This window comes from Balaenoptera acutorostrata, chromosome 4, assembly GCF_949987535.1.
Source record: "Balaenoptera acutorostrata chromosome 4, mBalAcu1.1, whole genome shotgun sequence".
NCBI lineage: Eukaryota > Metazoa > Chordata > Mammalia > Artiodactyla > Balaenopteridae > Balaenoptera > Balaenoptera acutorostrata.
The window spans coordinates 105,437,599-105,505,643 of NC_080067.1; the positions used below are offsets into that span (position 1 = coordinate 105,437,599).

General features: G+C 36.2%; 3 protein-coding genes and 1 pseudogene across 3 annotated transcripts; all 4 read right to left on the reverse strand.

Moving 5' to 3' along the window:
- Window positions 1-7,098: 7,098 nt before the first annotated feature.
- Window positions 7,099-8,031, reverse strand: LOC103004991 (olfactory receptor 5H2-like). The gene is given in 4 exon segments (XM_028162192.2): window positions 7,099-7,580; window positions 7,583-7,636; window positions 7,639-7,929; window positions 7,932-8,031. Coding segments are annotated over 4 exon segments (921 nt in total). The 5' UTR covers window positions 8,026-8,031.
- Window positions 8,032-17,027: 8,996 nt separating this feature from the next.
- On the reverse strand, window positions 17,028-20,931 carry LOC114237074 (POU domain, class 5, transcription factor 1-like; annotated as a pseudogene).
- A 1,278-nt stretch (window positions 20,932-22,209) lies between these two features.
- Window positions 22,210-23,133, reverse strand: LOC102997241 (olfactory receptor 5AC1-like). The gene has a single exon (XM_007164264.3). The coding sequence runs from the start codon at window positions 23,128-23,130 to the stop codon at window positions 22,210-22,212; it is 921 nt and encodes a 306-aa protein (XP_007164326.1). The 5' UTR covers window positions 23,131-23,133.
- Window positions 23,134-42,591: 19,458 nt separating this feature from the next.
- Window positions 42,592-43,514, reverse strand: LOC103005278 (olfactory receptor 5AC2-like). The gene is given in 2 exon segments (XM_028162281.2): window positions 42,592-42,860; window positions 42,863-43,514. Coding segments are annotated over 2 exon segments (921 nt in total).
- Window positions 43,515-68,045: the final 24,531 nt, after the last annotated feature.

The window sequence follows — 68,045 nt, forward strand, 5'->3', positions numbered from 1 at the left end:
ATGTTTCTGTGAGGAAGTTCCAAATTAGTGTGGAATTGGTGGACTCAGTAAAGCTGATGACTCTCCGCAGTGTAGCTGGGCATTAGCCAGTCTGGCGTGGGCTTGGATGGAGCAAAGAGGCAGAGGAAGGTGGAATTCACTTTCTGTTTGACTGGTTAGCAGTGATATTCTCCTGCCCTTGATGATCTGATTCTCAGGACTTCATACTCAGAAAGGAATCTATACAATTGGCCCTACTGCCTGAGACCTTTGAAGTAGGACAGTGCTGTCCTCACTCTCCAGCTTGCAGAGGGAAGATCATGGAACCTCTCAGACTCCATATCATGTCAGCCAATATCTTATAATCTTATAATATCTTATAATAAATGTCTTGGTACAGATACAGATAGATAGATAGATAGATGATAGATAGATATATAGGGAGGTAGTGGTTCTGTTACTCTGGACAACCAAGACTATAACCAAAACTCACTGTATGTTTAGTGAACATCTTGTTTTATCTTGCAAAATGAGGGAAATATCATGATGTAACTGTTAGCTATTGCTCTAAATAAGTCTCACTATGAAGGTACCTTTTCAGAAGAGGTAAACATCACGTACTACAGCATAAGGAATATTGTGTATATGAAGTTGTACTTGAAAGGGGTGATCTAAATGCTGATCTGGCTTGGTAATTAATTTTTCAAAAGGGACAGAGAACCCTCCCATTAACCATACTGAAATTAGACAATGTGGTTTTTATTGGCTATCATCACTATCAATCATGGTTCCCGAGAAAAAATTATTTAAAAATCCACAATACTTCATCCTTTGAAATAGATGCCCTATTTGCATCTTTCTGTCCAAAACTGAAAGGAAAGTATAAATAGAGGGTGCAAACTGTCAAAATATTTTCAGAGTGCTGTTTAAGTAGGGAATAGAGTATATGGAAACTCCATTTCATCTGATATCTAAATATCCTAATACTATAACAATTTTGCTTCACTGATTATTTTAAAACAGTGATTACCTTAGCTCAGGCTACTGTAACAGAATATCATAGACTCTGTTTCTTATACCACCAACATTTATTTCTTACATTCTGGAAGATGGGATGTTCAAGAACAAGGGGCTAGCAGATATTTATTGTACATGGTGAGAGATTGCTTCATGGCCTAGTAGGCAGCAGCTTTCTCACTTGGCCTTTGCAGGTTGAGTATTCCTGGGGGTGGTGGGGAGGAGTTAGTTCTCTTGCCTCTTTCTCTTCTTATAAGGGCACTAATACCATCATGAAAACCTGACCCTTACGATCTATTCCTACCCTAATTACCTCCTAAAGTCCTCATTCCAAATACCACCACATTAGGGGATTAGTGCTTCAATATATGAATTTGGGGGGAAATCAACATTCAGTCCACAACAGTAGTTAGCTATGTATAGTCCCAAAACAACAGCATTAGCATGACTGAATTAGAAACTCTAATGATAATGCCCATCAGTCTGTGTTTTCATAAGCTCTCCAGGTGATTCTGATGCCCACTAAATTTTTCAAACCTTTGTTTTAAAAGACCAACAAAAAGAGCTAAAATGAAAGCCTATACCAGAGAGGTTTTGACACTTTCCTAATACTACATGTACTAAGACTACATGCCATAATTAGTCAACAAAACAGACTTTAGTTATACAGTTCTAATTTTGATTTATATTTGTTTGTTTTTGCCAAATCCTAGTTATTTCTTTGAACACAGTCTAGGATAAAATTATCAACAATCTCCTAAACAGTAGAAGTCTTACTTAGTAGAAGGTATTGGAAGGCAAAGAGAAAAAAATATATGCACATATACATAAAGAGAGATAATTTATTATGTATTCTTTTCAATCTCCAGGTTAAGAAAATGAATACAACTTCATAATAAAGAATATCTCAAGTATATTATTTGTATTTCCAACAAATGATCTAATCTAGCATCAGCAGTGTCCAGACAACTGGATGAACTTAGCAAAATTATATCATCCTTTAAATCTAAATAACCATTAAACAATACAGATTTCATTTCATAGTTTCTTTTTAAAGGAATCAGCAGAATATCTTGTCCAAAAATGTGGATTTTTCACAGGTGTATCTTTTACCTCATTACCAACATACCATTGAAATGACAAAAAAATGTACAAATGGATAAATCTATAACAGAAGTGAATGGGATCACATCATTTGAGTAGGGATTTTGGTAATTTCTGGAAGGCATAAAGTAGTTGAGATTGTACTGAAGATCAATACAGAGCAGAGGAATCTGTAGACTAGATGTCTACAAGAGAAGGCTTCAAGGAAGTCTGCATTTCTGAGAGGCCTCCAACTGTCTGTTCTGTACTCAGAAACCTAAATTAAGATGTGATGGGTTATACACCCACTCATATACTCATAGCTTGACACCAGACTTCTCATTCAAAGAAAAATTCATTAGGAAACAGTGCTAATTATGGCAGAAGAAATACATACCGCTGCCTATACTTTCAGTTAGTCTTTGGGTCATTACAATGTATGAAGAAGCAAAAATCTAAATAATTGAAGGAATCCATCTAAACAATGGAAACCTTATGCAGTAATAAAAATCACTGAACTATGTACATATGTAATAACAATGATTCTTTTTTATTCTTCTTTTTTTTTTTTTTTTTTTTAATTTTATAGCTACTTTATTTATTTATTTATTTATTTTTGGCTGTGTTGGGTCTTCAGTTCGTGCGAGGGCTTTCTCTGGTTACGGCAAGTGGGGGCCACTCTTCATCGCGGTACGGGGACCGCTCTTCATCGCGGTGCGTGGGCCTTTCACTATCGCGGCCCCTCCCGTTGCGGGGCACAGGCTCAGACGCGCAGGCTCAGCAGCTGTGGCTCACGGGCCCAGCTGCTCCGCGGCACGTGGGATCTTCCCAGACCAGGGCTCGAACCCGTGTCACCTGCATTAGCAGGCAGATTCTCAACCACTGCGCCACCAGGGAAGCCCTCTTTTTTATTCTTTTTAATTTTTTTTAATTGAAGCATAGGTGATTTACAATGTCATGTTAGTTTCAGATGTATAGCAAAGTGATTCAGTTATACATATATATGTATCTATTCTTTTTCAGATTATTTTCCCCATATGTTATTACAAAATATTGAGTAAAGTTCTCTGTGCTATACAGTAGGTCCCTGTTGGTTATCTATGTTATACATAGTAGTGTGTATGTTTTGATCCCAAACTCCTAATTTATCCCTCCACCACCTTCCCCTTTGGTAACCATAAGTTTATTCTCTATGTCTTTGGGCCTATTTCTGTTTTGTATATAAGTTCATTTGTATCATTTTTTAAAAGATTCCACATACAAGCTATATCATATGATATTTGTTTTTCTCTGTCTGGCTTACTTCACTTAGTATGGTAATCTCTAGGTTCATTCACGTTCTGCAAATGACATTATTTCATTCTTTTGTATGGCTGAGTAATATTCCATCGCATATATTATACCACATCTTCTTTATCCATTCATCCATTGATGGACATTTAAGTTGCTTCCATGTCTTGGCTTTTGCTGCAATGAACATTGGGGTGCATGTATCATTTTGAGTCATGGTTTTCTCCAGATATATGCCCAGGAGTGAGATTGCAGGATCGTATGGTAGCTCTATTTTTATGGAACAGGATAAAAGGCCCAGAAATAAATCTACACACCTATGGTCAATTAATCTATGACAAAGGAGGCAATAATACACAATGGAGAAAAGACAGTCTCTTCAATAAGTGGTGCAGGGAAAACTGGTCAGCTACATGTAAAACAATTAAATTAGAACATTCTCTAACACCATACACAAAAATAAACTCAAATTAGATTAAAGACCTAAATGTAAAACCAGTTACTATAAAACTCCTAAAGGAAAACATAGGCAGAACACTATTTGACATAAATCACAGCAATATTTTTTTGGATCCACCTCCTAGAGAAATTGAAATAAAAAATAAACAAATGGGACCTAATTAAACTTAAAAGCTTTTGCACAGCAAAGGAAACTATAAACAAACCAAAAAGACAACCTACAGTATGGGAGAAAATATTTGCAAACAATGAGACTGACAAGGGATTAATCTCCAAAATATACAAACAGCTCATATAGCAAAATATCAAACAAACAAACAACACAATCAAAAAATGGGCAGCAGACCTAAATAGACATTTCTCCAAAGAAGATATACAGATGGCCAAAAGGCACATGAAAAGATGCTCAGCATAGCCAATTATTAGAGAAATGCAAATCAAAACTACAAAGAGGTATCACCTCACACCAGTCAGAACGGCCATCATCAAAATGTCTAAAATTAATAAATGCTGGAGAGGGTGTGGAAAAAAAGGAACCTTCCTGCAATGTTGGTGGGAATGTAAATTGATACAGCCACTATGGAGAACAGTATGGAGCTTCCTTAAAAGAAAAAAAAAAAGACTCTTTAGGGAGAAACAGTAAAAGCAACTGGAATGTGATGCATGCATTCCCTTTTGGGGACATAGGGGGATGTCTCAGAGGCGTAAAAGAAGGCAGATGAACTGGTCTAATCTTGTGACTTGCACCTCCAGGAATATAGAGTAATGATTTTTGTTTTAAATAATTATATGTCTTGTATCTTTAAACCAAACCTCTAATTAAGGGCTTCTCCCTGATATTTTGTCATACTCTATCCCAGGAACCAATCCTACTGATAATATTTTCAATTGTCATGAAAGAAATTTAAGAAGGTGAGCTGGCATGCAGCAGCCATGCCAGGCCCAGTAATTTCCCTGGGCTCATTACCGGGTTGAAAAAGAGTGATGCACTCTTACTGTATTCCATGTATGTGTGCTGTCAGATCATTTTAAGTTTATAAATATTTTGTGAATTTAGGAGCTCATGTGAGTAAGCCACTGTGCTGTCTACTACAAAAGACAGAAGGATTTCTAAATTGTAATTTAAAAGAGTTTGTAGGCCAAAAATAGTATTATACGAGGCCAAGTGTGACCAAGAAGAATAAATAAACTGCTAAACATTTGAGATGAGTGAGCATTCCTATTACCTTTGAGGTACACTGGAAAAGCATCTCAGAAGTTGTAAAATTTGAGAGAGACCTTGAGGAAATGATACCTTTTCAATTTTAAATGAAGATAGAGAAGTTGGGTGGGGAGGATTCTCTGTGGAGAGACCTGTGTGAGAAAAAGCATGAACCTAAGAGAGAGAAGTTTGTCCAGAAAGCTTTCAGTAACTCAGTTTGGGTATAATGTAGAGTCCACAGGAGAACTGTGGAGGAAGAGCCTTCAGAGTTAAAGCAAGGTTTTATTTGAATGCCGGGATGAACAAATGCAGGGTGAAATATGAAAAGAAAGAAAGAAGAAAGAAAGAAAGGAAAGAAAGGAAGAAAGAAAGAAAGAAGAAGGAAGGAAGGAAAGAAAGAAAGAAAGGAAAGAAAGAAAGAAAGAAGAAAGGAAGGAAGGAAGGAGGAAGGAGGAAGGGAGGGAGGAAGGAAGGAGGAAGGGAGGGAGGGAGGAAGGAAGAAGAGAGGGAGGGAGAGAGAGAGAGAAAGAAAGAAAGAAAAAGAAAGAAAGGAAGAAAGAAAGGAGGGAGGGAGGAAAGAAGGAAGGAAGGAAGAAGTCTGTATATATAGATATATATGCATATATATGTACTTGTATTTATATACCATATAATCTTAACATATAAATGAAGAAATAATCATAACGCTTATGTATGTATACAGCTCTAGATACATTTCCCATATATGTGAAAAATCTGGTAGCAATGACAATCTATCAAAAGTTATTGAAGAAAGATATCATGTAATCAGAGTCCTGTTTATAAAGGTTAATCCTGCAGGTATGTTTGGAAAGGAAAAGGATATCAGCAGGATGGAATGGGTAAATAACAGAGGTCGGTAGTTTTGAGGGTTAGGACCTGAGTGGTATGGAATGTGTATGGAATTTAAGTGTCGGGAGAGGAAAGGCAAAATGGCTCTGAAAATGGATCACTTATTATACTTAAATAGTACAGCATGTGAGGAGAGCAACCTTTCAAGGACTTTTAGAGCATGAAACAGCCAAATTCTTGCTCATTTTCAAGTATTTCTCAGCTACCCACTGGGAACTATGGCATCATATCATCTTAACATTATTTGAGCTTTGATAATATGCATTTAAAGCCCCTTGTTGTCAACAACACATTTGAATAACTTTTACATACTACTGATTTCTTTATCTTACAAACTTCTTTCTTTTTTTAATTTTAGGAAGATTGAGACCATTTCCTTCCTATTCTGCCACTTCTCTCCTTCCCACACCCATCCCAATTTAGTTATTCAATCTGAACTCTTAGTGAAACTTTTTAGATTACCCAACAACAAATAAACAGGTAGAAAGGGTCTTAGAAAACATCATAGAACGTGGGAGGTAACTCACTCCTTCTAGTTCCTCATAGAAGCACACTGAATTAAGAGCATCCTCTTATGGTTTGGCCTGACCTTCGCTCTCTTAACTCCCTTTTCATGTTTTTCCTCATTGCTTTACCATTGCGTTTCTTTCTCTGTGTGACATGAGAGTTGAGTCCCCACAAGAAGGGAGATTCAACATATTGCAAATAAAGTGGAATAAAAGACCTTTGATGGCACGCAGAATTCCTGGGATTTGCCTCTGTTCACTCAAACACAAACCCACGTCCACTGTGGAGTTAAATGTGATATATGTCTCCAGGCAATACAGCTATATTACTACCAAAGACATCGCACTCAAGTAATTTTCAGAAGTACAACACTATTTTAGTGCTTAATAAATGCTTAATAAATTCACATATAAAGCCATACTAAAGAATATACAAGCATGTAAAATGTTTTCATTTATTTTCTGCTTTAGTTATTTTAGTATGATATGAACACTTGATTAAAATTCCTTTGTGTTTTTGAAAAATATATACACATATTTTAAGGAATTTATTAGAAACTAACATTTTAACTCAAAATAATAGGACAGTTATAAATACAAAAAACTTTGAACACAAGTCAACACATAGCAATATCTAATCTGCACAATTTTATGACTGTTTTAATGGAAAGAGAACAGACATTACTATGAGGTCTAAACATTTATCTTTATCATTTTTGTCAGTGAATCTATGACTTTCATATTTCTCAGGCTGTAGATAATTGGATTTAACAAAGGGATTATGACAGTGCAAAATAGAGACTCCATCATATCTTGATCATGTGCTTGTGTGGATCCAGGACGAATATACATGAAGAGAAGAGGTCCATAGTATAAAGAAACAGATAAGAGGTGGGCCCCACAGGTGGAGAAGGCCTTCCTTATGCCTTGGACAGACTGCTTTTTAAAAATTGTAAAGAGAACTAGTGTATAAGAAATAAGAACCATCAGAATGGTAAACACCTGAATTGAACCAGAGAAAATAAAAACCATCAGAATATTAATAGAAGGGTCAGTATAAGAAATTTTAAACAATGGCATGATGTCACAGTAAAAGTTATATATCATGTTGTAATTACAGAAGGTTAATCTGAATAAAAAACCTATATGAATAAAGGCATGTAGGACACCACCTAAAATGATGAGACTAACAGTCGCATACATAGTCTATTGGTCATAATCACTGGATAAATAAAGGATTGCATATGGCCACATAACGATCATATGCCATACTTGCCAAGAGAAAACATTCTGCGGTTGCACTGACTGTAAAGGGAAAAAATTGTACCATGCATTCAGAGAGAATTATCATCTTACTCTTGGCGAAGAAGTTGACCAGCATCTTGGGGGTCACTATGGATGATACTGAAGTATACACAAAAGCCAAACTCCCAAGGAATAAGTACATGCGGGTGTGAAGTTGAGAGTCATTCCAGATGAGAGCAATAAGACCAAGGCTCCCCACAATGGTGATGAGGTATATACCAGGAATACCAGGAACCAGGGGATTTGCCACTGCTGTTGATATGAAAATCCGGAGAGAACAAACTCTGTCAGCAATGTTGCATTTTCCTTTTTCATATCTTCACTGGATGTCCCCTGAAATAAAATGCAAGAAATATAAAAATAACATTCACTATGGATTTATGAATTGAAAACTTGTAAAGTGGAGTCGAAATCATACTCCTATCAGAATGCCCTTTTAATTTCATAAAATATTACTATATAAACTGTTCGGGGGATTTGAAGAAATGCCAATCAATATGATAATTTCAGTTCAAATAATGTGCAGAAATTAATAGATTTATATAAAAGAGACATTCTAACCATTTGCTAAATTTGTGGGGACCTAATAGAGTGTGGTAGGGAAATTCTGAGTCTGGGACATGGATTATTAGTCAAGGGAATAGATGTTTAAGGGATCTGGATTATAAAATGAATTGAATGCCACGTGAAGGATCATGAACTCTTTGCCTCAGGTAATATGTATGTACTGAAAATTTTCAAGACAGGGAGAGGCCTCAGAAAGTATTTTAAATTAATTTTTTATCAGCGCAGAAAATAGGTGTCATGGAGGGAAAGCCAGAGTCAGGGATACAATTCAGGAGATATTGCTATTTATTGTCCAGTGGTTTTCTAACCAGATTACACATCAGAATTGATCGTGGAGCTTTTTATGCAGAATATACATTGTGAGACATTACTATAGAAATTAATTCAGTGGGTCAAGATTGAGTTCTAGGAATCTGTACTTTAAAAAATGCTCCACAAATGCATGTGTAGTGCCTAGTCCGTTGGTGATATAACTTCAGTTGTCATGAGGAGGACAGAGAGATAGATGCAAAATAATTCAAAATGCAGAGTCACTAGGACCTTGTGGCATTAGATGTGAAAGGGGTGGTCAGTGAAGGAGAGAAGAGTCACTTGGTGACTCTCTAGATGGACATCAAAAGTTGAGATCAAGATCTCAGCGGCAGTGGCTAGTTTGTGGAGAGAGCATCCTCTGAACATCAAGATGAGATGTACTTAGTAATATGAGTCTACAAATAGCTTAATAGAAATAATGTCTTAGGAGTTTTGGGGGTAGCTGAAGGCATATTTATTGATAACCTATCCATTGAAGAGTATGCATAAAAAGAAGAAGGGCACAGAAAGAAACTTGAGGAACTTATATTAAAGAGGTTACACAGTGGATACACAGCATATATTAGATAGCCAACATCTGATCCCCTTTTCTCCCACATAGTCGTGGTGGCTGGTAGAGGTTATCACCCATTCAAGAAGTCAAAAGGTGATAGCCATAATGACCTATATGGGAATAGAATCTAAAAAGAATGGATATATGTATATGTATAACTGATTCACTTTTCTGTGCAGCAGAAACTAACACAACATTGTAAACCAACTGTACTCCAATAAAAAATTAATTAAAAAAAAAAAGAAGCCAAAGAACTAGACACTGACTTTCCCATTCCCCTTGCACATAGAGTGAGGGAACTTGACCTAGATTTGGCAAATCAAATCCACAAAACCTACATTTAGAATATGAAGAGAGAGAGAAAAAAAAGGTACCGGGACAAAAGAGAATATTAGTTGCAAAGACAGCAATATCAAGACTCCAGCAAATGCATCCTGCATCCACAACCATGGCACTGTGAGTGTGAGCTGGCATTCCAACTTCAACAGCAGTGGCAGCAAGTCTCATTGAGCTGGTGTTGGGACATGATTTGGGCTGTTGATTAGCTCCTTTGCTTCCTTCTCTTCCTGATCATTTTTTCACCTGATTTCTCAGTTGTCTCTTGCATTTCTATGTTAGAGCCATTTCCATTCAATTAACTCATTTCCTGTGGCAACCAAGAGGCCTGGTTCACAACAGAGAAAGACTAGGGAGAGACCAGAAAAGGATACTGAGCAGAGAAGCAGGAGGGAGACTGGAAAGCTGAGTGTTGTGAACTTAGAGGATAGATATTCAAAATGAACGAAGAGAATGACATGTCAAATGCCAAAATAAATGGTCTTGTAGGACAAAGGGTGATCAGATTTCACTGAGTGTGGAAATTAAGGGAATTTTAGTGGCTTTAGTGAGAGCAGTTTGCATTTTGTGATTGAGTTGAGGCCAGAGAATAATGAGAAGTGAAAGGGAAACAAGTGGGTGGAAGGATTTGGAGTACTCCACGAAAGGTGGAGAACCATTGGCATTTTTCTACTTCTCCTAGACACATATGGGTTTTTTTTTTTCCTCTAGAATATTTTAATGAAAGTTTTCAAAAGAGAGGAGAGTAAGAAGTTGAGGGGAGAAAGGGAACAGGAAAAGTGGGAAGATAATATGTGTTGGGGAAAAGAAAACAGTGGGGAGGTAACAGATGGAAAATATCAGAGACATAGATGGATAAGTATAGGAAAGACAAGCCAAAGTAGAGCTGAGAAGGAAGCATCTGAGAGAGGAAGTATCCAAGAAAAGCTGAAGAGGAAATATAGGTATGCCCCACTTTTCAAAAGTTTGCTTTACCACCACTTCTCTTTTTTGAAAGAACTATGTTAATAACTGTTTTCACTAATGGAAAGAGATCCAAAAAGGATTTTTGCTATTACCAATAGAAGGCAAAAACAGTGTTCAGCATTTCTTTTGCAGCAAGCAGTTATAGAGACAACACACACCCCCAGCAGCCAGAATGGCCCCACCAAGCTCCTTCCCTGGGAACTACATTTATCATTATGAGCATCAAGCCATCATATCTTTGAACTGTGTCTGTATCTGTGCTTTATCTTGATTTATTTTGTCCGTCTGTTAGGAAGATGTGTTTTAAGGTAATAGCTTCTTCTCTTTATGCCATTTCAGCTTTTAAAAGGTTTCATAGGAATGTTCTACTTTCAGATAGCAGGGGAAACCTATAAAGGGAAAGGCTCAGAGACTTGGGGATGAGTGTTTGTTTTAACTCTGGTGTTCCCTAAGATTGTCTGTCCTGAATCTTTTTTTTTATGCAAAGTTTATTTTCCTCTAGAATTTGTGTATGAAAAAGAGACTTCTATTTTAAATTGTATCTTACAAATTGTGTGTTGTTAATAAATATATTGGCACTGACAGAAAGTTCTTTCCATATTTAAAATTACTTTCTCTTTGTTATTAGAGTAATTAGAACTCACCTTATCTAGAAATCCTGCTCATTTAACTCGAGAGCACTTTACTCTCCACCAATTGTGGGCTTTTTAGTTTTGGGGGGGGAATCAAAAACTGAGCCCAAACTGGATCTTGAATATAGGCGATATAAATAATGAACATCAATAATTTCAGTTGTTAAGTAGATTTTTATATGAAATTTCCTTCCTTCTCTTCAATCCCAATCACTAAGTAATTGAAAGTTCTCAAATTTAATTTGTGTGTGGGTACTTATTAATTCATAAATGCTGGAAAACATAGTGGAGAAACATTGTCTATTTATTTCCTAACATATATATATATGATTTATATACTTTTTTCATTTATATTCTAAGACATGTATATATTTCTATGCTATATGTACACAATATTCAATAAGATTATTCTCATAAGTATGTGAAGGAATAGAGGAATTAATATTTAAGTGATTTACCTTAAAAGTTTTAATCAGTTAACTAATCAGAGTGGGTCTTTTTGTCAGAAAGCTCTAAATGATTTCTTATATAAGAATCATATGACCTGAAACATTAAACCCAATTTTAAATTATTTAACTTTCTGGTTCACCAGAATTTATCTTATAAATCTTTACAGTTAGGTTAACAAAATAATAAAACATCATTAAATTAAAGGGAACAATTCTGTCTTACAGCTATTTTACATGTCTAAATTTTAATCACAAAAATAAAATACACAATTCACTTTTTTTCATCTCTACGTGGTTATTTTGACATCTTATGAACCCAGTCTAAAATTATTGTAAATTAAACAGTATTTTAATTTTTATATAAAGAATAATGAATATTATACAAATCATTTCTCTCTTACCCATATCTTATGAGAAATTGTGGATATCCTGTCAATACATTAGGCTTTCTCTACAGCAGCACGGAAATGACAATAACATAGGTAGCAATTCTTTGCACACTGATTCATTTTGGAGACTTCCCAAGCTCAGGAAATTATAGTTTATATTAATTTGCTTTGAACAGAAGAGTCAACCAATTCTACAACTGTGTGCTTTTGCCAGAAGAAGGAGGAATGAAGAACTAAAATTCCCTTTAGGGCAAAGCTAAGCATTTACTGGGCACTGTGGACTTGGACATGTATGAGAAAGGCAGGTTGTCCCATGGGGCATCATAGGCTCTGAAATTATAAATATCAATCATTGTAGATAGTTCCAGTTTTAACAGTAGAAACCACACTTTATGCCATTACTTTTCACCACAGATGACACATCTGATATGTTTATGACAACTTCAATTTATCTATAAATTTTGATGCTCTGCTTAGTATCCTATTGTCTGAGCTAATCATCCATGATTTTAATGAGGTCAAAGTTCTAGATTCCCTTCAGGAGTGAACCCCAAGTAAAGTTGTCCTCCTCTTGCAAACTGTAGCTCACATTCCAGACTCACACCTAACTCCCAACTTTAAGCTGAAATCTGATGAGAAATCTTACTAAGCAAAGATCTGGGGAGGAGCAAAGGAAAAACAAAACAAAAGATCACAGTGAGAGGTGATCTAGATCAGTGCTCCTCAAACTTTATTGCCTGTGAATCTCCTGGAAATCTTGTTAAAATGCAGATTTTGTTTCAGTAGGTCTGTGTGGGGCCCAGGGGTCTTCAACTATTACAAAGTGATTGTTGCCTGTGGACAGGTCCCATCCACAGGGCCTTCATCATTGGAGGGACTATCAGATTATCAGAGAACCTAGGTAATTGGAGAAGCACAGCATGGTAAATGTGGCTTGCAAAAAGAGAAGCAGGGAGGAGCCCGATGGGGTTGGAGAGGCCAGCATATTTAGATAACACGGGGCTTTGGAGGCCAGGTCAGGGACTTTGTTCTTTACCCCAACTTAAAGGAAAATTATTAACATGATTTTGAACATGGTGGTAATGTGTTCAGATTTGCTTTTTGTGCATTAACAGAGAAACTTATCCATGAACATTCATAAAATAAACCTTAATTTACTTACTTGTGACATTTTGATTTTATATCTAAAAAGTTTTTAAAAAATAACTTCCAATTGAAATGTGTCTGGCAACATACTGGGGGAAAAGGGCATATTGTTTGATAGATGCATTAATCCTTTTCCTGCTTCCTTAGAATTTTGCTAATGAAAGGCAAAAAAGTGGAGAAAAAATAACATAGATTAAAGAGGATTCACTGCGAAAACTCTGCAGAAGGGCTGAGTAAGCAGTAGGATGTGCAGAGGTAACTAGAATGTGCCAAGGGAACTTTTAACATAACGGAAATTTGACATAAATTTACTGCCCCCTTCAATTTTGTGTAATTATCTTCTAATTCGTGTTGCCTATCTATGAGTACAAAGGTCTGTATTGCTGCTCTGGAATGGATTGTCCTTTCAATTTCAGTTATTTTAATAGGTGGGTTGTGGTATCTCATTGAGGTTTTAATTTGCATTTCTCTGATGGCTAATGATGATTAAGTATTTTTCTGCCCTTAGTTGACATCTGTAGGCCATCTTTAGTGAAGTGTCTCTTAAAATTTTTTTGCCCATTTTTAGCTGTTTCAGTAGTTAAAATTTGTTTTCTAATTTTTGAGCTTTGAGAGTTCTGCACATATCCTACATATGAGTGCTTTATCAGATATATGATTTAAACATATTTCCTGAAATTCTATGGTTTGTCATTTCATTTTAGCAATTTTTAACAGCAATATATTTAATTTAATTCTTTATTTAATGAAGTTAATTTATCAATATTTTTTCTTTTATAGGTTGTGCTTTTGATGTCATATTTCTTGGTTGTTCATTTAGGTTTATGATCCATCTTGAGTTAATTTTTGTATATGATCTGGATTATAGTTCATTTTTCTTCATATAGGTATCCAGATGTTGCAGCATCATTTGTTGAAAAGACTATCCTTTACAATATATCACTGTACCTTATTTATTTTATTCATAGTAGTTTGTACCTCTTAGTCCTCTACCCCTATATTGTCCCTCCCCCCTTCCCTCTCCCCATCAGTAACCACCAGTTTGTTCTCTATATCTGGGAGCCTGTTCTGTTTTGTTAAATTCACTAGTTTGGTTTTTTTTTTTAGAATCCAAATATAAGTGATGTCATACAGTATTTGTCTTTCTCTGCCTGACTTATTTCACTTAGCATAATGCCCTCCAAGTCCATGCATATTTGTACAAATGGCAAAGTTTTATTCTTTCTTATGGCTGAGTAGTAGTCCATTGTATATATAAACTGTATCTTCTTTGTTGATGGACACTTGGGTTGCTTCCATATCTTGGCAACTGTAAATAATGTTGCTATAAACCTTGGGGTGCATACACCTTTTCAAATTAATGTTTTCACTTTCTTCAGATATATACCCAGAAGTGAAATTCCTGGATTGCACGGTAGTTCTATTTTAAGTTTTTTGAGGAACCTCCATACTGTGTTCCACAGTGGTTGCACCAATTTACATTCCCACCAACAGTGTATGAGGGTTCTCTTTTCTCCACATCCTTGCCAACATTTATTATATGTGTTCTTTTTGATGACAGCCATACTGGCAAGTATGAGGTGATATTTTATTGTGGTTTTGATTTGTACTTCTCTGATGATTAATGGTGTTGAACATCTTTTCATGTGCCTGTTAGCCATCTGTATGTCTTCTTTGGAAAACTGTCTATTCAGGCTGTGGGCTCAGAGGGTCTTAAGGCAGCCTGTCTGCTGATGGGTGGGGCTGTGTCCCTGCCCATTTAATTGCTTGGCCTGAGATGTCCCAGTACTAGTGCCTATGGGCTGGTGGGCATGGGTGGGGCTGGGTCCTGAGGTTCATAAGCTAGAAGGAGGATTCCTAAATGGTGAATGCCAGCACCAGTGTCCACATGGTAGAACAAGCTCTCCAAAATGGCTTCTGCCAGTGTCTATGTCCCCAAGGTGAGCTAAAGTTGCCTTCTGCCTCTCCAGGAGATTCTCCAGATCAGTAGGTGGGTCTGACCCAGACTCCTTTCAAATTACTGCTTCTGCCCTGGGTCCCAGTACATGTGAGATTTTGTGGTGTCCTTTAAAAGTTGAGTCTCTATTTCCCACAGCCCTCTGGAACTCCTAAAATAAGCCCCACTGACCTTCAAAGCCAAACTTTCTGGGGTCTCATCTTTCTAGGACGAACCCCTGGTCGAGGGAGCCTGATGTAGGGCTCAGACCCCTTACTCCTTTGGGAAAACCTCTGCAATTGTAATTATTCTCCCATTTGTGGGTCCAAGGGTATGAGAATTGACTATATCACGACTCGGTCCCTCCTACCCATCTTGTCATTCCTTCTTTATATCTTTAGCTGTAGAAGATCTTTCAGGTAGGTTCCAGTCTTTTTTGTTGATGGTTGTTCTGTAAATAGTTGTAAATTTGGTGTGCCCGTAACAAGAGGTGAGCTCAGGGTCTTTCTACTCCATGATCTTGGCCCTCCCCTAATTCAATTATTTTAAATATTACACAGAATAAAGTTTATTTTGGTGAATGTTCAGTGCACACATAAAAAAATAATGTGTATTCTACTGTTGTTTGATATAGTATTCTGTAACTATCAAGTTGGTTAATAATGTTCTTTAGGTCTTCTCTACTTTGACTGATTTTCTCTCTACTTGTTTGTTCTATCAATTATTGGAAGAGGAGTATTGAAGTCTTAATCTGTAATTGTCTCTTTCTTCTTTGTCTCTTTCTCCTTCCCATTCTATCAGTTTTTGCTTCAAGTATTTTAAAGCTCCATTGTTCAGTGCTTACAGACTTAGTATTATTTTGTCTTTTTGATAAATTGAATCCTTTGTCATTTTGCAATGTCCCTCTTTATCTCTGGTAATATTCCTATTTTGTTTGCTAGCCACTCCAGCTTTCTTCTGATTAGTGTTGGCATAGTATGTCTGTTTTTCATACTTTTATTTCTAATTTATCTGTGTCTTTGTACTTGATGTGTGTTTCTTCTCAACAGTATATAGTTATAGTATGTGGTTAGATCTTGCTTTTGAATCCAATCTGACAATCTGTCTTTTATTTGGTATATTATACCATTTATATTCAATGAATTATTGATGTGATTGGATTAAAATCTATCATTTTACTGGATATTTTTCTATCCATTCCATTGTTCTTTGTTCTTCTTTCCTCTTTTCCTGCCTGCTTTTGGAGTATAGAAACTTTTTTATGATTCCATTTTATATCTACATTTGGCTTATTATTTATATATTGTCTATCTTTTGGTGATTCTCTTAGGGTATGAAATATATTATTTTAATTAATTACATCTACCTTCAAATAATATCATACCACTACATTTATAGGGCAATAATCTAACAAATTGTAATTTCTCCCTCCAATCTTTTCTGCTATATTATCATATATTTTACTTGTATCTGTAAAGGTATGATATATTGCTACTATTTTGGCATTCAGTCACCTCTTAGATTAATTCATAAGAAGAAAGAAAGATCCTTTTTATATGAACCTTAATTTTTAACTATTTTCAGAGATGTTTGTTTGTGTAGCACCAAGTTCCTCTTTGATATCATATTCCTTCTTCCTGAAGAACTTCCTTTCATAATTTTTTTTTTTTCCTCTAGGACTTTGGGTAATGATTTGTTTTTTTTTTTTTTTGGTTCTTGTCGTAAAAGTTTTTATTTTACACTTTTTTTCCCACTGTGTCCCAGGCTTCTTTATTTAAAAACAAAGTGATGACTGACATTGTGTTTAAAATCAAGAATATCAATGAATTTTACCTTCCTTCCGACTATTTCCCTCAAAACTCCCTGCCCCCGTTCTTCATATTCCCAATTAATTGAATGTTTCCTATTTGTTGAATGAAAAACCTAACTCCAAAAGCCCTGGCACAAATCCCAGGGTCCTGTTTCCCCAGTTTGTCCCCCTTTCCTCATCCCCCACTCCTACCCCCACCCCTCAGAGAAAAGCAGGCACCTCAGTTTGAATGCATGAGAAAGCCCAGAGTGGTGAGCTGGACAGAAGGGAACACTTCACCCTCAAAGGTCAAAGGGACCAAGGAGTGCAGAATAGTGAAGTGAGAGCCCCCATAGTCTAGGCTACTGAAATGGGCCCTGGTGCCAGAGAAAAGCACACTGGTGCCCCCATGAAAGGAAACTCAGCAGCCTCAAAATACTCTTCATTGGGAATAGTTCCTGCTTGATTGACTGCCCTTCTGGTACCAGGTACAGAGCCACACTCAGACTCTGTGCTTGTTGATGCCAAGCTACTTAATTCTCAATGCTTATCTGCTCTCCCTTTCGAGCCTGCTGCAGGAAGGACTCCTCTTTGCCTTTCCCCTGAAGATTCTCCTTGTTGTCAGCTTCCTCCACCTATTTCTGCAGCAGGGGGCACAGCTTACACACATTACTGACACTGAGCTGCAGAGTCTCAAAACAGCAGTTACTCTTTTGGCCAAATACCTTCCCACAGGGTGATCCTTCTCTGCTTTGGAGCTCCTGTAAAGTTCTGATGTCCTGAGACTCTTCCAGGTTTTGCTGCAACTTCACCTTGTCCTGCTTCATGCCACCAGGAAGACAGCACAAGGCTTGGGGGAGGCCCCTTCAGAGTTGCTCTCGATCCTGGCCCCAGGCTAGACTTCAGGCTGAGAAGTTTCCAGCAGCCTTGAGGATCCAGCCCCATTCCAACCTAAAGGACCCACTACGCCATCCCTCTGCAGAACTCACATAGTGCTGAGTACCCCCCAAAACTTCAGCTACTCTCCCACCCCTGCCCAATTCCTGGACCATATTGGAGGAGGCACAGAAGAGGGGTGTTGGAAGCCCAGCCAGGTGAGAAGGTCAACCCAGCCCAGCTCCAACCCTCCTGACCCATCACCTATACCTACCCCTACATGTGTGGAAGTAAAAAGGCAAAATTCAAAAGCAAGTAGGTATCCTGCAATGGGGAAGAAAGTCCCCCAAGCTGGGGACCTGGACCCACATTAATTTTGGGAAGTTATTTTTTGTTAGGTAAAATTCTGAGTTGGCAAGTCTCTTTCCCCCACAGTTTGAAATATGTCAGTCAATTACTCAGTTATCTTCTGGCTGTGTAGTTTTTCCTCCCCTCTCACTACCTTCAAACTTTTCTCTATCTTTGGTTTTTAACCACTTCAATATAACACGTCCAGGTGTTTTTGTGTTTTTATTTTCTTATGATTTGGTTTCTGTCTGTTTTGTTTATTCTGCCTCAGGTTCTATGTTTCTTGATTCTTTGGTTTGATGACTTTCATTATCTTTGAAAAATTCTTGACCATTATGTTTTCCAAATATTCCTTCTGCCCAACTCTCATTCTTTTCCTCTAAGTTTCCAGTTACACATAAGTTAGATAACTTGATAGTCCTTCACAGTACTTGAATATTCTGGGTTTTTTTTTTTTACTCTTTTCTTTCTTTGTGTTTAATTTTGATACCTATTGACCTATATTCAACATCACTGTTGTTTCCTCTACTGTGTCTAATTTACTAATGAGCTCACCAAAGGCATCCTTTATGTTTGTTCTCATGTTTTTAAAAAATTATTTCTACCATTTTCACTTGACTTTTAAAAAACACTTTCTATCTGTCTAGCTCTAAATTCTCTCTAAATCTGATCATGCATGGAAACTTTAACATATTAATCATGATAATTTTTAATTTCTTGACTGATAATTCCAACTTCTGAGTCATATCTGACACTGGTTCTTTTGATTGTTTTGCATTTTGACATTGGGTTGTTTCTTTCTTGGTTTTTTTTGTTGTTGTTGTTTGTTTGTCTCACAAGTTTTATCTGAAGTCTGGTCTTCATGTGTAGGACAATAAAAATGGAAGTAAATCATACTTAAAGGACAAATGAAATATCCGGAATTATAAAAACTTAAAATTCTTTTTATTAGCTGAAGTGTATATTTCAGATACCAAGTTAAAATGGACATTGACTATAAAGTTTGGTAGAGTGTATTGTATATGTATGTGGTGGGGGTCAGACTCTTAAAGATATGAGGTAAAAGGAAGAACCACTTTAAGATTCTGCTTAGATCTGAATAACATCTGGATAGATGGGGCATATCCAAAATAGTGAGAGGACCCCCAACCATTGAGATTTCTGTAAAGTAATAATTGCTTCATATGAAATAGTATAGTACATGTATGCCTGGTGTCTATATAAAACATTCAATTCTACCTTAGGGGAAAAGGGGTAGGTATCTTAGTTTGTGTTCTGCCACAGACTGAGACATTGTTTGAGTGCAGTAATTTATTTGTGAATAGTTGATGAGTGAGAAAGTGATGAAGTGAGACAGGAAAGGGAATGCAGCCCATAAAGGGTAATTTACCAAACAAGTTACAACTGTGGGCAATCAAGCTTAATCATTTTTGGAAACACCATGAGCCAGTATAGAGCATGAACGTCAAATTTATATCAGCCAAAGGGCAAAGGATCTGAGGTATTAATTCACCAACTCCTGCCAATCATTGGTTGATAAATGGTCTGGGAGAGAGTCTATGAACAGTAGTCGTTTCGCAGTTCCTCCAATCTGCCTTAAATGCCTCTGGCCATCAGAGAAAGCCCTCAGATGAAGATGTATAGTTAGAAAAGACATGGGCAGGCACCAACAGTATCTGTGACAGGGAATGTATATGAATCAATGGACAGTGTGATCTGTGACTCACATTGAATGAGTCATTCAACACTAGCTATTATAGTGAGTCAGATTCTCTCTCAAGCAACCCATTCTCAAAAACCTTAAATTTAGGTTTGTCCACATATAACAAAAGAAATGACGAAAATTGCTCTTACAGGATTAGAAAAGTGGAAAACAGTGTTTCAAAGTGAGTCATGCATACAATTTATACTATGTAACACTTAACATTAGGGCCTTTTAATTGGAATAAAGTTTCCTCTGATAGTTGCCAAAATTCCCCTAAAATAGTGATAGAATGTTATTTAATTTGTTTTGTAGTCTTTAAAAATCTAAGCAAATACTCTTCCCAGTCACATCATCATCATACATTGGGTCATTGCTTATGGTGTCTAATACACAAGGCAGCCAGCAATACAATATTGTGTTGTGAATAGTGCCCCTGAGTTAAGCAGTGCACACAGTTTGCATGACCATTCAAAATTCCTCTGTACACACTTTGTTATAACCCTATTCAGGGAACCCATTTTTCTCTCAGTAGTTTATAAATGTTTTTCCATTGTCTCTGTACTTTCAGTGCAACAAATGGGAAGTCAAATATTACTGTACTTACCTTTACTTTGTTAGTAACCTAGTCTCTCTATCTAGAAGTTTATAGATCTTCTCTTTACCCTGAAATCTGGGACTGTTTGCCAGGAGCATAGTCTTCTTGTGGTTGTTATAGTATCAGTGCTATCCATTGCAGATTATTTAGCTTAGGAATCCAAGATTTCTTCTGTTTCTAGGAAATGGCTTGATGAGCTATATTTTAGAATGAGTGAGCCTAACTTGCCAATTCTAGAATCACCAGTTTAGAGGTTGTAAATACACAATAGACTCCCTCCAGTGGTCAGTTCTCTCCAAAAATACTCTCAAAAAATAAATTCTTCTATATATGAGATTTTTCTGATGAGTCTGAATATTATATGGCTTTACAGCACTTGTGCTTTGAAATAACAGTGTCCTTTTTCACAAATCTAAACCCTTTCTCCCTATCTGGTTGAAGAGAGGACAGGACACCTTGTAGAAGCATGGATGGATTAGATACTTTGATCTCTATCAGCACCAAAGATGCCCCTATTAAGTTCTTCCACTTATACAACAAGGACCATTTTCTCCCAGAACTGATTTGATTTGTAGAATTTTTTAATTCATTTGGCTTCAATGTGTTCATTCCTCTTGTCATTGCCTGTTTAGATGGCCAATTACATTTATATAATCATTTTAAGTTCACGTACTCTCTGTGTCCTGAAGATAGTCTAAGACAGGGCAGTGGAGCTGCATTTCTGGCTTCAGTTCTCAGCCTTGCATCCTCCTACCTTGCATACCTGTTGTGTCTATACATCAGGTTTTCTGTATATGTAATTCTTCCTCTTAATACTTCCTCACTGATCAGCAATATCAGGTCGTCACCTAAGGATTTTGCAACAGCAATAGGTAGCCAATGATGATATAAATTCAAACAAATTTTATATTTTCTACCTTAGAATTCCTTTAAATTTAGGAGATGGCCAACAGAGAAAGTCACTGCACATTCCGTACAGAGCAGTCAATGAAAGAACAATAAATATTACATTGTAAGTTTTTACAATCACTTCAGAAATGAGAACCATTCCATACTGGCACTTACCCAAATTAAGAAGTGTTGCATCGTGTAATTGCAGAAATAAATTATTTTTACTTAAATGGTAAACATGCAAGAGATTATAAGAAGTGTGAAAATTATGTAAATTTATGTTTCTGCCTTATTAAACATATAAAGATTAATACAGTAGACTGCTAATATCTGAGGAAATATATTCTGAAATCTTTTAATATCTGCAAAGTCTTGAATACCACTATTAAAATTTTCCTGATAAAATGTACTATGTACTTGCATATATTTGAGCCATGTTCAGTAGTTCACTTTTTATTTTATCCCAGCTTCCATTATTCTCCAGTAAAATCCACCAGTCTCTTATATTCTGTGCTTTTTAAACATTTTCTTTATTACAAAGAAATTTTCCTCTTCGGGGACAATCTCCTCCAAGAAGTCACTTCATCTGAGTCTCTGAACAGTTGAGAAGCAGCAAGAATTTTGATATGCAAGCTCTAGACAATTATCTTCACTCAGTCACACCAAACTCAAACAAAGAAACATGCAAATGTCTGCCACAGCAAAATTACAAACTACTATATCAATTTAGAAGGAATTTACAGAGTCAAACATTGAAAATTCTAAATCCTTTGTTTTAACAAGGATGTTCTATTTTTCATTAAAAATTCAGTTTTCTGTGGTATGAAGACCTCCTGCCATTGAAACAAATATCCATTGAAGCTGACTTTCATCAGACAGCACTCAGAAACTACCCTAGACACGCCTTCTCTTAAAATTATAAAGCCAAGGCTAATTTGCATAACTACAGACCCCTTGTATTTTGCAAAGTTTGTAAAGAACAAGTTTGAATTTTGCCTTAAGAACTGTTTATTTATTCATTATTCTCCTCAAGGCACCTATAACCTCTTTGTTCCTCAGACTATAAATAAAAGGATTTAGCAGAGGAATTATGATGGTATAAAATAAAGAATATAGTTTATCCTGATTTTCAGCTGGTCCAGACCCAAGATGCACATACATGAAGAAGAGAGTGCCATAGAACAAGGAAACAGAGAGCAGGTGGGCACTGCACGTGGAGAAGGCTTTGCTCCTGCCCTTTTCACACTTCATTTTCCAGATGGCAAAGAAGACATAGCAGTAAGAGATAATGATACTCATAAAAGTGAAAGACTGTATAAAGACTGAAAATATAAAAACCAGGAGCATATTAACTCTAGGATCAGTACAGGAAATCTTAAATAGTTGTAAAATTTCACAGTAGAAATAATGTATTACATTGGACTTGCAGAAAGTTAATCTAAATAACAAACCCACATGCATCAGGGGATGAAGAAACCCGATAATATAAGAGACACCTAATAATTGAGTGCAGAAGATATTGGACATCACCACTGGATAAAGCAAGGGGTTGCATATGGCCACATAGCGGTCATAGGCCATCACCACCAGGAGGAAACATTCTGTGTTCGCACTGGAAGCAAAAATATAAAATTGGGAGATGCACTCAAACAGGGATATCATATGATTCATAGATAAGAAATTCATTAGCATTTTGGGAGTCACAGAGGATGAAGAACAAGCATCTGCAAAGGCTAAACTGCCCAGAAATAAGTACATGGGTGTGTGAAGATGAGGGTCCTTCCAGATGAGAAAAATCAGTCCAAGGTTGCCCACCATCGTGGTGAGATAGATCACCAAGAACACCAGGAACAGGGGAACCTGCAGCCTTGGAAGATCTGTAAGTCCAGTGAGAACGAACTCAGTCACCAGTGTCTTGTTTGCCACCATTATATTCACTCAGTCTATCACTGCAGTAAAAGGGTAGGTGAAGAACACAGTAATGAAAGACCATGAAAATAATCACATTTTATTTGAAAAAAATACATCTTCCTTGTTTATGTATCCCCTTTAATCAGGACATTTACCTTTTATCCTTGAGTAAATATTCTTTACAAACAATAAGTATTTGGGAAACTGGTCCCATAAACAAGGGGGAAAAATATACATATATATATATATATATATATATATAGTAATGATTTCATGACTTGTATAAAAGAAGTGAGCTTATTTTGTAATTTGGAAAGATTGATTGTAATTTAATAATCATCTTCTAATATAAAAATCTTTAAAAATAGGTATAGAATCTAGCTATTTAAATATGCTAAAGAATAGTTATCAAAACTAATAGCACACATTCTAAATAATACAGCATCTCCCTTCAAATTAAGAACAGATATAGAATATGATATGGCATGGAAGTAGGAAAGTATAATAGTAAAACAAAACAAAGACTCCAAAGCAGATTCAAGTATATATTGGAATTTAATATATTACATGGGTGATTTTTCAATTGAGAAAAATGATGATTTATTCAATCAGTAGTATGACTATATTTGCCTATCTATCAGGAAAAAAGTAAGAATGACTCCCTTTCTTATGCCTGTTTTAAATCTGCTGCCAGATAAAGGACTTAAAAGTTAAAAAATAACAAAACAAAAATAAACAATTAAACACTCTAAGAAAAGTCATAAAATAAATATAATTTAAATATATTACAAAAATTTTTGACTAATGTAAGAAACCCATAAATTATAAAGAAATATATAGGTATATTTAATCTACTACTTCATAAAAATCAAGTATATATCAAATCTATAATAAGGTAAAAGATTAATAAAATTTTGGAAGAAATATGTATAATAAATTAAGATAAAATATCAGTACCTATCACATACAAAAAATATTAAAAATTGATAAGAAAAGTCAAGTAATTCAATAGAAAAATGAAAATGGAATTGAGTGGGTGAGTCATAGAAAAATATGTCAACATATATTCAAAAAATGTAGGAAAAGTTGCTCTCCTTCCTCAGTACTCAAGATGTGCAAATAAAATAACAGTAAACCATCACTTTTCACTCCCCAGATTAGCAAAATTTATTGCTTAATGAAATTTGGAAATGGCCACTCTCATATTTACTGGTGAGAATATAAATTAAGCTTTTTAAAGACAATTTGGCAGTCTCTTAAAAATAAAATATACATACTCGTCAACCCAGCAATCCATGTCTGCAACCCATTCTATAGCAATAGCATATCATTTCATAGGAAGAAAAGTCCACTGCAGCATTGTTCATGGTGGCAAAAGACTGGAAATAATATGAAAACCAATCAGGATGAAGCAATGGTTGAACAAATCCTGGTGTAATTATATTAATCAATATTATGGCAGTCATTTCAAAATGAGTTATTGACCCACCAGTTGACTGAAGGAAAATTTCACAATTAATAAGGAAGTAAGAAGAGTAAGATACAGAGAACTATATATGAGAAGATTACATTAAACAGACAAAGTCTTAAAATTCTCACTCTCTGTATATCTTCGAACACATGCACACATATATATTTGTATATAACCATCTGAACATAAAGACTGTGTGAATCGATAGACTCCAGGTTGTTAATATTTATGATCTTCGTGTAGGTGAGAAAATAAAGGAGAGGAGAGAGATAAACATTCCCCCCCAAAAAGTGTTTGTGATAAAAACACAATATATGTTATCATCCTATTTATACAATTATATATATTAATATATGTACAAAGATATTTTTACTGATAGTCATAAACCTGTTAATAGTGAAGATGAGAAAAAGAGAAACAATAAAAATGTTATTATTGTATTTAGTAGGTAGCAATAAAAATTTTAATTAAAAAATAGGAATTCATTACAAGTAACATTTTTTGTAAAAGCATATCTTCAGTTTAGTAATTTTTTGGATTATGTGGATATGCTTTTGAATATTTTCAATGATATCTGACTTCAACCATTAAGAGTGATTTCTTTCTCTCTTTTTTTGGAATACTCAAAAGGTATTTTGTAAATGAATAAAGTTAGGTATACAAGTACAGTAAGTTTTTTGTTTGTCTTTATAACTAAGTACATTTCTTTTTGGATATATTGATAAATGTTTTATAATTTTTGTCAATGATGCAAATGAAATATTTGATGTAATCTTTTAATAATTTGAATTTCTTCTGTGACATGTAAATTTTGCCTGAAAGTAAATCCAAAAGAAAAGATCCTAAGATATTTGGAGGTGAACATAGAGATTCTTAGATTACCTAGAAGGGGAAAATCCACCTATAATTTAGTGTGTAAATTCAGCTATTTCTCAGAATAAAATGAATAACACAATTTTATACAGGCACTTTTTGTTGATTAAAATACGTACAAAAATTTACCTATTTTCCAAAATTGTATTAGTTTAACCTTAAAATGTCTTAGTTTTTATTTTCCATCTTCACTGAGATTAGAACAAGAAAAAAATTAGCTTTAAGAATACATCTTTTATTTTAAAAAAAAATTAAATAAAAAAGAATATATCTTTTAAAGTATATACGTGCAAGGAAACCTGGAAACACAATACCAGTAGCAAGAAGATTGACTGATATGTCTCTGCTGAAAACTGGCCTTATGGACAGTGAGTACAGATCATTTAGTTTCCAAAGTGGACATTTTGTCCTGACTAAACCTATTTAGCTTTCTTGCCAACTCTCAACCTATAATAGATATTTCCAGATTTCATAATAAGGTCAAGAGCTATTAAGAATTTTGTATCTTTCACCCTAAGATATAGATGATAGCTAGCTAGCTAGCTAGCTAGCTAGCTAGATAGACTGATATCCTCATCCATTGAGAATTCGTGATTTTATCTCATCCATGAATAACTCAAAGAAGTTTGAACAGCACAGTTTAGTTGTCCATACCCTGACAAGAAAATTTTCTATAGATTATGAAATAATCTCTGAAACTTTTGAGTCATTATCATTTTCCCATTTGTTTTACTCTTCTATTATTCCAAGTTTACTGTTAAAAAGAAATCTTATTATGCTTGTTTCCTTGACAGTAAAACATCTAGTATTTATGACAGGCATATGAAATTGTCCTGAAGAGAAACAGAAAATCCCATAGGATTGCCAGGATTTTTAATGCTTACCTGGATATTTCATTATCAGATAGGCAAATTGAAAAACTACAAATAATTAAAATCAGACAGATCCCAGTGTCCTCACTCAGTTTCTGTAAGTCTTGGGGAGAATGAAAAAATGGTTGTTTTCTTGAAGGAAAGATGATGATTTTTCATAGAAAGTAATGAAAAAAATGTATATTTCCCTCTACAATACTCTACATTAAGGCCAGAGTAATCTTTACCAATTGCCAAACTGATTAGGCCAGCACTGTTTTCACATGTATGGCTGCATCTCTTCTTACAACCCTTAAAGGAAGAAAAGCGGAAGGTGTAGAATGAAGCAGTGTTGTGCAAAGCTTTTCCTTGGAAGCCTCAGTTGCAGGGACATCTTTATTTGTACTCTTCCAAATCTATTCATGAAAAAGTAAAAAGAATCTTGGAATTCCCTCAATGAACGTTACCAATGGATTCCCTGTAGGATGAAGGCAAAGTCATTCTACTGGGCATTATGAACCAATCAGCGAGCAAATCACCCCAGACATACCCAAGTGTAACAATTAGAAACACACTTTGTGTCATTAGAGTTTATTGTGCAGGCAACTTGAAAAACTGCCTCTGAGTAGTTTTTAGGACATATTAATTTCCTCTAACTTGTCACTCTTGATGTTGCCAATTCCAATGACCTGATAATTTCTTCAAACATCTTAAAGACCCATCAACCTCAACATGTCCCAATCCAAATTTAGAGTCTTTTCAAACCTATCACTAAACATGGACCTCATCCAGCCCTCCCATTCTCAAATAATGGCATTATCACCTACCCATTTTTAAAGAAACAAACCTGAGAGTAATCTCTCAAATCCATGTCAAAATCATTATCAAATCCACAGCTTGTATCTCTTCAATGTCTGTTGAAACCACCCACTTCTCTCCAAGTTCAGGAAAACTCGATCTCTTACCTGGAATACTGATATAACCTTTTAATATTCTATGTGTATTTTCTAACATTTTATCCTATACCATTCCCTACATTTGGACCAACATCATTTTTATAAAAAGCCAAACTGCTGAGATCACCACTGTTCTCACATCCATGGCTACAGCTCCACCTTAACTCAAATAACTTCCAATGGCTCTTAAAAGAAAAATCAAAATCCTTAGCCCATATATCCCTTTCCTCATCCAAAAACATATCCAATGCTCTTCTATACAAAGTTTTTGTTCAGTGTAGTTCATAGATTTTTAGGTGAATGATTCTGACATTTCTTTGATAATAAAATCAATCTAGGAGTTGAAGTTAAAAATCATAATTTCATTTTTCACTTCTGTATGTGGTATTGCTGAGAAACAAAATTCAGAGTCTATCCCTTTATTTTTCTAATCTTATCATAAGAATGAAAAGAGTTCTCCTAAATATCTCTGGATACCCATTAGATTTCTGCCTGACATGCTGCCCCTGTGACAGGAGGAACACACATTCTTTGAGTGAGTCTGACAGAGCTCATGAACCCAGGTAGAACTCTGAAAGGGTCAACCATTGGCATTATGTTGTCTTCAGTAATGTAAGCAGGCCATGGAAGTTTTCAAGTCTGAAAATGACAAAGAATTATGAACTTATCCTTTTATTTGCTGGGAGTTTTTAAATTACTGATACAATTTCATTACTGGTAATTGGTCTGTTCATATTCTGTGTTTCTTCCTGGTTCAGTCTTGGGAGATTGAACCTTTCTAAGAGTTTGTCCATTTCTTCTAGGTTGTCCATTTTATTGTCATATAGTTATCCATAGTAGTCTCTTATGATCCTTCATATTTCTGTGGTGTCCGTTGTAACTTCTTTTTTTTTTTTTTTAACCTTTCTCAGGTTTGTAACTTCTTTTTCAAATCTGATTTTATTGATTTGTGCCCTGTCCCTTTTTTTCTTGATGAGTCTGGCTAAAGGTTTTTCAATTTTGTTTATCTTTTCAGAGAACCAGGTTTTAGTTTCATTGATCTTTTTTAAATTATTTTTTTAGTCTCTATTTCTTTCATTTCTGCTCTGAACTTTATGATTTCTTTCCTTCTTTTAACTTTGGGTTTTGTTTGTTCTTCTTTCTCTAGTTCCTTTAGGTGTATGGTTATACTGTTAATTTGAGATTTTTCTTGTTTTCTGAGATAAGCTTGTATCACTCTCAACTTCCCTCTAGAATTGCTTTTGCTGCGTCCCATAGGTTTTGGATCATTATGTTTTCATTTTTGTTTGTCTCTAGGTATTTTTTAATCTTTGGTTTCTTCATTGATACATTGGTTGTTTAATATTATATTGTTTAGTCTCCACATGTTTCTGGTTTTTGCAGTTTTTATTCTTGTTATTGATTTCTAGTCTCATAGCATTGTGGTCTGAAAAGTGGCTTGGTCTAATTTCAATTTTCTTAAATTTACCAAGGTTTGTTTTGTGGCCTAGCATGTGATCTATCCTGGAGAATGTTCCATGTGCTCTTGAAAAGAACGTATATTCTGCTGCTTTGGGATGGAATGCTCTCTCTCCTCTCTCTCTCTTTACATATATATATATATATATATATATATATATATATATATATATATATCTCAATTAAGTCCATCAGGTCTAATGTGTCATTTAAAGCCAGTGTGCCCTTATTGACTTTTTTGTCTAGGTGATCTGTCCATTGATATAAGTGGGATATTAAAGTCCTCTACTATTATTGTGTTACTCTCTATTTCTCCTTTCATGTATGTTAATATTTGCTTTATATATTTAGGTGCTCCTTTGTTAGATGCATATATATTTATGATTGTTATATCTTCTTGGATTGATCCCTTGATCATTATATAGTGTCCTTCTTTGTTCTTGTAACAGTCTTTATTTTAAAGTCTATTTTTTCTGATATAAATATTGATATTCTGGCTTTCTTTTGATTTCCGTTTGCATAGGATACCTTTTTCTATCCTCTTACTTTCAGTCTCTGTGTGTCTCTAGATCAGAAGTGAGTTCTCTTGTAGGCAGCATGTATATGGGTCTTGTTTTTATATCCATTAAGCCACTCTGTGTCTTTGGTTGGAACATTTAGTCCATTTACATTTAAGGTAATTATCAATATGTATGTTCTTATTGCAGTTTTGTTCCTTGTTTTGGGGTGGTTTTTTTTAGGCCTTTTTCCCCCCCTTTCTTTTTCTCTTGTTCCCTTCTATTATTATTTAATGACTATCTTTAGTAGCACGTTTGGATTCCTTTTTCTTTTTTGTGTGCATAGCTATTGTAGATTTTTGATTTGTGGTTACCATGAGGTTTTTATATAGCAGTTTCTCTCTCTCTCTCTATATATATACACATATATATGATTATATATAATATATGTATGATATTAAATATAATCATATATATATGATTATTTTAAGTTGCTGATCTCTTAATTTCAAATGCATTTTTTAAACCCTACATTTGTATTCTTCTCCCCTCATGATTACTATTTTTGATATCATATTTTATATCTAATTGTTTTGTGTATCCCTTAACTGCTTATTGTGAATATAGATAATTTTACTATTTTTATCTTTTAACCTCCCTACTACCTTTGTATGTGGATGATTTCCTACCTTTACTGTATGTTTGCCTTTACTGGTGAGCTTTTCATTTGGTAATTTTCTTGTTTCTAGTTGTGGCCTTTTCTTTTTCACCTAGAGAAGTTTCTTTAACACTTGTTGTAAAGCTAGTTTAATGGTGCTGAATTCATTTACCTTTTGCTTGTCTGTAAAACTTTTGATCTCTCCATCAAATCTGCATGGGAGCCGTGCTGGGTAGAGTATTCTTGGTTCTAGGTTTTCCCTTTCACCACTTGAAATATATTGCAGGACCTTCTGGCCTGCAGAGTTTCTGCTAAAAAATCAGGTGATAGTCTTATGGACATTCCTTTGTATGTTATGTTATTTGTTGCTGCTTTTATTGATGCTTTTAATATTCTCTATTTATCTTTAATTTTTGTAATTTTAATTACAATGTGTCTTGGTGTGTTTCTCTTTGGGTTCATACTGTTGGGGACTCTGTGCTTCCTGAACTTGGGTGACTGTTTCCTTTCCTGGGTTAGAGAAGTTTTCAGCTATTATGTTTTCAAATGTGTTCTGAGCCCCGTTCTCTTGCTCTTCACCTTCTGGGACCACTATAAGATGAATATTTCTGTGCTTGGTGTTGTCCCAGAGTTCTCTTAAACTGCCTTGTTTCTCTTCATTCTTTTTTTTCCTGTTCAGTGTCACTGATTTCCACTACTCTGTCTTCCAGCTCACTGATCCATTTCTCTGTATCATTTTCTCTATCATTGATTCCTTCTAGTGTATTTTTCGTTTTAGTTATTGTATTCTTCATCTCTCTTTGGTTGTTCTTTATATTTTCCATTTATTTGTTAAAAACTAACTTCTTACTCTGTGTATCCATTCTTCTCCCAAGTACTTTCATCATCTTTACAATCATTACCCTGAACTCTTTCTTGGGTAGATTGTCTATCTCCACTTCACTTAGTTCTTCTGGGGTTTTATCTTGTTCCTGTGTCTGGAACATGTTCCTCTGCCACCTCATTTTGTCTAAGTATTTAGACAATGCTATTTGTATTTTTATGTGTGTGGGTAGTTAGTTACATTTCTTGACTTTGGAGAAGTCGCCTACTGTAGAAGATGTATTATGCATCCCAGTAGTAGACTCCTCTCTCATCATCCAAGCTATCTGCTCTAGGATTTCCCCCTAAGATGGCTGCATGGGTCCTTCTGTTGTGACAAGCTAACTATGTGAGTGGTCTGATAGCCTTGGTTGGCCTCTAACCTGGTTGATTGCCAGGCCCTGCCTTGTGTGGACTCTGATAGCTGCTGGTTAGCGGGGCCTGATCACGAGGCAGCTGACTGCAGAACCCCAGGTGGCCCTGGGGCTAATGCTAGCTCACTGGTGGGCAGAGTCAGGGTTCAGAAGACTCAGGGCTATTGTCCCCCATTGCTGGGTGAAGCCAGGTCCTGGGGTTAATGCTGGGCTACTGGCAGGCAGACTTGGGTACCAGAGTCTTGCTGCAGGGCCCAGAGATCCCAGAGCTGGTGTCAGATCAATTGGGGTTGGAGGGAGGAACAGTTCCTGACACAGTTGGGTATAAGGTCCTGTGGTGGCCCCCAAGCTGTAAGCTTATTCAGCTTTCTGCTTTCCGGAGAACTGCTTGTCTCTCTCTTGGTATGCACTCCTGACGCTGCGGTATTGAGCGTAAAAAAGGAAAATGGCTTGCGGCCAGTTTCGCTCCAGGTGCCTGCTCTGCATCTAAGAGCCCCTGGTTGTTCCCCAGAAGAAGGACGTGCTGCCCTGAGGGGGAAGTCTGTATCTCCAAAGAATGGCCCATAAGGCATGCTGACGCATAGATAGTGGCGCATAGATAGTGGCGACAGAATTATGCGGAAATACAAGGTTTACTGATTTATTGTCTGATATTCGTCCCGTACTAAACCTATATATACATTCATGCTCTTTGAATAAACTTGCCTTGCAACCATCAGTTGTCTTGGCCCTTCTGACCCCATACTGGTGCTTTTCAGTTCCTTACCCCTCACCGCCAGGAACTTCTAGCTTTCTGCAGCCGGTCTGCGGCAAGGTCCAAGGTGTCTTGAAGCTTGTGTTGGCCTGCTATAGGACAGGGACAGGAACCAGCTGGTCCCAGAGTATGGTCTGGTCTGCTGCAGGTGGGCTGGGTCAAAAGGTTGCAGGATTGTGGTTTTCTTTCATCGGGTGTTTGCCCCCTGGTGGGTGAGGCTGGTCTAGAGGCTAGTGCAGGTTTCCTGGAGGACCAGGCTGGTGCCTTCCCCCTGATAGGTGGAGCTGGGTCTTGGCCCTCTTGTGGTCAGGGCTGTGTCTAGAGATGTGTCTAGAGGGGTTATGAACACAGGAAGCCTGTCAGCTAATGGGTGGGCCTTGTCCTCACCCAGTAAGTTGGTTGGCCTGAGACATCCCACCACTGGTGCCTATAGGCGGTTGGTTGGGTCCAGGTCTTGGTACTAATGAACTAGTGGGAGGATTCTGCAATGGTGCCCAGCAGCACCATTGTCCACATGGTAGAAGGAACTCCCAAGAATGCTCTATATCCCCAGGGTGCACTACCACCATCCCCTGCCTCTCTGGGAAATTCTCCAAAACCAGCAGATAGGTCTCACCCAGGCTCCATTCATTACTGCATTTGCCCTGCATCCCAGAGCCTGTAAGATTTTATGTGTGCCTTTCGAGAATGGATTCTCGAGGATCCTGATGTGTTGCAACGGGGATAGAGGAGGATGGGGGTAATGGCTGCTTCTTCTAGATGCTAGGGAACACAGCTGGACCTGGATCCAAAGCAGGCTCTACATATCAACCAGGCCCAGAGGACAATGCCCAGCTGGAGGACTGAGCAGAGCACAGGAAGCTGGCCACACTGTGACTTTGGATTGGAGATTTTAACCTATTTACATGTAAGGGTCTTGGTGCTCTGGCCAGGTGTCAGGTCTGAGCCTCTGAGGTGGGAGAGCCGAGTTCAGGACATTGGACCACCAGAGACCTCCCGGCCCCACATAATACCAGTCGGCAAAAGCTCTCCCAGAGATCTCCATCTCAAATCTAGGAACCAGCTCCACTCAATGACCAGCAAGCTCCAGTGCTATACACCCCATGCCAAACAATTAGCAAGACAGGAACACAACCCCACCCATTAGCAGAGAGGCTGCCTGAAATCATAATAAGTTCACAGATACCCCAAAACATACCACCAGACGTGGTCATGCCCACCAGAAAGACAAGATCCAGACTTATCCACAAGAAAACAGGCACTAGTCCCCCCCACCAGGAAGCCTACACAAGCCACTGAACCAACATTACCCAATGGGGGCAGACACCAACAACAACGGGAACTACAAACCTGCAGCCTGCGAAAAGGAGACCCCAAACAGAGTAAATTAAGCAAAATGAGAAGACAGAGAAATACACAGCAGATGAAGGAGCAAAGTAAAAATCCACCACACCAAACAAATGAAGAAGAAATAGGCAGTCTACCTGAAAAAGAATTCAGAGTAATGATAGTAAAGATGATCCAAAATCTTGGAAATAGAATGGAGAAAATACAAGAAAGGTTTAACAAGGACCTAGAAGAACTAAACAGCAAACAAACAATGATGAACAACACAATAAATGAAATAAAAAATTCTCTAGAAGGAGTCGATAGCAGAATAGCTGAGGCAGAAGAATGGAAAAGTGACCGGGAAGATAAAATAGTGGAAGTAACTACCACAGAACAGAATAAAGAAAAAAGAATGAAAAGAATTGAGGACGTCTCAGAGACATCTGAGACAAATTAAATGCAACAACATACCAATTATAAGCGGTCCCAGAAGAAGAAGAGAAAAAGAAAGGGACTGAGAAAATATTTGAAGAGATTATAGCTGCAAACTTCCCTAATATGGGAAAGAAAATAGTCAATCAAATCCAGGAAACACAGAGAGTCCCATACAGGATAAATCCAAGGAGAAACATGCCAAGACACATATTAATGAAAATATCAAAAATTAAATACAAAGAAAAGACATTGGGGCTTCCCTGGTGGCGCAGTGGTTGAGAATCTGCCTGCTAATGCAGGGGACACGGGTTCGAGCCCTGGTCTGGGAAGATCCCACATGCCACGGAGCAACTGGGCCCGTGAGCCACAGCTACTGAGCCTGCGCGTCTGGAGCCTGTGCCCTGCAACGGGAGGGGCCGCGATAGTGAAAGGCCCACGCACCGCGATGAAGAGCGGTCCCCGCACCGCGATGAAGAGTGGCCCCCACTTGCCGTAACCAGAGAAAGCCCTCGCACGAACCGAAGACCCAACACAGCCAAAAATAAATAAATAAATAAATAAAGTAGCTATAAAAATTAAAAAAAAAAAAAAGAAAAGAAAAGAAAAAAGAAAAGACATTAAAAGCAGCAAGGATAAAGCAACAAATAACATACAAGGGAATCCCCATAAGTTTTTCAGCTGATCTTTTAGCAGAAACTGCAAGCCAGAAGGGAGTAGCAGGAAATATTTAAAATAATGAAAGGGAAAAACCTACAACCAAGATTACTCTACCAAGCAAGAATCTCATTCAGATTCGAAGGAGAAATTAAAACTTTTACAGACAAGCAAAAGTTAAGAGAATTCAGCACCACCAAACCAGCTTTACAACAAATGCTAAAGGAACTTCTCCAGGCAGGAAACACAAGAGAAGGAAAAGACCTACAAAAACAAACCCAAAACAATTAAGAAAATGGTAATAGGAACATACATATTGATAATTACCTTAAATGTAAATGGATTAAATGCTCCAACCAAAAGACATACACTGGCTGAATGGATACAAAAACAAGACCCGTATATATGCTGTCTACAAGAGACCCACTTCAGACCTAGGGACACATACAGACTGAAAGTGAGAGGATGGAAAAAGATATTCCATGCAAATGGAAATCAAAAGCTGGAGTAGCTATTCTCATATCAGACAAAATAGACTTTAAAATAAAGACTATTACAAGAGACAAAGAAGGACACTACATAATGATCAAGGGATCAATCCAAAAAGAAGATATAACAATGGTAAATGTTAATGCACCCAACATAGGAGCACCTCAATACATAAGGCATATGCTAACAGCCATAAAAGGGGAAATCAACAGTAACACAATCATAGTAGGGGACGTTAACACCCCACATTCACCAATGGACAGATCATCCAAAATGAAAATAAAGAAACACAAGCTTTAAATGACACATTAAACAAGATGGACTTAATTGACATTTATAGGACATTCCATCCAAAAACAACAGAATACACTTTCTTCTCCAGTGCTCATGGAACATTCTCCAGGATAGATCATATCTTGGGTCACAAATCAAGCCTTGGTAAATTTAAGAAAATTGAAATCTTATCAAGTATCTTTTCCAACCACAACATTATGAGACTAGATATCAATTACAGGAAAAAAACTGTAAAATATACAAACACATGGAGGCTAAACAATACACTATTAATAACCAAGAGATCACTGAAGAAATCAAAAGGAAATCAAAAACTACCTAGAAACAAGTGACAATGAAAAACGATGAACCAAAACCTATGGGAAGCAGCAAAAGCAGTTCTAAGAGGGAAGTTTATAGCAATACAATCCTACCTCAAGAAACAAGAAACATTTCAAATAAGCAACCAAACCTTACACCTAAAACAATTAGAGAAAGAACAAAAAAAGTGAAAGTTAGCAGAAGGAAAGAAATCATAAAAATCAGATCAGAAATAAATAAAAAAGAAATGAAGAAATGATAGCAAAGATCAATAGAACTAAACGTTGGTTCTTTGAGAAGATAAACAAAATTGATAAACCAGTAGCCAGACTCAAGAAAAAAAGGGAAAACACTCAAATCAACAGAATTAGAAATGAAAAAGAATTAACAACTGGCACTGAAGAAATACAAAGGATCATGAGAGCTTACTACAAGCAACTATATGCCAATAAAATGGACAACCTGGAAGAAATGGATAAATTCTTAGAAAAGCACAACCTTCTGAGACTGAACCAGGAAGAAATAGAAAATATAAACAGACCAATCACAAGCACTGAAATTGAAACTGTGATTAAAAATCTTCCAACAAACAGAAGCCCAGGACGAGTAGGCTTCACAAGCGAATTCTATCAAACATTTACAGAAGAGCTAATACCTATCCTTCTCAAACTCTTCCAAAATATAGCAGAGGGAGGAACACTCCCAAACTCATTCTACGAAGCCGCCATCACCCTGATACCAAAACCAAAGATGTCACAAAAAAAGAAAACTACAGACCAATAACACTGATCAACATAAATGCAAAAATCCTCATCAAAATACTGGCAAACAGAATCGAACAGCACATTAAAAGGATCATATACCATGATAAAGTGGGATTTATCCCAGGAATGCAAGGAGTCTTCAATATATGCATATCAATTATTAATGTGATAATCCATATTAACAAATTGAAGGAGAAAAACCATCTGATTACTCAATAGATGCAGAAAAAGCTTTCGACAAAATTCAACACCCATTTAACCCATTTTTGATAAAAACCCTCCAGAAAGTAGGCACAGAGGGAACTTGCCTCAACATAATAGAGGCCATATATGACACCTTCCAGCCAACATGATTCTCAATGGTGAAAAACTGAAACCATTTCCACTAAGATCAGGAACAAGTCAAGGTTGCCCACTCTCACCAGTATTATTCAACATAGTTTTTGAAGTTTTAGCCACAGCTATCAGAGAAGAAAAAGAAATAAAAGGAATACAAATTGGAAAAGAAGGAGTAAAACTGTCAGTCTTTGCAGATGACATGATACTATACATAGAAAATCCTAAAGATGCTACCAGAAAACTACTAGAGTTAATCAGTGAATATGGTAAAGTAGAAGGATACAAAATTAATGCACTGAAATCTCTTGCATTCCTATACACTAATAATGAAGAATCTGAAAGAGAAATTAAGGAAACACTCCAACTTACCATTGCAACAAAAAGAATAAAATACCTAAGAATAAACCCACCTAAGGAGACAAAAGACCTGTATGCAGAAAACTATAAGACACTGATGAGAGAAATTAAAGATGATACAAACAGATGGAGAGATATACCATGTTCTTGGATTGGAAGAATCAACATTGTGAAAATGACTATACTACCCAAAGCAATCTACAGATTCAATGCAATCCCTATCAAACTACCACTGGCATTTTTCACAGAACTAGAACAAAAAATTTCACAATTTGTATGGAGACACAAAAGACCCTGAATAGCCAAAGCAATCTTGAGAATGAAAAGCGGAGCTGGAGAAATCAGGCTCCCAGACTTCAGACTATACTACAAAGCTACAGTAATCAAGACAGTATGGTACTGGCACAAAAACAGAAATATAGATCAATGGAACAGGATAGAAAGCCCAGAGATAAACCCATGCACATATGGTTACCTTGTCTTTGATAAAGGAGGCAAGAATATACAATGGAGAAAAGACAGGCTCTTCAAATAAGTGGTGCTGGGAAAACTGGACAGCTACATGTAAAAGAATGAAATTAGAACACTCCCTAACAGCATCCACAAAAATAAACTCCAAATGAATTAAAGACCTAAACATAAGGCCAGACAGTATAAAACTCTTAGAGGAAAACATAGGAAGAACACTTTTGACATAAATCACAGCAAGATCCTTTTTGACCTACCTCTTAGAGAAATGGAAATAAAAACAAAAATAAACAAATGGGACTAATGAAACTTAAAAGCTTTTGCACAGCAAAGGAAACTATAAAGAAGACTAAAAGATAACCCTCAGAATGGGAGAAAATATTTGCAAATGAAGCAACTAACAAAGGATTAATTCCAAAATTTGCAAGCAGCTCATGCAGCTCAATATTAAAAAAACAAACAACCCAATCCAAAAATGGGCAGAAGACCTAAATAGACATTTCTTCAAAGAAGATACACAGATTGCCAACAAACGCATGAAAGGATGTTCAACATCACTAATCATTAGAGAAGTGCAAATCAAAACTACAATGAGGTATCACTTCACACCGGTCAGAATGGCCATCATCAAAAAATGTACAAACAATAAATGCTGGTAAGGGTGTGGAGAAAAGGAAATCCTCCAGCACTGTTTGTGGGAATGTAAATTGATACAGCCACTATGAAGAACAGTATTGAGGTTACTTAAAAAACTAAAAATAGAACTACCATACGACCCAGCAATCCCACTACTGGGCATATACCTTGAGAAAACCATAATTCCAAAAGAGTCATGTACTACAATGTTCATTGCAGCTCTATTTACAATAGCCAGGACATGGATGCAATCTAAGTGTCCATCGACAGATGAACTGATAAAGAAGATGTGGCACATATATACAATGGAATATTACTCAGCATAAAAAGAAACGAAATTGAGGTATTTGTAGTGAGGTGGATGGACCTAGAGTCTGTCATACAGAGTGAAGTAAGTCAGAAAAAAAAGACAAATACCATTTGCTAACACATATATATGGAACCTAAAAAAAATGGTTATGATGAACCTAGTGGCAGGAGTGGAATAATGACGCAGACATAGAGAATGGACTTGAGGACACGGGGAGGGGGAAGTGTAAACTGGTATGAAGTGAGAGAGTGGCGTGGGCATATATACACTACCATATGTAAAATAGATAGCTAGTGGGAAGCAGCCACATAGCACAGGCAGATCATCTCAGTGCTTTGTATCCATCTAGAGGGGTGGGATAGGGACTGTGGGAGGGAGATGCAAGAAGGAGGGGATATGGGGATATATGTATACATATATGTGATTCACTTTGTTATGCAGCAGAAACTAACACAACATTGTAAGACAATTATACTCCAATAAAGATGTTTAAAAAAAAACAACAATGTAATGTGTAAACCTTGATTGAGCCCTGGACTAAATAAAAAACCAGCTCTATAAGACATTAAAAAAAAAAAAAAAGTAAAGAATGGAGTCTCTATTTCCCTCAGTCATGTGGAGCTCCTGCAATTAAGCCCCATTGGCCTTCAAAGCCAAATACTTTGGAGGCTCATCTTCCCAGTGCATGACCCCTGGGCTGGGGAGCCCAACATGGGACTCAGAAGTCTCACTCCTGTGGGGGTATGGGACTTGACTATATTGTAGGTCTGCCCCTCCTAACTGTCTCATTGTGGTTCCTTCTTCATGTCATTAGTTGTAGAAGATCTTTTCTGGTAGGTCAGTCTTTTTCATCAATGGTTGTGATTTTGGTGTGCTCATGAGAAGAGGTGAGCTCAGAGTCTTTCTACTCTGTCAGCCTGGTTGATCTTCTAAACTGTCTTTTGAAGATTTTCTGCAATTACTCTATCTTGGAGAACCTGCATGTCATTTGCCAAATTCACCTTCTTCAGATGATGGTGACTGGCCATTAGCATCTGAAAAAACTGCTTTTCTTGTGGCTGCACAAAATGAATTTCTCCTCTTCTTCCAAAAGCAGAGTAACTCTCTTGCCCACAACTATCACTTGGAGAAGACCACACAGCTCCAGCAAGGCAGTCTTCCTGCCCCTAATCCCCACTCAGATGTGATGACACACACTAAACTAGTCTCAGATAATCTTAACTGAACATGGCATTCATGGTGATATAAAACCATGTTCACATGGCCTGACTCCATAGGATGGATGGGCATAGGTAGATGTACATGAAGATGGCATTCACAAAAACAAATAATAGAGAAAAGATGACAGTCCTGTAGATTGTAAGGGCTTAGGTTCTGTTAGACCTACAGAATATTAACATGAATTAACATAAATAGAAATCCCACATGAACAGTGAGAGGCAGAAAGCCAAAAAAATTTGAAACACTCAACAACTAAATTCAATTCAGAAGACTAACCATAATATCATAAACTATGAATATACACAGTATCAATAATAAATGAAAACTAAAAATAAATGAATTCAACTCTAAATATAAAAGCTAGAAGAAAAACAAAATACTACAAGGAAGCAAAGCAGAAAACATTTTAAAATAAGAGAAATTAATGAATTAGATAATAGCAAACAAAGTTAGACGTAATAAAAAAATTATAAGCTGGTTCTTTTAAAATACCTACAAATAGAAAAATTACTAGCTAACCTAATTTTTTTTAACTGAGAAAACCCCCAAAAAAATAAAAAGAGGGAAATAACTTTCTAAACCCAATTTATTTTGAAACCATTATGAGTGTCATTGTCCAATTCTAGACAAATAAATTTGAAAACCTTGATGAAATGGATAACTTTGTGAAACAGTATAATCAGTATCTTGTCCTTCTTAATGGAACACAGTAGTAAGTCCACAGCAAGTGAACTAAAATAAAAATATTCTGAATATAATCAAGCTTCTAGATCTATCTGCCGTTACAAGGAATACATTATTTTCATCACAAAGATACTTTCAGCCAGATGTGGAATGTGAAGAATTCTGTAGGACAGATGAACCAATTTCTTCAAAAAATAAATGACATGAAAAAAAGAGGAAGAGAAAAACTTTTTAGATTAAAAGAGACTTTAAAACCATCATCAAAATGCCATGGCTATACTTTGTTTAAATCCTGATTCAAGCAAAGACACAGCAAAATTTTTGAGATATATTGGAAATACTGAACACATATGGTTATTACATACTAAGCAAATGTTATTAATTTTGCTGCATATTATAATTGTGCTGTGGTTGGGTTAATACAAAATATTTGTTAGCATTACATGCACTAAATGGTTAAAATTTTAATAATCAGTAAAAATTTAATAATCAGCTGCAGCAAGTCATAAAATATCATTGAAGAAATTAGAAACATTATGTAGTGCCATACACTCAAACTAAAAAAAAGTATGTGTTGAGACATGTACACATGGGAATAAATTTATTTTTTTCAAAATGATAACAATATTTTAATAGATTATAACCAAACATAAAGGACAAATTATAGAAATAGGGCCCTAATCAAAAATAAAGAAAATGTAATAGTAAAAATCAATCCTAACATATAAAATATAAATATCTTGAATTATTAAGTTAGCCACCAAGACAGTAAAGTTAATCAGAATCTCCTGGATATAAATAGTATATCTAAAAAGAATACACCTTACCTACCTAATTAAAAAAGACAGTGGGGCCCTGTAGCGATAAATGGTAGACCCATACAATCAAATAGAGTTTTTTCATTTATATTCATAAGTCAAACAATCAATAAATGTATGATACGTACTATGTCTTCATTCTAGATAAGAATTTTGGCGTATTTGTTGGAATTATAGGAAAAAAACTAAAAATAATTTTTAAAATACTTCGATGAGAGAAACATTTCACTCCTGTTTCAACAATCTGAATTTAATTTTCATTTCCTGTGAATTCTTTTTTCCTAAACACAATGCTTGAAGGGACATAATCAAGTCTTCGCAAAAAAAGGGGATCTGGGGCTTCCCTGGTGGTGGCGCAGTGGTTAGGAATCCACCTGCCAATGCAGGGGATGTGGGTTCGAGCCCTGGTCCGGGAAGATCCCACATGCCATGTAGCAGCTGGGCCCATGCACCACAGCTGCTGAGCCTGCGCTCTGGAGCCCGCGAGCCACAACTACTGAAGCCCATGCGCCTAGAGCCCGTGCTTCGCAATGGCCACCGCTGTGAGGAGCCGCACACCACAGCAAGGGGTGGCCCCCACTCGCCGCAACGGGAAGGAGCCCATGCAGCAACGAGGACCCAACGCAGCCAAAAATAAATAAATAAAATTTTTTTTTAAAAAGGGGATCTGTGTCAGTTCTATTATACTAAAATAAATTGATATATATATATATTAATGTAGTCCTATCACTGAATTGTAAGTAAATTGGTAGCTGAGATCTCAAGAACCTAGTCTCAGCTTTGAGAGATCACTACCTCAATTTTGTACCCACATCCATGCACTCTTAACCAATTTCTCATCCTTGCCTTCTGCCTCTTGTAGTTTAGCAATGCAATCCCTATGCAAATATTTGACCAGGATTACTATTTCAAACAAAATACTCATGTAAATAGAGTACAGGAAATCTATAATATTTGAGAAGGCTATATCTTGAGGTATTTCCAAATCTGCAAATTCCTGAGTTCTACTGTATCATATGATGTCCTATATGAAAGTTAGTGTGTGGACTTCTAGATATGGGAAGTTTTACATCTTGATGTTCCATTATTCAATTCAAGCCAACCTCTTTTTTTTAGTTGTTGTTGAGATGCACCAATTTTTTTAAACTCTTCATTTTTCTTCATTATCCTCACTTTTATTTACTTTTCTGCCAAGAATCTAAGTTTTTATCACACACCCTTCTTAACATGCAGGTCTAGCTCAGTGAGTTAGAATCAGTTGTGAACTAAAACTCACACTTATACACCAGCCTTAGTTACTGTCAGTTATTAAATGAAATTAATGAAGTTTGGGGGAGAAGTCAGCTGAAGATAGCAAATTTTCAAAGTCTAAACGTTCAGATAAAAAGGAATTACAACATTTTTAAATAAATCAGTTGTGGATGATGTGGGTGATTTCAACTGAAGTAGTAACTTTGACTGGACCCACATCCAAGTAAACATTGTGTGAAGCTGTGTTCCTTCACCAAGTGCTCAGTGACCACCGCTCTTATGAAAGGCCAGAACTATGGCTAATCTGAAAGATTTTGAGGGCTTGTTTATGCAAAGAGTGAAAAGAGAAACAATTTGAAATTTCCCTTGGGAACTGTTTACTTCTTTGAAACTCTTCTCAAGGCACCTATAACCTGTTTATTTCTCAAGCTGTAAATAAATGGGTTTAGCAGGGGAATTATAATCATATAAAATAGGGAATACATTTTGTCCTGATCTTCAGCTAGGCCCGATGCAGGGCGCACATACCTGAAGATGAGCATGCCATAGTACAATGAGACAGAGAGCAGATGGGCACTGCACATGGAGAAGGCTTTGCTTCTGCCCTCTTCAGACTTTTTTTTCAGAACGTCAAAGAGACACAACTATAAGAGATTATCATGGTCATTAAAGTGGATATTTGTATAAAAGCTGCAGAAGTAGTTATCATTAGTGCCTTAACGGGTGGGTCATTGCATGAAATTTTGAACAGTTGTAAAATTTCACAATAGAAATAATGTATTATCTTAGACCCACAGAAAGTTAACCTTAATAATAAACTCACATGAATCAGGGGATGCAGAAAACCAATTGCATATGAAATACTTTTTAAATGAGTGCAGAGTCTGTTGGACATCACCACTGGATAAAGCAAGGGGTTACATATGGCTACATAGCGGTCATAGGCCATCGCTACCAGGAGGAAACATTCTGTAGTTACACTGGAAGCAAAAAAATAAAATTAGGTGATACACTCAGCTAGGGATATCATGGTAGTCTTGTCTAAGAAATTGACCAGCATCCTGGGTGTTACAGAGGTTGAAGTGCAAGCATCTGCAAAGGCTAAACCACCAAGGAACAAGTACATGGGTGTGTGAAGGTGGGCATCCTTCCAAATAAGAGCCATCAGTCCAAGGTTGCCCAGCATGGTGGTGAGGTAGATGACCAAGAACACAATGAAGAGGAGGACCTGCAGCCATGGTCACTCTGTGAGTCCTGTAAGAACAAACTCAGTCACCAGAGTCTTGTTTCCTTCTGACATACTCACACTTGATCACTGTACTGAGAAAATATGTGACAAGGACAGTCACTAAAGTTTACACAAAGTCATGGCATTTTATTTGCAAATTAAATTATATCTTACTGTTGTTTCCCATTTAATTAGTTTTTTTTTATTATTTTATTTATTTATTTATTTATTTATGGCTGTGTTGGGTCTTCGTTTCTGTGCAAGGGCTTTCTCTAGTTGTGGCAAGTGGGGGCCACTCTTCATCGCGGCGCACGGGCCTCTCACTATCGCGGCCCCTCTTGTTGCGGAGCACAGGCTCCAGACGCGCAGGCTCAGTAATTGTGGCTCACGGGCCCAGTTGCTCTGCGGCATGTGGGATCTTCCCAGACCAGGGCTCGAACCCGTGTCCCCTGCATTGGCAGGCAGATTCTCAACCACTGCGCCACCAGGGAAGCCCCTAATTAGTTTTTAAAGGTTAACTTTCATCCTATAGTAAGTCTGTTTACAAATTCTGTGTTTAGGTAATTGACTCTAAAATTGGAAAAAAACTGAAATAAGTGCAAATATGTGAGGCAGTACTAAAACCATGCGGAAGACTATTGCATGAGGAAGAAATGCAAACGCAAAACCACTGCATGTGGGAGAGAAATAGACTAATAATTTAATATAGGCATAACCACACAACAGAGACATTGCAGAGACAAATCTGTAAGCAAAGAGAAAGGACAAAAATATGTTGGGAAAGAATCTGTGACATTCTGCATATATAAGGTTAGTAATTATAACATACACACAACCTCTTACAAACTAGATGAGAACAAATTAAATGACCCAGTGAAACAAATGGGCAGAAAATATGAACAGACATGTTTATGGAAGAGCAAGTCAATGTGACCAATAAATATATTAAACAATATTCATCCTCCTTAATAATTAGGAACATTTTTTAAATTGATGCATATTTTCACTTGTCAGATAAGCAAAAAAGCAAAATGAGAAATAATATCTGTTGATGACAGGAAAGTGAAAAAGAAAGCACTTTCTAATGTAACTGGTGAAAATATAAATTGTAACAGCCTTTTGAATCTGACATTATCTGTTAAATTAGAAATTTATATAAACTCTGATCAACCAGGCTTACTCCTGGATGTATATTCTATAAATAATATCACTCATATACAAGAATAAAGTACAAGGATATTTAATAAGGCATTATTCATGAGGGCAAAGCCTGGAAGCAGAAACTGCTTCACAACTGTAGAATGGTTGAATAAATTACGGTACAGTCTTACTGTGGATTATTATTCATACATAAAAGAAATGTATTTGAATTGTATTAGTTAACTGTGGGAGGATTTTCTCAATGTATGATTAAGTGAGGGAATCAAAATATAAAGAAGTTTAAATTTTATGGTCCCATTTTTATAATTTTCAAAATTTTTTGTTTATAAATATGATGATATGAATGTGGATAAATGTGGAATAATATACCAAGTTGTGAACACTGGTTTTCTGGTGCAGAAGTAGATGTAGTGGCAGGAATAGTGAAAGCAGAGAAGAGATATTTTGGTCCTACACACACACAAAAATTATGCTAAAAACATATCATATACCCTTTAGTATATAATTTTGTTATATATGTATGTGTGTATGTCTATGTTTATGCCTGTGTGTCTGTCTGTATGCATATGTATGCCTGGAAAGATATATAAAAGGTTGGACACTAGTATATTAATAGAAATAGAAAAAAATAAAATGTTATTGTTACTTTTAACAAGAAGTATTTGACACTGGAAACTCTAATTAAAAATAGGAACAAAAATCTGTAAATTTTTCTATGAAAATATCTATTAACTGTCTTTAATTCTTAATGATATTTTCCATTTAAATATTCAGTAATAGACTATTGAGAGCAGGCATTATTCTTTGAAATAGTCAAAAGGCATTTGGAAATTGTTTAAGGTGATATCCAAGTATAGCAGTCATTTTTATAGTTTCTTCATATAGTTTCAATGCTTTTCTTATTTATTCCTAAGGGGTTTTTAGGTTTTACCGGCATTATGACTATAATGTCAGATATTTTTATGAAGTAATAAGGTTGATTTTCTTTTATTACTTATAAACTATATCTGAATGAAAATCCAGAATAGAATTTCCCAAATATTTTGCAGTGAATATGTAATTTCCTATGCTCTTTGAAAGGGAAACAAAAATACATTTACTACAATAATAACAGTTAAAATAAAAGTAACTTATTTAAAAAATCAATTTCATAATTTTATAGCCATACCCCTTGACAACAGTACATAGAGACATTGAATGAAAATGCCTTAAAAGAACTAGGTTTGTTTAACCAGTGGCAAGAACAATGAGTTGTTATTCTCCCTCTTCACTAAGCTAAAAAAAAAAAAATAGATTTAATACATTTAAATTACTAAACACATACCCACAGGGATCCCTATTATAATATATACACCTAAAAAGATTCACTGGAGTATATTTACTGAAAATGGACTACATGAATGTTAAGGAAATATCATTTTCTTTCCAAAGTGGAGATTTTGGCCTAAATAAAGTGGCCTTGCTTTCTTTGCAACGCAAATTACCAAGTAATAGACATTTTTAATTTCACTTCATGAATTCAACATAATTAAGCCAAGAAGTAGCAAGCTTTGGGAATTGTTTTTTCCTTAAGAGTAATATGAAAGAAATATCTGCAGATGAGAGTAAAGCAGACAGTGCTAGCTATATATTATATACTTTATATTATATATTATAAGGGCTATATTACTTACTGCAGCCCTTATCCTCATGATTCCATGAAGTTTTTTTTTTTTTTTTTATAAATTTATTTTTATTTATTTATTTTTGGCTGCACTGGGTCCCCGCTGCCACGTGCGGGCCCTCTCTAGTTGTGGAGAGCGGGGGTTGCTCAGCAGTTGTGGAACAGGGGCCTAGCTGCTCCGCAGCATGTGGGATCCTCCCGGGCCAGGGCTCAAACCCGTGTCTCCCGCATTGGCAGGCAGATTCTCAACCACTGCGCCACCAGGGAAGTCCCTCCATGAAGTTTTAAAAGCTATGTATTATAGACAGCCACCAAATTTAAAGGCCAGGATTATCTTCATTCTGCAAAATTACAAATAAAGTATATACATCCTTCATGGCTGTGTCTCAGTTCTAAACTCTCTGTATTATAAAATAAAACTTAAAGCTATTGAATCATTTTTATTGTGGTTACTTTAATTTTTTCCATTTACTTCATTCTTCTATTAAGGTTTATTATTTACAAAATTTTGTGGTAAATATGTCTCCTTTTACAGTAAGCCATCCTCTCCCATCTGTCCAGATTTTGATGACTGTTGAAAAAAATCTCAGTGCCTTTCTTGAATTTTAATTTCCTACATAAACATCTTGCATAGATATTTTGGTATCTAAAGACAAATTGCAAAACTCTAAGTAATAGAAAATGTAGAAATCACTGAACTCTCACCCAATTCCCACAAAACATAGGGAAATTGGAAAGTGATAGCTTTCCTGAAGTAAGGTAGAATAGACATAAATGAGGCAGTGATTACTGGCAGACTGATTTTCATCAGTAACTCAAAAATGAATGGAGATAATATTTATTACTTCTATTTCCAAACTTGTTCTTTAAAAAACAAAGGAAAGGAAGATATTCCCTCAACACTTCCAAAGGATTCCCTGTAGGATGAAATTAAATTCATTCTGCTGGGCATTGTGAGTTAATCATCAGTTCACCACCACAACTAGTTGTCACAATTAAAAACTCTATTTATAATCCACAGGGATTACTGTGGAAGATCTAAACAGAACATCAATGAACAGCCTTTAGGAAATATTTGTTTTCCTTTCTCTTTTTTCTTTTAATGAATAGTATCATCCAAAACCCTACTTCACATGTTTCGTTGAAACTCTCAAAGTTACCTAAAAGTCACCATGTCCAAATTTGAAATTAGGATCTTCTGTAATCCCACCCCCAGGTATATTTACCCTCCAGTGTTCTCTATCTTGAGGAGTAGCACCACTAAACCATCAGCTATGCAAACCGTATAACAGAAAAATCCTTGACACTGAACTCTCCCTCTGATTCCATGCATCAGCCATTGTCAAGTTGTAAATTTCATCTCCTAGAGTCTCTCATATTCATCCACTTCTCACATTCTCTATAGGTACAACCAAATTTTGCATGGATTATTAAAATAACCTCCTAAGTAATCCATCTGTATCCACTAATACAGTCATCCAATTCATTCTCCACATTGCCCCAAGACCAATCTTATAAAATGTAGAGTTTGTTATGTCACTACCCACACTCATTCTTACCACTGTCCTGGCCTGAACCCTGTCTCCAAAAAAATCATAAATAAAAGTCCTAGCCTCCAGTACCTCAGAATATGACTCCATTTAGAGACAGGGCTTGTCAAGAAGTGATTAAGTTAAAATAAGGCCATTAGGGTGAGTCCTAGTCCAATCAGACCAGTGTCTTTATAAGAAGGGAAAATTTGAAGACACAAAGAAATATCAGCTATGCCTGTACACAGGAGAAAGACCATGTGAGGACAATGAGATGGCAGCCATTGGCAAGCCAGGGAGAGAGGCCTCAGCAGAAACCAATCTCTGTTGACTGTTGCTTAAGCCATGCAGTCTGTGGTGTTAGTTATAGCAGCCATAGTAAACTAATACATCCATCCATTCCCATCTCCACTTAAAACTTGTAAAATTTTTCCACTGCACTTAGGCCAAAGACCAAAAATTTTAAGCCTAGTTATCTTTTATCCCATATCATAAAACAGACCCAATATTTAACTACATATGCTGTTATTTTTATTTCATTTGCATTGAATTGAGTAGATATATTTGTTGTAGCAACCCTCGCTGCTTTAAGAAATGGACCTCAGTATCTTAGTGAGTTAATGTAATACTTTAATTTATCCCTCAAATAAAAATTAAACAAGTTTCTTGGTTGGTTCTGTTCTAATCAGATCCTCCCATTTTGTGTCTCCACCACTTCAACACATGACTTCTATGTTTGCTATGCTTGTCTGGAACAATGATATTTAAAATATTGACTTGCTGAAGAAAATGGGCTAGAATGTCCCACAGTCTAGATTTGTCTTGTTTTTCTTCATACTGGGTAAACCTGTATTTGTATACTGAGCTATACTTAACAATGTACCTCCAAATATTCTGTATCAAATAATAATCCAAAGAATGAGATAGATGTGATTTCTTAAGTGTACAATTCAACAGTGTTAGTATTTCTATAGAGTTGTGCAACCATCAACACAATCTAATTTTAGGGCATTTCTATCATCCCAAAAGATTCCTATTAACAGTCAAGCCCTTTTCTCTCTCCTCAATCATGGGACACTACTAATCTACCTTCTGTCTCTGTAGATTTGCCTATTCTGGATGTTTCATACAAATGGTATCATATAATATGTGGTTTTAATGACTTCTTTCACCAGCATAATGTTTTTAAGGTCCATTTACATTGTAGCATGAAACAACACTTCATCCCTTTATATTGCTCAGTAATATTCCATTGTATGGCTATACCACATTTGTTTATCCATTCATCAGTTGATGGACATGGGTTGTTTCCACGTTTTGGCTCTTACAAATAATGCTACTATAAATATTCATATATAAGATTTTTTTGTTTGAACATATATTTTAATTTCTTTTGATGCTATTGTAAATAGAGTTGTTTTATTAATATCATTTTTGATTGCTAATTGCTAGTGCATAGAAATACAATTGATATGTGTATTGATCTTTTATCCTGCAACAGTGCCGAATTTATTTATAAGTTCTATTTGTTCTTTAGATTCCTTAGGATTTTCTATATAAAAGATCATATCATCTGCGAATATAGTTTTACTTCGTTCTTTCCAATCTGGATGGCCTTTATTTCCTTGACTTGCCTACTTTAAAAACCATAAGGTATATTTTTTAGTTTTCTTTTCTTGTGATGTCGTTGTATTTGTTATCAGAATAATACTGGTTGTCACAGTCAGTTTGGACTGCCATAACAGAATACCAAACTGGGTGGATTACAAACAACAGAAATTTATTTCTCACATTTCTGAGAAGTCCAATGTGCCAGCATGATTGAGTTCTGGTGAGCGCCCTCTTTTGGGTTACTGACTGTCAGTTTCTAGTTGTATCCTCACATGGTAGAGAGCAGAGAGAGAAAACAAGCTGTTTTTACTTTTAGGAGGGTACTAATCCCATTCATGAAGATTCCACCCTCATCACCTCCCAAAGGCCCCACCTCTAAATACCATCACCTTGGAGATTAGATTTTGACATATGAATATTGGGAGATGTGGACATTCAGTCTATAGCACTGGCCCTATAGAATGAGTTGGGAAATGTTCCCTCCTCTTCTATTTTTGGAACACTTTGTGAAAATTTAGTATTAATTTTTCTTTAATTGTATGATAGGATTCACCAATGAAGCTGTCTGAGGTAGGGCTTTTCTTTGTGGAAAGTTTTATAGTTACTGATTTATTATTCTCTTGTTATAGATTTATCCAGATTTTCTATTTTTTCTGGAGTTAGTTTGGTAGTTTGTGGCTTCCTAGAAATTTATCCATTTCCTCGATCTAATTTATCAGTATAGGGTTGTTCATAATATTCCCCTATAATTCTTTTTATTTCTGTATGGTCAAATAGTAATGTCCCCTCCTCAATTCCTGATTTTAGCTATTGAAGTCTTCTCTCTTTTATTCTTGATCAGTCTAGCTAAGGAATGTCAATTGTTTTTCAAACAACCAACTTTTGGTTTTGCTGATTTTCTCTATTGCTTTTCTAGTCTCTGTTTCTTTAATGCTCTTCTCTCTATTATTTCTCTCCTTATGCTTGCTTTGGATTTAGCTTGTTATTCTTTTCTCTGATTTCTTTTTTTTTTTCCTTCTGCCCATTTTTATTTATTTATTTATTTTTTAAACATCTTTATTGGAGTATAATTGCTTTACAAATTCTTATTCTTCTGATTTCTTAAGGTGGAAGTTTAGGCTGTTTATTTCAGATCCTTTTTTCTCTTTTACAGCTATAAATTTCCTTTCAAGTACAGCTCTAGCTACATTTCATAATTTTGATGTGTTTTGTTTTTGTTTCCATTCATCTAAAATATTTTATTTTTTTATTTTTTTATTTTTTATTTTTATTTATTTATTTATTTATTTTTTAAGTTCTTTTTTTTTTTTTTTTTTTTATTTATTGATGGCTGTGTTGGGTCTTCGTTTCTGTGCGAGGGCTTTCTCTAGTTGCCGCGAGCGGGGGCCACTCTTCATCGCGGTGCGCAGGCCTCTCACTGTCACAGCCTCTTTTGTTGCGGAGCACAAGCTCCAGACGCGCAGGCTCAGTAGTTGTGGCTCAGGGGCCTAGTTGCTCCGCGGCATGTGGGATCTTCCCAGACCAGGGCTTGAACCCATGTCCCCTGCATTGGCAGGCAGATTCTCAACCACTGTGCCACCAGGGAAGCCCTAAAATATTTTCTAATTTACCTTTTGTCTTGAAGTCTATTTTGTCTGATATTAGTATAGCCACTACAGTTTTCTTATTGTTGCTGTTTGTGTGGTATAATATTTTCCATTTAGAAGAATGAAAGCCAGTTGCATCTTTGACTCTAGTCTATCTTCTATAGACAGCATGTGGTTGTATCCTACTTTTATTGTGTCTGACAATTTTTGCCTTTTTATTGTACTGTTTAATCCATTCACATTTAATGTTATTATTGATATGGTTGGATTTACTTCTGCCATTTGATTTTTGTTTCCTGTATGTCTTGTGTCATGTTTTCTCTCTATTCCTCCTTTGTTATATTTTTGGTATTAAGTAAACTTTTTAAAGTCTGTTATTTTAATACCTTTAATGTTTTTAAAATATACCTTGAGTTTTTTTCTTAGTGATTGTTCTAGGGTTTATAATATGCATCTTCTCTTATCATAATCTACTTCAGACATATACTAACTTAACACTAGTAAGATAAGTAAGGCTTGTATTGTTACATCTATATACCTTACAGAACCATTGTTACAATGATTGCTTAATATAATCTTATGGCTCTTAAATTAGCTTAGAGATAAAAAAGAAGAAAATATACATATTTATAGAATTTGTTACATTAACCTTCTTAATTACCATTTCTGGTTATATTCAGTTACCATATGGTGTAATTTTCTTTTTTTTAATTGAAATATAGTTGATTTACAATATTATATGAGTTTAAGGTGTAAAACATAGTGATTCAATATTTTTATAGATTATACTCCATTTAAAGTTATTATAACTCACAGACTTTGAAAACAAACTTATGGTTACCAAAGGGGAAACGTAGCAGGGAGGGATAAATTAGCAGTTTGGGATTAACATGTACACACTACTGTATATAAAATAGATAATCAACAAGGACCTACTGTATAGCACAGGTACTCTACTCAAATATTCTCTAATAACCTGTATAGGAAAAGAATCTGAAAAAGAATGGATATATGTGTATGTATAACTGACTCACTTAGCTGTACACCTGAAACTAACATGACATTGTAAATCAACTATACTCCAATAAAAATAAAAATTAAATTAAAAAAATAGTTATTATAAAATATTGGTTATATTCCCTGTGTTGTACAATATATACTTATAGTTTATTTATGTTATATATAATAGTTTGTACCTCTTAATCCCCTATCCCTATCTTTCCCCTCCCCTGTTCTCTCTCCCCACCGGTAACCACTAATTTGTTCTCTGTATCTATGAGTCTGTTTCTGTTTTGCTATATTCATTCACTCATTCCTTTCATTTTTTAGATTCCCCATATAAGTGATAACATACAGTATTTGTCTTTCTTTGTCTGACTTATAAGCATAGTACCCTCTAGGTCTATCCGTGTTGTGGCAAATGGCAAAATTTTATTCTTTTTTATGGCTGAGTAGTATTCCATTTTATATATCTATACATATATATACATATCACCTCTTCTTTATCCATTTGTCTGTTGGTGGACACTTAGGTTGCTTCCATGTCTTGGCTATTGTAAATAGTGCTGCTATGAACATTGGGTTGCATTTATCTTTTTGAATTAGCATTTTAATTTCTTCAGCTATATACTCAGGAGTGGAATTGCTGTATCATATGGTAGTTCTATTTTCAGTTTTTGAGGAACCTCCATAGTGTTTTCCATAGTGACAGCACCAATTTACATTTCCACCAACAGTGTACTAGGGTTCTCTTTCTCCACATCCTCTCCAACATTTGTTATTTGTAAAATTTGGTGAGAGCCATTCTGACAGTTGTGAAGTGACTGTGCTTTTGATTTGCATTTCTCTGATGATTAGCAATGTTGAGCATCTTTTCATGTGCCTGATGGCCATCTGTGTACCTTCTTTGGAAAAATTTTTATTCAGGTCTTCTGCCCATTTTTCATTGGGTTTTTTTTTATTGAGATATATGAGCTGTTTATATATTTTGGATGTTAATCCCTTATCAGTTATATCATTTGTAAAAATTTTTCCCATTCAGTAGGGTGTCTTTTCATTTTGTCAATGGTTTCCTTTGCTGCGCAAAAGCTTTTAAGTTTAATTAGGTTTTTTTATTTTTGGTTTTGTTTCCTTTGCATTAGGAGACAGATCAAAAACATACTGCTACAATTTATGTCAAAGAGTGTTCTGCCTGTGTGTTCTTCTAGAAGTTTTACGGTTTCTGGTCTTACATTTAGGCCTTTAATTAATTTTGAGTTTATTTTTATATATGGTGTGAGAAAATGTTCTAATTTCATTCTTTTACATGTAGCTGTCCAGTTTTCCCAGCACCATTTAATGAAGAGACTTTCTTTTCTCTATTGCATCTTCTTGCCTTCTTTGTCATAGATTAGTTGATCATAAGTGCATGGGGTTATTTATGGGCTCTCTACTCTTTTCCGTTGATCTATGTCCCTGTTTTTGTGCTAGTACCATGCTGTTTTGATTATTGTAGCTTTGAAGTATAGTCTGGTGCCATGGCATGTTACTCTTGCTTTGTTCTTTTTTCTCAAGAGTCCTTTGGTTATTTGGAGTCTCTTGTGGCTCCATGAAGAGGTTCATTTTTGAAACTTTAGAGGAAGTAACACTGGTGATTCAAAGGACAGAGAAAGTTCCTGAAGTCAATAATATGAGTTCAACAGTATGTACATATTGCAGATTGAGAAATGGTTGTTTCCAAATATATTTTGGGAATCAGTCAACTATTGCCACCAATTCATATTATAATTGAATTGTAAAGAGCCAGGGATCCTGGCATTGATGGAGCTTGGAAAGAAAGGAGCAAATGAGAATCCCAAGCTGACAAAGCCCTGGTTTGAATCAGATTTAATAAGGGTTGAATTAATCAATACCCTATATAATTTGAATCTTGACTTAAAGTCTCTCATTATCAACCCAGCACTCATTTAGAGGAGATCTTTCAGGGACTGATGGAAATATCTACTAATAATGCCCATTGCTCCTCATATGAGAATTGAAAAGTTACTTAATGAAAGTGTTATCTATTTCCTGTCACCAAACCAAACTTTTGCTAATTTCCCTTGGGCTGTTTCTCATTATCTCAAATAATTACCATTCTCATGACACCTTGTTAAGTTTTTTTTTTTTTTTCCATAGGAGCAAAGATGATCCCTCTCAGGTCTGGTGTAACACAGGGCTTGATACAGGGTGTATTTCAGTAATCATAGTTGGCTTCATCCTTGCTTTCTAAAAGTCCTAAATGAGTTTACATTGAAAGAAGAGCTCCCTTGTGCCAGCATCTCCAGTCAAGTGCCAAGAGAATTTTCTTGCTTAATTACCCACCTTAGATATTGATCTAAAACTGCCCCTTAAGAGGAGAGCTAACTATCCCAAAAGACTTGCTCCAATATCTCTGAGCCATTTAAAAACAGGCTTAAAACTCCACCTTTGTAGCCCACTAGACTAAGAGACAGAAAGTTTTTATTTTCTTTATCCCCAGTTTATTTTGATTCCCCTTATTGGGAACATGGTAATTTATAGTCTTCAATATTTCAAGAATTCATTAACAAAAATAAGACTACATACAGTATTGACAACTAAACAGGTAACTGAAATTTTGTAGTAGTTAATTTGTCTTAAAGAAGTATTTACATTTGCAAATTTTCAAATGTTCCATCTGTCCTTCCTGCCTTTGTTTAACACCCTCTTTAAACAATAGAATGCGGCAAAAGTAATGCTATGCCAGTTCAGGCTTAAGAATTTGCTTCCACTTTTGGATCCAAAGAGATCACAAAAGGACCTGAAACCATATAGAGAAGAAAAGGGATCCAAAGACTCAGCTGAGCCAAGTGTTTCAGTCATCTTCACAAATGGACCAGATTTGTGAATGAGTCATATTGGAAAATCCAGACCAATTTTGTCTACAGATGCCTGCAGACCAGCTGACATTACATGGAGCAAAACAATTGCCCATTTGAGCCTGGCCAAACCACAGAATTGTGAGAGATAATAATTAGATTATTGTCTCTAGGTAGGTCACTCAATTTTGGTCACTTTTTATGCATAAATAAAAAAAGAAACATTAAGAAAAGTCATGAAAACAGCCAAGTAAGAAAACAAAAGTAAAGAGATTTGAAAATGATCAGAGAAAAAAATTATTGATATAGCTGATATGCAAATAAAATCCAACATATATATAATAAATCCCTGAAGAAGAAAAATAAATCAATTAATAGAATTATGGAAATTACAACCTGAGAACTCTATCCAGAAATAAAAATATATTAATCTATATATTAATAAGTCCATTATATACTTTGGAAAATTAAGGGAAATAATCAACTTCAGACTTATTATATTAAAACTATTGAAATTTAAAATAAAGAAAATCCTCTCTGGGCATCCAGACAAAGGGAAGAAAAACAGGTTGGCATCAGATTTTTTTTTTTTTTAAAGATTTATTGATTGATTGATTGATTGATTGATTGCTATGTTGAGTCTTCGTTTCTGTGCTAGGGCTTTCTCTAGCTGCGGCAAGTGGGGGCCCCTCTTCATCGCGGTGCGTGGGCCTCTCACTATCGCGGCCTCTCTTGTTGCGGAGCACAGGCTCCAGACGCGCAGGCTCAGCAGTTGTGGTTCACGGGCCCAGTTGCTCCACGGCATGTGGGATCCTCCCAGACCAGGGCTCGAACCCGTGTCCCCTGCATTAGCAGGCAGATTCTCAACCACTGCGCCACCAGGGAAGCCCCCGGCATCAGATTTTTTTCAATGACAACATATATCCAGACATATTCAGTGGAGTAATATTTCTAGAAACTCAGAGAAAGGTATTTTCAATGGTTTGTAATTATAACCTTATTTGTCTCTCTGTCTCTAATCGTTCCCTGTTTTCAATCTATTTTTCATGCTCTCACCAGAATTGAACCTTCAAAAAAATTTTTTTATCTTGCTCATCATCTTTCATTGTTACCCATTTATCTATAATAAAGTTCAACCCATCAGCATGACATAAATTGTTTTCCATTGTCTAATCCCTGCTAACATCTCCAGTCTTATCTATAATACCCTCATCCCCTTATCACCTAATAACTTAGAGAATTATTTTTATGTATTATGCTCACTTATTTTGGAATGAGTGCCTTGTGACTCCTGCTAACTCTCTTTTATGCATTTAATCTTGCATCAGTGCCATCTCTTCTAGAAAGTTATCTTTCATTCTCCACCATTATTACTATGTAGTTGACCAATATTTCCTATTCACCAGCTGTATACCTTGTACCTACTTCTTTTTTTCTTTTTATTATTGTAGTATAGTTGATTTACAATATTGTGTTAGTTTCATGTGTACTGCAAAGTGATTCAGTGATATATAGTCTGTTTTATTCTTTTCCATTATACTTTATTACAAAATATTGAATATAGTTCCCTATATTATACACCAAATCCTTGTTGGCTATTTATTTAATTTTTATTTTATTTTATTAAAGTACAGTTGATTTACAATGTTCTGTTAATTTCTGCTGTACAGCAAAGTGATTCAATTATACACATATATATTCTTTTTCATATTCTTTTCCATTATGGTTTATTACAGGATATTGAATATAGTTCTCTGTGCTATACAGTAGGACCTTGTTGTTTAGCTATCCTATATATACTAGTTTGCATCTGCTAATATCAAACTCCCAGTCCTTCCCTCCCCCAACTCTCCCCCCTTTGGAAACCACAGGTCTGTTCTCTAGGTCTGTGAGTCTGTTTCTAGTTCATAGATATGTTCATTTGTGTTGTATTTTAGATTTCACATGTAAGTGATATATATGCTATTTGTCTCTCTCTTTCTGACTTACTTCTCTTAGTATAATAATCTCTAAGTCCATCCATGTTGCTGCAAATAGAATTACATTATTCTTTTTTAATGGCTGAGTAATATTCCATTGTATATATATATATACCACATCTTCTTTATCCATTCACCTGTCAATGGATGTTTAGGTTGTTTCCATGTCTTGGCTATTATAAATAGTGCTGCTGTGAACATAGGGGTACATGTATCTTTTCGAATTATAGTTTTGTCTGGGTATATTCTGAGGAGTGGGATTGCTGGATCATATGGTAACTCTATTTTTAGTTTTATGAGGAACCTCCACACTGTTTTCCATAGTGCCTGCACAATTTACATCCCTACCAAAAGTGTAAGAAGGTTCCATTTTCTCCATACCCTCTCCAACATTTATTATTTGTAGACTTTTTAATGAGAGCCATTCCGACTAGTGTTAGGTGGTACCTCATTGTACTTTTGATTTGCATTTCTTTAATAATTAGCAATGATGAGCATCTTTTCATGCGCCCATTGGCCATCTGTATGTCTTCCTTGGAGAAATGTCTATTAAGGTCTTCTGCCCATTTTTCAATTGGGTTGTTTGTTTTTTTGTTACTGAGTTATATGACCTGTCTGTAGATTTTTGAAATTAAGCCCTTGTTGGTCGCATTATTTGCAAATATTTTCTCCCAGTGCATAGGATGTTTTTTCATTTTGTTTATTGTTTCCTTTGCCATGCAGAAGCTTATAAGTTTGATTAGGTCCCATTTGTTTACTTTTGCTTTTATTTCTATTGCCTTGGGAGACTGACCTAAGAAAACATTGGTACGATTTATGTCAGAGAGTGTTTTGTCTATGTTCTCTTCTAGAAGATTTATGGTGTCATATCTTATATATAAGTCTTTAAGCCATTTTGAGTATATTTTTGTGTATGGTGTAAGGGTGTGTTCTAATTTCATTGATTTACATGCAGCTGTCCAACACAAGTTGCTGAAGAGACTCTTTTCCCCATTATATATTCTTGCCTCCTTTGTTGAAGATTAATTGTCCATAGGTGTGTGGGTTTATTTCTGGGCTCTTTATTCTGTTCCATTGATCCATATGTCTGTTTTTGTGCCAATACCATGCTGTTTTGATTACTGTTGGTTTGTAGTATTGTCTGAAGTATGGGAGGATTATGCTTCCTGCTTTGTGCTTTTTCCTAAGGATTGCTTTGACAATTCTCAGTCTTTTATGTTTCCATATAAATTTTAGGATGATTTGTTCTAGTGCTGTGAAAAATGTCATGGGTAATTTGATAGGGATTGCACTAAATCTGTATTGCATTGGGTAGTATGGCCATTTTAACAACATTAATTCTAATCCAAGAGCATAGGATATCTTTCCATTTCTTTATTAATGTTTTGTAGTTCTCAGCATATAAAATTTTCACCTCCTTGGTTAGGTTTATTGCTAAGTATTTTTTTAGTCAGTTTTGAAAGATATTGCATTTTTACATGTTTACATTTAAACATGTAAAAATAATTGCATGTTTACATTTCCTGTCTGTTATTTCATTGTTAGTGTAAAGAAATGCAACCAATTTTTGTATGTTAATCTTGTATCCTGCTACCTTGCTGAATTTGTTTATCAGTTCTAATAGTTTTTATGTGGATTCTTTAGGGTTTTCTATATATAGTATCATGTCATCTGCATATAATGACAATTTTACCTCTTCTCTACCAATTTAAACACACTTTATTTCTTTTTCTTGTCTGACTGCTGTGTCTAGGACTTCCAATACCATGTTGAGAAGTGGTGAGAGTGGACATCCTTGTCTTGTTCCAGATTTTAGCAGGAAGGCTTTCGGCTTTTCACCATTCAGTTTTTTTTTTTTTTTAATAGATTGAGAAACTGATTGGAAATTGAATGCAAACTAAGACCACTTGACTGTTACTGAAATGAATAGCCCAGTTTGCTTTTTTTTTTTTAAAGAAATTCACGTTCTTTTATTTATTTATTTATTTATTTATGACTGTGTTGAGTCTTCGTTTCTGTGCGAGGGCTTTCTCTAGTTGCAGCAAGTGGGGACCACTCTTCATCGCGGTGCGCGGGCCTCTCACCATCACGGCCTCTCTTGTTGCGGAGCACAGGCTCCAGACGCGCAGGCTCAGTAATTGTGGCTCACGGGCCCAGTTGCTCCGTGGCATGTGGGATCTTCCCAGACCAGGGCTCGAACCCGTGTCCCCTGCATTGGCAGGCAGATTCTCAACCACTGCGCCACCAGGGAAGCCCACCATTGAGTTTTATATTGGCTCTGGGTTTCTCATAAATAGCTTTTATTATGTTGAGATATGTTCCCTCTATACCCACTTTGGTAAGAATCTTTATCATGAATGGATGTTGAATTTTAGCAAATGCTTTTTCTGCCTTTATTGAGATGATCATGTGGTTTTTGTCTTTTCTTTTGTTGATGTAGTGTATCACATTGATTGATTTGCGTATGTTGAGTCATTCTTGTGATCCTGGGATGAATCCAACTTGGTTTTGGTATATGATCTTTTTTATGTGTTGTTGGATTCAGTTTGCTAATATTTTGTTGAGAATTTTTGCATCTATATTCATAAAAGATATTGTTCTGTAATTTTATTTTTGGTAGTGTCTTTACCTGGTTTTGGTATCAAAGAGATGGGGGCTTCAAAGAATGTCTATGGGAGTGTTCCCTCCTCTTTAATCTTTTGGAAGAGATTGAGAAGGATCAGTATAAATTCTTTATATATTTGGCAGAATTCGCCTGTGAAGCCATCTGGCCCTGGACTTTTGTTTGTAAGCAGTCTTTTTTATTAGAGATTCTACTTTACTTCTAGTGATCAGTCTGTTCAAGTTATCTATTTCTTCTTAATTCAGTTTTGATGGGCTGTAGTTTCTAGAAATTCATCCATTTCTCCTAGGTTGTCAAATCTGTCGGCATATAATTGTTCATAGTATTCTCTTATGGTTATTTGTATTTCTGCGGTATCAGTTGTGATTTTTCCTCTTTCATTTCTTATTTTGTTTATTTGGGTCTTCCCCCTTTTCTGCTTGGTGAGCCGGAACAGACTTGTCAATTTGTAAACACTTTTAAAGAACCAGCTCTTGATTTGATTGAGTTTTTTTCTATTTCTTTCATCTCTATTTTATTTATTTTCTCTCTAATATTTATTATCTCCTTCCATATGATGACCTTGGGTTTAATTTATTCTTCTTTTTCTAATTCTTTTAGGTGGTGGGTTAGGTTGCTTATTTCAGATTTTTCTTTGTTTATTTTTTTTAGCATCTTTATTGGAGTATAATTGCTTTACAATGGTGTGTTAGCTTCTGCTGTATAACAAAGTGAATCAGCTATGTGTATACATATAAACCCATATCCCCTCCCTCTTGCTTCTCCCTCAACCCTCCCTATCCCACTCCTCTAGATGGACACAAAGCACTGAGCTGATCTCCCTGTGCTATGCGGCTGCTTCCCACTAGCTATCTATTTTACATATGGTAGTGTGTATATGTCCATGCCACTCTATCACTTCGTCCCAGCTTACACTTCCCCTTCCCCATGTCCTAAAGTCCATTATCTATGTCTGTGTCTTTTCCAGTCCTGCCCTTAGGTTTTTCAGAACCTTTTTTTTTTTTTTTAGATTCTATATATATGTGTTACAATACGGTATTTGTTTTCTCTTTCTGACTTAACTTCACTCGGTATGACAGACTCTAGGTCCACCCACCTCACTACACATAACTCAATTTCGTTTCTTTATATGGCTGAGTAATATTCCATTGTATATATGTGCCACATCTTCTTTATCCATTCATCTGTCGATGGACATTTAGGTTGCTTCCATGTCCTGGCTATTGTAAATAGAGCTGCAATGAACATTGTGGTACATGACTCTTTTTGAATTATGGTTTTCTCAGGGTATATTCCCTGTAGTGGGATTGCAGGGTCATATGGTAGTTCTATTTTTAGTTTTTTAAGGAACCTCCATACTGTTCTCCATAGTGGCTGTATCAATTTACATTCCCACCAACAGTGCAAGAGAGTTCCCTTTTCTCCACACCCGCTCGAGCATTTATTGTTTGTAGATTTTTTTTATGATGGCCATTCTGACTGGTGTTAGGTGATATGACATTATAGTTTTGATTTACATTTCTCTAATGATTAGTGAGGTTGAGCATCATTTCATGTGTTTGTTGGCAATCAGTATATCTTCTTTGAAGAAATATCTGTTTAGGTCTTCTGCCCATTTTTGGATTGGGTTGTTTGTTTTTTTGATATTGAGCTGCATGAGCTGCTTGTATATTTTGGAGACTAATCCTCTGTCAGTTGCTTCATTTGCAACTATTTTCTCCCATTCTGAGGGTTGTCTTTTCATCTTGTTTATGGTTTCCTTTGGTGTGCAATAGCTTTTAAGTTTCATTAGGTCCCATTTGTTTATTTTTGCTTTCATTTCCATTTCTCTAGGAGGTGGGTCAAAAGGATCTTGCTGTGATTTATGTCATAGAGTGTTCTGCCTATGTTTTCCTCTAAGAGTTTTATAGTGTCTGGCCTTACCTTTAGGTCTTTAATCCATTTTGAGTTTATTTTTGTGCATGGTTTTAGGGAGTGTTCTAATTTCATTCTTTTACATGTATCTATCTCCTTTTCCCAGCACCACTTACTGAAGAGGCTGTCTTTTCTCCATTGTATATTGCTGCCTCCTTTAACAAAAACAAGGTGACCATATGTGTGTGGGTTTATCTCTGGGCTTTCTATCCTGTTCCATTAATCCATATTTCTGTTTTTGTGCCAGGACCATACTGTCTTGATTCCTGTAGCTTTGTACTATAGTCTGAAGTCTGGGAGCCTGATTCCTCCAGCTCCATTTTTCGTTCTCAAGATTGCTTTGGCTACTTGGGGTCTTTTGTGTTTCCACACAAATTGTGAAAATTTTTGCTCTAGTTCTGTGAAAAATGACATTGGTAGTTTGATACGGATTGCATTGAATCTGTAGATTGCTTTGGGTAGTAGAGTCATTTTCATAATGTTGATTCTTCCAATCCAAGAACATGGTATATCTCTCCATCTGTTTGTATCATCTTTAATTTCTCTCATCAGTGTCTTATAATTTTCTGCATACAGGTCTTTTGTCTCCTTAGGTAGGTTTATTCCTAGATATTTTTTTCTTTCTCTTGCAATGGTAAATGGGAGTGTTTCCTTAATTTCTCTTTCAGATTTTTCATCATTAGTGTATAGGAATGCAAGAGATTTCTGTGCATTAATTTTGTATGCTGCTACTTAACCAGATTCATTGATTAGCTCTAGTAGTTTTGTGGTAGCATCTTTAGGATTCTCTATGTATAGTATCATGTAATCTGCAGACAGTGACAGTTTTACTTCTTCTTTTCCAATTTGGATTCCTTTTATTTCTTTTTCATCTCTGATTGCTGTTGCTAAAACTTCTAAAACTATGTTGAATAATACTGATGAGAGTGAGCAACCTTGTCTTGTTCCTGATCTTAGTGGAAATGTTTTCAGTTTTCCACCATTGAGGACGTTGTTGGCTGTGGGTTTGTCATATATGGCCTTTATTATGTTGAGGTAAGTTCCCTCTATGCCTACTTTCTGGAGGGTTTTTATCATAAATGGGTGTTGAATTTTGTCGAAAGCTTTTTCTGCATCTATTCAGATTATCATATGGTTTTTATCTTTCAGTTTGTTAATATGGTGTATCACATTGATTGATTTGCATATGTTGAAGAATCCTTGCATTCCTGGGATAAATCCCACTTGGTCATGGTGTATGATCCTTTTAATGTGCTGTTGGATTCTGTTTGCTAATATTTTGTTGAGGATTTTTGCATCTATGTTCATCAGTGATATTGGCTTATAGTTTTCTTTCTTTGTGACATCTTTGTCTGGTTTTGGTATCAGGGTGATGCTGGCCTCGTAGAATGAGTTTCAGAGTGTTCCTCCCTCTGCTATATTTTGGAAGAGTTTGAGACGGATAGCTGTTAGCTCTTTTTTAAATGTTTGATAGAATTCGCCTGTGAAGCCATCTGGTCCTGGGCTTTTGTTTGTTGGAAGATTTTTAATCACAGTTTCAATTTCAGTGCTTGTGATTGGTCTGTTTATATCTTCTATTTCTTCCTGGTTCAGTCTCAGAAGGTTGTGCTTTTCCAAGAATTTGTCCGTTTCTTCCAAGTTGTCCATTTTATTGGCCTATAGTTGCTTGTAGTAAACTCTCATGATACTTTTTATTTCTGCAGTGTCAGTTGTTACTTCTCTTTTTTCATTTCTAATTCTATTGATTTGAGTTCTCCCTTTATTTCTTGATGAGTCTGGCTAATGGTTTATCAATTTTGTTTATCTTCTCAAAGAAACAAGTTTTAGTTGTACTGATATTTGCTATTGTTTCCTTCATTTCTTTTTCATTTATTTCTGATCAGATATTTATGATATCTTTCCTTCTGCTAACTTTTGGGGTTTTTTGTTCTTCTTTCTCTAATTGCTTTAGGTGTAAGGTTAGGTTGTTTATTTGAGATGTTTCTTGTTTCTTGAGGTAGCATTGTATTGCTATAAACTTCTCTCTTAGAACTACTTTTGCTGCATACCACAGGTTTTGGGTCATTGCGTTTCCACTGTCATTTGTTTCTAGGTATTTGTTGATTTCCTCTTTGATTTCTTCAGTGATCTCTTGGTTATTAAGTAGTGTATTGTTTAATCTCCATGTGTTTGTATTTTTTATGGATTTTTTCCTGTAATTGATATCTAGTCTCATAGCATTGTTGTTGGCAAGATACTTGATATGATTTCAATTTTCTTATATTAACCAAGGCTTGATTTGTGACCCAAGATATGATCTCTCCTGGAGAATGTTCCATGAGCAGTTGAGAAGAAAGTATATTCTGTTTTTTTGGGGATGGAATGTCCTATAAATATCAATTAAGTCCATCTTGTTTCATGTATCATTTAAAGCTTGTATTTCCTTATTTATTTTCATTTTGGTTGATCTGTCCATTGGTGAAAGTGGGGTGTTAAAGTCCCCTACTATGATTGTGTTACTGTTGATTTCCCCTTTTATGGCTGTTACCATTTGCCTTATATATTGAGGTGCTCCTATGTTGGGTCATAAATATTTACAATTATTATTTTTTCTTCTTGGATTGATCCCTTGATCATTATGTAGTGTCCTTCTTTGTCTCTTGGAATACTCTTTGTTTTAAAATCTATGTTGTCTGATATAAGAATTGCTACTTCAGCTTTCTTTTGATTTCCATTTGCATGGAATATCTTTTTCCATCCCCTCACTTTCAGTCTGTATGTATCCCTAGGTCTGAAGTGGTTCTCTTCTACACATCATATATACGGGTCTTGTTTTTGTATCCATTCAGCCAGTCTATGTCTTTTGGTTGGAGCATTTAATCCATTTACATTTAAGTTAATTATCGATATATATGTTCCTATTACCATTTTCTTAATTGTTCTGGGTTTGTTTTTGTAGGTCTTTTCCTTCTCTTGTGTTTCCTGCCTAGAGAAGTTCCTTTAGCGTTTGTTGTAAAGCTGGTTTGGTGGTGCTGAATTCTCTTAGCTTTTGCTTGTCTGTTAGGGTTTTAATTTCTCTGTTGAATCTGAATAAGATGCTTGCTGGGTAGAGTAATCTTGGTTGTAGTTTTTTCCCTTTTATCACTTTAAATATGTCCTGCCACACCTTTCTGGCTTGCAGAGTTTCTGCTGAAAGATCAGCTGTTAACCTTATAGGGATTCCCTTGTATGTTATTTGTTGCTTTCCCTTGCTGCTTTTAATATTTTTTCATTGTATTTAATTTTTGATATTTCAATTAATATGTGTCTTGGCATGTTTCTCCTTGGATTTGTCCTGTATGGGACTCTGCACTTCCTGGACTTGATTGACTATTTCTTTCCCCGTATTAGGGAAGTTTTCAACTATAATCTCTTCAAATATTTACTCAGTCCCTTTCTTTTCCTCTACTTCTTCTGGGACCCATATAATTTGAATGTTGGTGCATTTAAAGTTGTCCCAGAAGTCTCTGAGACTGTCCTCCATTCTTTTCATTCTTTTTTCTTTATTCTGCTCTGAAGTAGTTATTTCCACTATTTTATCTTCCAGGTCACTTATCCATTCTTCTGCCTCAGTTATTCTGCTATTGATTCCTTCTAGAGAATTTTAAATTTATTTATTGTGTTGTTCATCATTGTTTGTTTGCTCTTTAGTTCTTCTAGGTCCTTTTTAAACCTTTCTCGTATTTTCTCCATTCTATTTCCAAGACTTTGGATCATCTTTACTATTATTACTCTGAATTGTTTTTCAGGTAGACTGCCTATTTCCTCTTCATTTGTTTGGTCTGGTGGGTTTTTACCTTTCTCCTTCATCTGCTGTGTGTTTCTCTGTCTTCTCATTTTGCTTAATTTACTGTGTTTGGGGTCTCCTTTTCACAGGCTGCAGGTTCGTAGTTTCCATTGTTTTTGGTGTCTGCCCCCTTGTGGGTAAGGTTGTTTCAGGGGCTTGTGTAGGCTTCCTGGTGGAGGGGACTGTTGCCTGTGTTCTTCTGGATGAGGCTGGATCTTGTCTTTCTGGTGGGCAGGACAGTGTCTGGTGGTGTGTTTTGGCATGTCTGTGAACTCATGATTTTAGGCATCCTCTCTGCTAATGAGTTGGTTTGTGTTCCTGTCTTGCTAGTTGTTTGTAATGGGGCATCCAGCACTGGAGATTGCTGGACGTTGAGTGGAGCTGGGTCTTAGTGTTGAGATGGAGATCTCTGGGAGAGCTCTTCCCAATTGATATTACGTGAGGCTGGTAGGTCTCTGGTGGACCAATGTCCTGAACTCAGCACTCCCACCTCAGAGGCTCAGCCCTGACACCCGGCCGGAGCACCAAGCCCCTGTCAGCCACATGGCTCAGAAGAAAAGGGAGAAAAATATAAAAAGAAAGAAAGAAAAACTAAAATAAAATAAAATAGTTAGTAAATTAAAAAAAATATATATATTACGAAAAAAATTAAAAAGTAATAGAAAAAAAGAAGAGAGGAACCAACCATTTAACAAATCCACCAATGATAACAAGCACTAAAAACTATACTAAATAAATAAATAAATAAATAAATAAACGGACAGACAGAACCCTTGGACAAATGGTAAAAGCAAACCTATACAGACAAAATCACACAAAGATGCATACACATACACACTCACAAAAAGAGAAGAAGGAAAAATATATATGTATATATTAAGAAAAAGGAAGAGAGCAACCAAATCAATAAACAAATCTACCAATGATAATAAGCTCTAAATACTAAACTAAGATAAACGTAAAGCCAGAAACAAATTAGATGCAGAAAGCAAACCCAAGTCTACAGTTGCTCCCAAGTCCACCACCTCAACTTGGGGATGATTCATTGTCTATTCAGATATTCCACAGATGCAGGGTACTTCAGGTTGATTGTGGAGATTTAATCTGCTGCTCCTGAGGCTGCTGGGAGAGATTTCCCTTTCTCTTCTTTGTTCTCACAGCTCCTGGGGTTCAGCTTTGGGTTTGGCCCCGCCTCTGCATGTAGGTCACCCTCTCGTGTCTGTTCTTTGCCCAGACTGGAGGGGGTTAAAGAAGCGGTGGATTAGGGGGCTCTGGCTCACTCCTGCCAGGGGGAGGGAGGGGTACGGAATGCGGGGCAAGCCTGCATTGGCAGAGGCCAACGTGACTTTGCAACAGCCTGAAGTGTGCCATGTGTTCTCCCAGGGAACTTGTCTCTGTGTCACGGGACCCTGGCAGTGGTGGGCTGCTCAGGCTCCCGGGGAGGTATAGATAGTGACCTGTGCTTGCACACAGGCTTCTTGGTGGCTGCAGCAGCAGCCTTAGCATTTCATGCCTGTCTCTGGTGTCCGCGCTGATAGCCGCAGCTTGCGCCCGTCTCTGGAGCTCATTTAGGTGGTGCTCTGCCTTCTGTGGGCAGACAGAGAAGGAATCCCCTCTCCTCATGCACCCTGAAACAATGATCTCTTGCCTCTTAGGCAGGTCCAGAGTTTTTCCTGGACTCCTTCCTGTCTAGCTGTGGTGCACTAGCCCCCTTCAGGCTGTGTTCATGCAGCCAACCCCAGTCCTCTCCCTGAGATCTGACCTCCGAAGCCTGAACCTCAGCCCCCAGCTCCCACCTGACCCGGCAGCTGAGCAGACAAGCCTCTCAGGCTGGTGAGTGCTGGTCAGCACTGATCCTCTGTGCGGGAATCTCTCCGCTTTGCCCTCCGCACCCCTGTGGCTGCGCTCTCCTCCGTGGCTCCGAAGCTCCCCGCCTCCGCCACCCGCAGTCTCCGCCCGCGAAGGGGCTTCTTAGTGTGTGGAAACTTTTCCTCCTTCACTGCTCCCTCCCAGAGGTGCAGGTCCTGTCCCTATTCTTTTGTCTCTGTTTTTTCTTTCTTCCCTACCCAGGTACATGGGGAGTTTCTTGCCTTTTGGCAAGTCTGAGGTCTTCCGCCAGCGTTCAGTAGGTGTTCTGTAGGAGTTGTTCCACATGTAGATGTATTTTTGATGTATTTGTGGGGAGGAAGGTGATCTCCATGCCTTACTCCTCTGCCATCTTGAAGGTCCCCCTAATTTCTTTTTCTGTGGTTGGTTTCTAGCTTCATGCTATGATAGTCAGAAAAGATGCTTTAGATAATTTCTATACTCTTAAATTTGTTGAGGCTTGTTTTGTGTCCTAGTATGTGGTCAATCCTAGAGAATGTTCCATGTACACTTGAAAAGAATGTGTATTCTGCTTTTGTGGGTGTAATGTCCTAAAAATATCAATTAAGTTTAACTGTTCTATTGCATAATTTAGGATCTCTTTTGCCTTATTGACTTTCCGTCTCAAAGATCTGTCCATTGATGTGAGTAAGGTGTTAAAGTCTTCTACTATTATTGTGTTCCCATTAATTTCTCTTTTTATGTCTGTTAATATTTGTTTTATATATTTGGGCATTGCTATATTGGGTGCATATATGTTGACAAGTGTAATATCCTCTCCTTGTATTGATCCTTTTATCATTACATAGTGTCCTTCTTTATCTTCCTTTGTTTTAAATTCTATTTTGTCTGATATGAGTATTGTGGCCCCTGCTTTCTTGTCATTTTTATTTGTATAAAATATCTTTTTTCATCCCCTTACTTTGAATCTATGTGTGTCCTTTGCCCTAACGTGGGTCTCTTGTAGGCAGCATACTGTAGGCTCTTGTTTTTTATCCAATCTGCCACT

Excerpts from the sequence above, each read along its gene's own strand:
- LOC102997241 (XM_007164264.3), bottom strand. The coding sequence starts at position 23,130 with ATGGTGGCAAACAAGACACTGGTGACTGAGTTCGTTCTCACTGGACTT.